Here is a 72,089-nt window from a genome sequence, read left to right as displayed (position 1 = left end):
CTCTGTCTGGAAGAGGAGGGCTGAGGCTAAAAGTTCTTTCGGGTCCCAGCCCCAAGATCCCCAGGCTCTGTAGGAGGGCTCCATGATTGGCCCTCCAGAACTGTGGGGAGAAACAACGATGTTAATCCAACAAGGGCCTAAAAGGCCAGCCTGAGTTGTCAACCAATCCCCAAGAAACTCCTGAGGGATTCCTCCAACACTGCTAGTTTGAGAATACCCTAGAGTCATTTCTTCATAAAACCGTCCATCTTGGCATCCGTGGATCACATAACCCAGAGGCTACAGGATGGGCTCAGGAACCAATGGAAACCCCAGAGACACACCCACAGCTCCTGCTCCACCCCACCACTCAGGGATTAGGAAGGCTGCTGCAGGACCTCCTCCCTGTTACCACAAAACTAAAAAGCCCTTGCCCAGGATACTTGCCATTCCTTAGGAACCTGGGGCAGGCTGTGGGGGGTCCTGGAACCCCGCTCTGGCGAGGACTATTCTGACTAAGCTGCTCCTGAATTAGTCATGAAAGCAGCAGCCAGCCTTACGTGCAGGGCTGACTCCTGTGGGGTGCCCTCTGGGCCCGGAGCACCTGAGCCAGGCTCAGAGAGGGGAACAGGTGCAGGCCTGAGGTGGTGAGAGCATCAGGGAATAACCTAGGACAGGGAGGCCCCTCTGCGTGGTTCTTCATTCCTCAAGCTCCTTCATTCAGTGTATCCTAAGGGTGCTTACTCCGTGTACAGCTTGCCTAGGTGCTGTGGTCACAGGAGTTTGACTGTTCTCTGCCTTCGCCAGGCTCAGAAGAAGCAGCCAGGCAGACACTCCCATACTTGGTGGCCAGTGTGTGATGCAGGCAGAGCCACAACTGCAGAATAGAGGCCCTCGCTCTGCCTGGGGAAATTAAGAAGACTCTGGAAGATTAAAGCTCCAGTTGGCTTGTGGCGCAGGTGGTGGGGGGATGGATTAGGGGCTCATTCTCTGTACCACCATAATATCTCCATCGCCGCACTTACCTTACTGTGTTTTCAATGTCTCCTTGTGTGTCTACCCCTCTCACTAGCCTTTGTATGCAGTGAAGGCAGGTTCTGTGTCTTGCCCACCTTTGGATCCCAGCACTTAGTGCCTGATGCAAGCTGGTGATCAATAAATACGTATTGGATGCCCAGAAGGATGGCTGGACACCAAATTGAGGAAACTGTGGTGCAAAGGTCTGAAGGCAATAGCTTATGGTCCATTCTGGGAAGTGCAAGACCTTCAGTGTTTGAGGATTCAATGAACCCAAGTATGTAGAGTTCTTTTAGAACAGTGCCTGGCACAAATCAATGCTGTGTGTTAGCTGTTGTTGTTACTGTTATTATTCACTGTGGCTACTATAGAGTGTCAAGGGACTTGCTTAGACAAGGAAGGTAGATGGGGCCAGATTGTAGATGACTTTATTTGCCATGTTAAGAAGCTTGGATCTTTCTAGAGACAATGGGGAGCCTTTGAAAATTTTTCAGCAGGTGAGTGGCACGATCAGATTTCTTATTTAGATCATTCAATCTGGCAGGAGGTAGACTAGAGAGGGAAGAGGCTGGAGACTTCGAGACCATATGGGAGGCTGACTATGGGTTGAGGTATGAAGCAGGGCTGACTCCAGGGGAGCATCAGACGTCTTATTCCTGTTCACTCCTGCCAAGGACAGAGAGAAACCCTCCAGTCATCCATCTCAGAGAGTGGCTTAAATATCAGCTTTATCACTGTAATGGATTGAACTGTGTCCACCAGAAAGATATGTTGAGGTCCTAACCCCCAGGGCCTGTGAATGTGATCTTGTTTGGAAATAGGGTCTTTGAAGATGCTCTTAGTTAACATGACGTCAAATTATAGTAGAATGGGTCCAATTCCATTATGGGTGGTGTCCTTAGAGGAGAAAAGACACAGACAGAGGGAAGATGGCCATGAGAAGACAGAGGGAAGATGGCCATGAGAAGACGGAGGGCCACCTGGGGCTACCAGAGGCTAGAAGAGATAAGAAAAGATCTCCTAGAGCCTTCAGGGAGAGCACCCTGCCAACACCCTGAATCCAGACTTCTAGCCTCCAGAACTGAGACAACAAATGTATGTTGTATAAAACTACCCAGTCTGTAGTATTTTGTGACAGTAGCGTAGAAAACTAATACAACCACCCAGTCCAGAAACCGATCATCATCCTTGACTCCCATTTCCCTTCTGACCACTTCCACTCACCAAGACCTGTCAGTTCTTAGGGATTGCTCTCAGGTCCATTCTCTTCTCTTGTCCCTCTGTCTCAGTCCTTGTTTAGGCCAATGTCACTGCCAACTGCTATGACCTCCCATCTGGTCTCCCTGCCTCCCGTCCAGCTCCCTCCATGTCTTCTCTCTTCAGTAGCTAAAGCGATGCCTCATCCTGTGGCCCCTACTTAAACACCTGCATTGGCTCCCCATCACCTCAGGATGGGTGATGGCTGGCAGACAACCGACTGCATGACCTGACCTGCGGACCCCTCTGCCTCATTTCTCACCAATCTACCTCTGCCCTGCCCCCCAACACACACACACACACACACACACACACACACACACACGCTCACGCATATTCAAACATTCTATACTCAGCCAAACAAGTGCCAGGTCCTCTCCCACGCTGATCCTTTGCTAACTGAAATGAGTACAGCCTGCTTTGCTAGTTTTAAATACAAATATAGTCTCACTTATGTCTCCTGCTAGCCCCTCAAGTCCCTAAGACCCTCATTGGCATGAAGTCCCATCTTTCTCTCTGAAAAACTCCACCTCCGAATTGTCAGAACAAGTAAAAAACAAACAAGCAAACTAAAACCCTGAGGGTTTTCCATCCAGAGGCAGAGAGGGAGCTACCCACTTCTCACACTGGTCCCTCTGCCTGGAGGGCCCTTTCTTCCCTAAACTGCTTGGTGAATTCCTGCTTATCCCTTGAGAGCTGGCTCACAGAGCACATCTTCTATTAAAAATTTCCCATTTTCTCCTTCCCTCCTCTTTCCCCTCCAGACTGTGGTATAGTAACAGTAATTACAGCAGATACAATGTGTTGGGGGCTTATCTTGTGCTGGGAAGTATGTCAGATGTTTTACAAACATCACCTCACTTAATCCTTAGAACAACCAGTGAGAGAGTCACTACTATCTGCACCTATGGATGAGGAAGGAGCCTGGGTGGTGCAAGCTGCTTGCAATCGGCTGCTAACCAAAAAGCTGGTGGTTCAAAGTCACCCAGCGGCTCCCAGGAAGAAAAGGTCTGGTGACCTGCCTCTGTAAAGATTACAGCCAAAAAAACTCTATGGAGCAGTTCTACTTTGCAACACATGAGTCATCATGAGTCGGGCTGATTCAACAGCAGCTAACAAAAACAACAACATGGATGAGGACACTGAGGCACAGAAAGCCTAAGTGACTTGTTAAGAGGTCACACATGACTGTATCAATTCACCAGATTGTGAGAGTGACATTTCCTTATATCCTTAACAACTTTAGGGATTATACTTTTTAATCTATGCAGTCTAACAGGTTAAAAGGGGTATCACATTATTGTATTTTTTTGTCATCGTTAAGGATGAAATTTTTTCTATGTATATTTCTTCCCAGGTGAATTTCTTGTTTATGTACTTTGTACATTGGTTTATGGGGTGTTTAATTTTTTCTTATTGATCTATAGGAGTTCTTTATGTTGTGTGACATACATGCTACAAGTGTTTTTGTATGGTTTGTCATTTTTCTTTTAATTTTGTAGCAATTAAAAATTTATATAGCTAAATAAAGGGGATGGGAGGGAGGGGGAAGGGGGTTATTGCTAATGGAGTACTGAGTTTTGGTTTACAGTGATAGAAAAATCACACTGAGATTGGACAGACCCATAAAACAAAATGAGACTGAAGGGGCATACCAGCCCTGGGGCAAGGATTACAAGGCAGGTGGGGACAGGAAAGCTGGTAATAGGGAACCCAAGGTGGAGAAGGAAGAGTGTTGACATGTCGTAGGGTTGTTAACCAATGTCATAAAACAATATGTGTACTAATTGTTTAATGAGAAACTAGTTTGTTTTGTAACCCTTCATCTAAAGTACAGTAAAAAATAAAGGAAAAAGAAAAATTGCATTGATTAAGTGTAGGATTGCACAACTGATTAATGTAATTGCTGTCAATAAGTTGTGTACCTATAAAAAGTTGAATTGGTAAAAGCTGTGTTATAGATATATTTACAACAATGGCAAATAAAAAAGAGTAGCTGCTGAGGCTCCTATGTACAGCCAAACACTTCATGGTATTGATTCCTTGATTTGGAGGTTTAGGGTCACAGTTTCATGAAACATCCCAGTTAATTGTCCTAATAATGTGATTAGTGACTGGGGTCTTAAAAGCTTACACATGGCCATTCAAGGTACAACAATTGTCTCTCTGCCTGGAGCAACAGAGGAAGGAGAGTTAGGAATAGGAGGAAGAAATGGAATGTGTGGCTAATTGCCTCCATGAACAGCTGCCTCCTTTGCCATAAGACCAGAAGAACTGGATGGTACCCAGCCACCATTACTGAACAATTTGATTGAAGATTCTATAGACGAATCCTGATCAAAAGAGGGGAAATGCGGAACAGAGTTTAAAATTTTCATGGAAATTGGATTTTCTGGAGCCACAGAGGCTGGATAAACCCCTGAAACTATTGCCCTGAAATAATCTTTAAACCCTGAACCAAAAATATCCCCTGAAGTCTTCTTAAAACCAGACAATAGCTTAACTAGTAAAGAATGTCTGCCTTAAGCATTGTGCTCTTTTAAGATCTATCCATATGGAATCAAATTGACAACAGCAACTGAAAAGACTGGATAGGAAACTTAGGGAGTGGTGAGTTTATGTTAATGGGGAGGAACAACTCGGAAAAGGAGGATGAGAATGGTTGCACAACTAGAAGAATGTAATCAATGTCACTGAATCATACGTTAGAAATTGTTGAAATGGTATATTTCTGTTGTGTATATTCTCAACAACAAAAATAAATAAAATGAATTATATTTAAAAATAAAAGGACTGCTGGCGCCTCTGGCCTAACTGTACCTGTAGAGACCTATCCTTGGCAGAACAGGAGCAGCTCCAGGGCCGGGACTGCACCCAGGTCATCTTCGTACCCTTAGTATAGGCTGTGGAGCTGGACAGCTCAGTGAGTGTTTGTTGAATGACTGACCACCTTACTGAATGAATGAAGGAAGGAATGAACAAATGACTGACAACTCGTGTCTGGATAGGCCTGGTTTCTAGCTAGGAATCTGCCTCCTGCCCTTACTGCCTATCTACTCAGCTCTGTGGTCCTGGGCTGAGACCCCCCACGCCGTCCTTGCCTCAGTGGGGTCCAGGCGCAGCTCAGGTTCAGACAGTGCTGGCTCAGCCCTGAGGGTGTAATTCCAGCCGCTCCTAAACCACACACCCGGCATCTGAAGCATGTTCCGTGTCAGTTGGGGCTGTCAGCGTTCTGACATCGACCTTACCCCCGCACCCTTGGCAATCCCAGTGCTCTCTGGCCTCCCTGTTTCGCATTTCCAGGGAAGGGGAGGGGGAGTGGTGCTGTCGGCTGGGCTGACTGGACCAAGGGAACCCAGGCTGGGGGAGAGTGAGTTTGGATCCACTGTTTATTTGCTGTGTGATCCTGTGCGAGTTGCATAATCTCTGTGGCCCCATGCTAGACACATAAGCCCCTAGTGCCTGAGGGACTCTGAGATGAGCTAGGCAGTGACTCCCAACCTACAGGCCCCTTAGCTAAAGCAAGGCATCTGGAAGCCATGTGGCACGCAGCGCTGTCTGTAAACTTGATGCACAACGTGTCTCTCACACACACAATATGAATGTTTTTCAAACAGATGTAGACGCTGCTGTGATTGATAAATACAACCACATTTAAAAGCTTTGCAGTCATTTTTGTTTTTGTCATTATGATTTTTAATCTATCAATGGATACTAAAAGCACAACTACTATCACATGGGGTAGCTGGGAGGTATTTTTAAAATCCCCACTCTTGAATTACTGCTCTAGTCCAATATGCCTTCCTTACGGTTTAGGACATTGAGGTCCAGAAAGGGGAGAGGCTTGCCTAAAGTCCCAAAGCAAGTCAGTGCAAAGCCAAAATGGAGCCTAGCACTTTGACCACCACCCCCCAGCCCCCTAGCTGCTTCTCTGAATTTATTCAACAATATTTCATAAGCGCCTGCTCTATACTAGATGCCAGGGAGCCAATGATAAAGGCCAAGGGTCCTACCTTCAAGGGCTGACATTCAGACAGGGGTGGGGAGAGTCATTGAACAAAGATTTTATCCTAGAAGCCATTGAAGGACTTGATGAGATTCCTGTTGTGTAATAACCGCTGACTCGCAATGTGGACAATGTGCTCAAGGGGCTTTACCATTTAGGATGTTTTCAGGTTCAAGTAACAGAAACCCTCAACTCAAACAGATTTAAGTTGTTGTTGTGTGCTGTTGATTCCGACTCATAGCAAACCTATAGGACAGAGTAGAACTGCCCCATAGGGTTTCCCAGGGGCTGCTGGTGGATTTGAACTGCTGACCTTTCGGTTAGCAGCCTGACCTCTTAACCACTTTGCCACCGAGGCTCCAAGGAAGCTGTATTTTCTCCCTAACAAGGTCAGAAGTAGGCTGCAGTGGCTGTGGTTCCACTTTTCTGTGATTCTCTTGGCTCTGCTGTCCCTCATGAGATGGCTTCATCTTCAGGCTGGCGGTAAGATAATTATAGCACCCAGACTACAAAATCAGACTTCCAAGTGTCCAGAAGAAGAGAAATCATCTCTTTCTATGCCTATTTCTTAGGGGAGGAAAGCCCTCTTTCCCTCCAAGTGTCTCCTCACTTCTCTTGGACAGGACTGGATCATTTGCCCATTTCTAAACCAATCATTGGCAAGGAGGAATTAATTACATGTTTGACTAGGACTAATCAGAACCAAAAAAAAAAAAATTTTTTTTTTTTTTTTTAATCAGAACCTAGTTCCCTGAACTCGGGGTGGGTCACCTTTCCATGAAGCAGATCACTGTGTGGACAAGGGTGGATACTGAAAATCAGGGTCCCTTTAGGAAGGAAGAAGAGGAGAGAAAAGAGTTTAGAAGACTTATAGAGCACTTACGTCTCTACTGTATGAGCTGCTCAGGTGTGTCTGCTTCCCCCACTTGTTTCTCAGCTCCCTGAGGTCAAGGCCTGGGACTCAACTTCCTGTGGATCCAGGCACAGAGGCCACTGAAGAGAAAGAGGGTGAGTGGAATGGTTAGAAAAGGCAGAGTTTTTCCATAATAGGAAGCACTGGCTCCCCCTCTGAGAAGTATCCAAGCAGAGCCAGGTAATAATGCCCTGTGAAAGACCAGTGGGCTGGGTGGCCTGGGCAATCACCTCGACCTCTTTAAGCCTCAGTTCCTCCTTTGTAGAATCGGAGGAGGGCGCTTTTGGTCTCTAGCAACATTCGCTTCCCACAAAATGTTAAGCCTCTAACATCTTGGATGAACATCAGAGTGGGGGATGAGTGGGGAGGGGTTAGGAAGAGGGAGACTTGGGCAGGTAGGAGAGCAGAAAGGTGTGCTGAAGCCAGCTCTGATCAGCTTGTGAGAGCCAACCATGTGCATCTCATCCCAACTCGGCTTTCAGTGACATCATGTTAGCAGTTAGAAATCAGCCACACCGGGAGCATTTCTACCACAGAAATTGGTAAGCCCTACAAACCAGGACTTCCTCTCCCCCACCTTTCCCAGAGATCCAGTTGTTAAAGATTCACCAGGACACCGCTTGTTAAGACTCCAATAAATAATGAAGATCAGACATGACTGAGGCTCTCCTCTGTGGCTCGGGTAGGAGGCTCCAGGGAAGAAAGGCCCGGAGGGCAGGACCTCTATGGAAAAGTGAGCGGGGAGGATTGGGCACTTGCCTATCCCCTCTCTGGGACCCCTTAAGTCCATGCCTATGGAGCTCTATGTCTGTGCCCAGTGCAAGACCAGATCTTTACATCTCTAATCTTCATGGCCACTCTCTGGGTCAGGCCTGACCCTTCCTATTTTATCCTGTCCTGAATTCTGAAAGAGATATACTCTTTGATTCAGAAATTGCCCTTGTAGGAATTCATCTTGAGAGAATAATCAGAGATGTGCCCAATGATGCATGTCCAAGGAGGGTCATCACTGTGTTACTTAGAATAGGGAAAAAATTGAACGCAATATCCTGCAATAAGGTATCCATCCCTTGGAACATTAGGCAGACATTAAAAGAACTGGTTTTGAAAACTTTTTAATAACATGAAGAAATGTTCATGATATAATGTTAAATATAAAAAAAAAACAGGGTACAGAAGCTATACAACATGGCTCCAATGTTCGTGTGCATCTACATACACGGAAGAAGAGCTGGAAGAAAATACACCAAAATAGCAACAGTTTTATTGCTAGGTAATAGATTTGGGTGATTTTTATTTTTTCTTTCTATTTTTTTAGGAACTAAAGCTATGACCATCATTCCCTGAGCTGTGCTCTTGTGGCACTTGCTGAATGTATGTTAATACCTAAATAAAAAGGTTTTTAAATGTATGCATATTTAATACACAAGAAACTGCTAACAATGGTTGCCTCACAGGGAGGGAGCTGTGTGGTTATGAAACAGGAGGGTCAGGGAGACTTTAACTCTGTGTGTTTTTTTGTAAGTTAGAATCATGTGCATTTATAATCTACTCAGAAAATGAGTTGATTAAATACTCAAAAAGTAGCCAGTAAGTATGCATGAGCTCTCTGCCCAGAAAAAAAAAAAGTCAATTTTAAAAAGTGTTCCCAGTTTATAATGAGGGATTGGAGGTTCACGGAAGTGGAGGGAGCTGCCCAGAGTCACCCAGGCAGAAGATAATTACAAGCTGCAGTGCTTGTCCAGTGGTAGCAATCCTCTAGTGTGTCTGGGGCTTCGTGTTTGCAAATTGTTGCTTCCCTGCAGACTCGTCTCCATTTGACAGATACTGAAACACACAGGTTTAAAGCCCATCTCCCTCACCCCCAGGTCACGTAGAACCCTGGTTCCTGGCTGTCACTTGGCAGGCAGGCAGGCAGGCAGGCAGGCAGGCAGGCAGGCAGGCAGGCAGGCAGGCACTCCATGACCATCTATTAAGGCAAGGATCCCCTAGCCTGCCCCACATGGCCCAGAGAGAGCAGTCATTCACCCCAAGACCCCCAGCACACCAAATGTCTCCCAAAGGACTACCCACCAAAAACTAGAACCCAAGAAAGAGGCCAGAGCCACAGGCAGAAAGAAGGAAGGACTCTCCCGGCGGCAGGAAGCAGCATCTGGAAGAGTTTATGCCTTCGTAGCAGGCGTGCAGTCATTAGTAGAACTTTGGCATGTTTGGGGGCAATAACTGCATATTTCCTCTGGAGTGCTTATGAGCTGCCTCTGCTCAGAATGTAATGAGTATGTTCCCTACAAGGAGGGGTGGTGGTGTTGACGCTCCTCCTAGGCCTGCCTGGGCTGCTCTTCTGCCGTCTGGTTGGTGTTAGGCTCGCCCGCCTTCCTATTTTTAGACATGCCTGCCAGCCCTGGGACCAGCCGCTGGCTGTGACTGTGAGCACGGCTGTCCTGACAGGACCGCGGACCAGTGGGGCAGCCTAATCGGGAAGGAATTATTTGCTCCAGTGCTTTGCTGTGGTCAAGAGCCACTTCTTTTCATCTCCACTCAAAGACTCCACCCCAGGGATTTTCTGAGCTTAAAAAATAGAGGGAATTTTTTTTTTTCCCAGAAGTTACATTGGTGGATAATACACATAAGTTCAAGAAGAGTAGAGGTGAATCTGTGTCCCTTTCTCTCTCGCCCCAGCTACTGCTTCTATCTCCTTTTGGCTCTTACAAAGGTAGATTCTTATGCCTGCCCTTCCTCCTCTCTCTACCACCCCTTCCTTCATCTGAAAAGCTCAACTTATGCCATCTCCTCCAGGAAGCCTTCCAAATGGGGTTAAGCCTCTTTCTCTGGCTTCCCCAGAGCTCCTGTGCTTCCCTCTGTCACAGCCATTAAGGCACTCTGGAATGAGTGTTTGCTTAGCTCCTCCACCACCTAATTCTGTGAGTCGTGAGGACTGGGGATGTGAATTATTCCTCTAGCAAGATCCCCAGTGTCCACCACAGGGGCAGGGGTAGAATGGATGCCCAGTGAATGCCTACTGACTGGTTGGTTGAATGAATAAATTGTTGAATAGAATAATCAAGCAACAGAGATAAAGGAGGCAGGAGGTACTCATTTTGCAGATAAGTAAGCTGAGGCTTAGGAAGGAAAATAAGGAGGTATTATCAAGGATCTTTGGTTACAAGTGACAGAATATTAACTCTAACTTAAAAACAAGAGGAAATTTATTGGCCTACAAATCAGGGCAAGGATGAAACTGGACTCAGGCATGTCTGGCACCAAGTACTTGTGGGTTCCAATAGCCAGGTCTCCAACCTCATGAAGAATGTGGTCAGCTTTACAGGCCACATTCTCCATGAGTTGGGGACCTGGCTATTGGAAGCTCTATACTCCCATCCTTACAGTTCTGCAATAGAGATAAAAGAGCTGCAGTTGGGGGCAGGGGGAAGCAGGGAAGGACTCTGAGTGGTCCAGTTTGGAGCCCATGCTCACCCTTGACAATCACTGTGGAGGTCAGCAGCTGCCCACTAAAGGAGAAGTAAGTCTCCCAAAGACAAAGGGGCACCACAGCCCTTGGGGGAAATCACTGGGAGCTGGGCGGCCACCCTGATTTAAATCTTTTAGAGCTCTAGCATTTCTTGAGTTCCTCTGTACCCAACCCATATTAGATATTTTTATACTCACTGTCTTTTAGTAACTGCAAGGTGGATATCATTACTCCCATTGTACAGATGAGCAAACTGAGGGTAAGTAATTGGCCCAAGGTCCCAGAGAGTTAAGGGACCCAAAAGATCCCTCAGTTCCTCCCTCTTCAGTGTATAAATGAAGAAACTGCAGCCCCAAGAGGGTGGGGACTTGCCTGAAGTCACAGAGAAGGTCAGTAGGAGAACTTGGAGCTGGAACTTATATGAGTATTTAGTCACATTATGTTTCAGGTGTGTAAAAGGCATCTATGGGGGATCTACTCTACTCATGACAATTGCCCCTCTCTCAGAATAGCCCACCCAGCACTTCATATGAGTATGGGGAATGACTCCTGGAGTAGGAGCCCTGGCAGTCATGATTGTACTAGGTAGCTCCATCCCCTTGCCCAAAGCTGATTTATCTCTATTATCTCCAGTTTTATGGGTTTTTTATCTCCAGTTTTATATCCGGAGTGATTAGATGCTTCCTTTCCTTACACTGCTTCCCAAGTCTCGTCTGGGACAAAGAGAGAGAACATAGGATATAAACAGGTTTGACAAAGAAGAACACAGAAGGAAATGAATGAGCACTTATTATCTATCAGGTTCTAGCTCTGCCGAATACTTCATTTGTTTCAACAAGCACGAACCAAAAAACCTAACCAAACCCGTTGCCATCGAGTCAATTCCGACTCATAGTGACCCTGTAGGGCAGAGTAGAACTGCCCCATACAGTTTCCAAGGACAGCCTCGTGGATTCGAACTGCCAACCTTTTGGTTACCAGCCGTAGCTCTTAACCACTACGCCACCAGGTTTTCCCCAGCAAGCCCAGGAGCTAGTTATTCTTTCTGTATCTCACAGATAAATAAACAAGTGCTCCAGCAGTTGATGTGGTTTGCTCCAGAGGGCATGGCTGGGAAGTGGCAGAGCGGGGACTTGAACCCAGTCTGCAGATGCGTGCCCTCTCTCTTCATGGAGTCTCATTACCTTTAGAGGGTCTACAAATGGCAACCTGAGCTTCTCCAGCACCTTTTCTTCCCAAAACGTCACGGTCCCAAACCCTCATCATCCTTTAATTCTCTCACAAACAGCTCTCCAGAGCTCCTTACACCAGCCTCCCTGACCCACAGTCAGATCACCCTCATAACACTTGCTACTTTCCCTCCCAGGATTGACCAAAATTGCACTTACTTAGACCTGGGTGTGACCATCTTAGTTATCGAGTGCTGTAACAGAAATACCACAAATGGATGGCTTTAACAAAGAGAAATTTATCCTCTCACAGTGTAAGAGGCTAGAAGTCCAAAGTCAGGGTCCCAGCTCCAGGAGAAGGCTTTCTCTCTCTGTTGGCTCTGGGGAAAGGCCTTTGTCATCAATCTTGCCTGTTCAAGGAGCTTCTCAGCACAGGGACCAGGTCCAAAGGACGTGCTATTTTCCTGGTTCTTGTTTCTTCATGGTACAAGGTCCCTATGTCTCTCTGCTCACTTCTTTCTTTTATATCTCAAAAGAGATTGACTTAAGATACAACCTAATCTTGTAGATTGAGTCCTGCCTCATTAACATAACTGCCACTAATCCCACCTCATCAACATCATAAAGATACAACTTACAACACACAGAAAAATCACATCAGATGACAAAATGGTAGACAATCACACAATACTGGGAATCAAGGCCTAGCCAAGTTGACACATATATTGGGGAGACACAATTCAATCCATGACATCTGTTTAATGTTTATCTCTGTTGTTGCGTTTAGTTGCCTTCAAGTCGGCTCTGACTCATGGCGACCTTACATATAATAGAACAAAACATTGCTAGGTTCTGCACCACCTTCATGATTGTTGGTGTGTTTGAGTCCATTGTATAGCTCTTATGTTAATTCATCTCATTGAGGGCTTCCCTTGTTTTTGTTGGCCCTCATCTTTACCAAACACAATGTCCTTTTCTAGCAACTGGTCTTTCCTGATGACATGTCCAAATTAAGCAAGCCAAAGTTTTGCCATCCTCACTTCTAAGGAACATTCTGGTTGTATTTCTTCTAAGACTGATTGTTCATTCTTTTGGTAGTCCACCTCTATCATCTGACCATAAGTTCCATGATGGTAAGGACTTTGTCTTTTTCATCACTGTTTTATCCCCTTTGTTCATACACTCGACAAATATTTATTGAGCGCTCACTATGTGACAGGCGCTGTATTAGGTGTTTGGGATACAACAGAGGAAAAAAAAGTCAGACAAAAATCCCTAGTCTCTGGAACTTACCTCCTAGTGAGGGGAGACAGACCATAAGCAAAATAGATAAGCAAATCATAGCTTATTATGTCTTAGGAGGCGATAAGTTCTATGGAGAGTATTAAAGTACGGGAAGAGAATAGGGGGTGCAAATTTTTGTAAGCAGGTCAGGAAAGACCTTGAAGGAGGTAAGGGAGGGAGCCATTTGGATATGTGAGGGAAGAGCATTCCAGACAGTGAGAACACCAAGTGCAAAAGCGCTGAGGTCAGAGGGTCCCGAGTGTTTTCCTGGAATAGCAAGGAGGCCGGTAGGACAGAACAGAGTGAGCAAAGGGCAGGGCATGAGACCCATGCAGGATGCTGTAAGGGCTTTAGCTTGACTTTGAGCTGGAAGCCACTGCAGAGTGGCAGAGGAGGGACATGAACTGACTGAAGTTTTAAAAGGATCATTCTGGCTATGTGTTAAGAATTGGTAGTTTCTGACACCTATCGCCACGGAAAAAAGGGCTGGCAGTCACCTTCCTGAAAGATTACAGCCGAGAAAACCCTATGGAGCAGTTCTACTTTGTAACACATGGGGTCACCATGAGTTGGAATCAACTGGACAGCAATAGGGTTTCTCTGTTTGTTTTATTAGAGATTTAATAGATACTTTTGAATGAATGGATGAGTAGAGGAGAGTGAGGGTGAGGAAAGAAATTACTGTGGAAGGAAGAAGCTGGAGAAGCCAACCTGAGGACAGTTCTAATCTTGAACTCAGTGAGTCTCAGTCCAGTTATAAGGACTTGAAAGGGAACAGATTTCTGACGAGTAGAGTGTAAAATTTTTGCTATCAGGGTATCTAAGTAAACGTCCCAGAAGATAATAACGTCTTGCAATGGGAGACGTACAAGTCAGGATTGAATGGCCTTAGGAGAAACTATGGGTCTCTGGCTTTCCATAGGCTAAAAATAGCTGATGTGTCCCCAAACTCTCCTCCTGTCATTTAGCTCAAATGTTGCAAATACACTCAGAGAGGTTCTTGTCCCTGCCTGAGCCTGTCATCTGACCCTCAGGGGTGGCGTGCCTTGGTGGTACATCTGGGCTATCTTCCTTAGTCAGTACCAGCGACAGAGGCAGTGGCGTCACTAGAGCTGGCGTTACCTAGTGTGGTAGCTCATGGTGTCACGCTCCCTCTCCCCCCGTACCAGACCGTACAGAATCCTTAAAAAAAAACCACTGCCATGGAATTGACAGAATTCTTAGTAACGTTTTTTGTATTCATGTTACTTGTAAATCATAATTTCCATAATCACCCCTTCTTTTCCTTTAATTACTACTTCATTCTCAAAAAAGTTATTGATACAGGTTCACAAATACTGATTACCACAATATTGTAGCTAAAACACCAGAAAATGTGACAAAGTCAGCAACTATAAAAACACTGCCAGCAACAAAAACAACACATGCTTTAGTACAGGCTGATAAAACCACGTGATTGGAAGCGTCATCGTAATTGGGTAATAATGACAGCTCTGACCAGCGCATATTAGAAGGTTCAAAAAGTAAATCGACACGGAGTTTTAGCCTTGTGGGTATATGGACACTTGTAAGCTGAGCTTATGAAAAATGTTTTTGTTGTTATAACTAACTAGATGGATATTTTTATAGACAGTCATTTTGGTGCCACCCCCTCTGATGGTGTCACCTGGTACGATCTGCATCCCCTACACCCCCGTAGCGATACCACTGGACAGAGGAGACCCAGGGGACAGGCCCGCGATGCAATGTTGGCTGCCAAGCATTCGGAACTACATTTACCTGGGCCCGGGAGGCTCTCCAGGACGGCAGGCACTCTGTAGGCAAAGTCCTGGATCTCAGGGATCCAAAGCCAAGCAGGCCAGGAACTCCTCGCCTTAATTTTGTCTCTAATTCCTCCCAGAAATGAGGCATGTCAGTCTTCAAACTCCCAAGTTTTTATGAGGTGGTTATGGTGATTACTATAAATCTCCCGTGTGTTGTTTTCAAAGCGGCAATTAAGTAGAGGAACCAGGCACCATTTTCATTTCTCATTAAGTGATTAGGGTTTGTTTGGCAAATTCTGACATCTGTGGCTAGCAGCAGACTCTGCTGAGCTTGACTTGGGCCATTCATAGCCTCCTCACATGTTAAGCACCCAGCATTTCTCTTCTGCCCTGGCTTCTCCTAGTCTGAAGGAGCTGGAAAGAATCATCTCTTTGCACAGATGAGAAAACTGAGGCACAGAATGAGGGACTGACTTACCAATATTACATTGCTAGCAAGCAGTCCCATAGTAGGACTCCAGCCACTCGCCATGATTCTTGTCTGAAGAAGCTTCCAATAAACTTGTTCCCACAGAGGCATCTTTGATTCTGGAAGGAACTGTGGAAGCTCCTTTTTAGCCTTGAATCATTTCCCCACCTGGCTCTTCTTTCTCCTAGAACGGCCACAATCAACTTGTATCAACAAGTATGGCAAACATTTTTGGATGTCCACCCAACAGGCATTCCCAGCCTCCTTTTCCTCTGCCCATTTCCCACTATAGAGGCCGTACCCAGCCTCTCAGAACTGGCTACATGACCCAGTTCTGGCCAATAAGCTATATAGGGATTCTGCTGGGGACTTTCGGGTACAATTTCTATTTCAGAAATAGAAATAATCCAAGAAACAAAAAAGAACTAAAAAAAAAAAAAAAAATTTATACTCTATTAACATCCTCACAGAGATTTAAGGAGGTATTATGTCCATAAAATAAAAACTGATGGTGTAAAGAAAAAAGAAATAAATAACAAGAGAAAGGTCTTGAAAATTTCATATACACAGGCAGTCCCTGGGTAACATACGTCTCACTTATGCACAACACATACTTAAGAACAGACTGCCATAAAGCCTATTATATTAAAGATTTGAGTTAAATACAATGGTTTGTAATAACAAATACAGCCATTGAAAACCCTATGAAGCAGTTGTATTCTGAAACACATGGGGTCACCATGAGTCTGAATTGACTCAGCGACTGTTTTGGTTCTATTTTTTTAATGTGCCTTTTTCTTATTTTGGTGTGCTTCAGGTGAAAGTTTACAGCACAAATTAGTTTCTCACTCAAAAACTTACGTACTAATTATTTTGTGACATTGGTTGCAATTCTCAAAATGTGTCAGCACTCTCCCCCTTTCCATTTACATCCCTCGCTCCCTGTGTCCATTTGTCCAGTTTTCTTGTCCCTTCCTGCCTTCTTGTCTTTGCTTTTGGACAGGTGTTGCCCATCTGGTCTCATATACATGATTGAACTCAGAAGCGTGTTCCTCATGTGTGTTATTCTTTGTTTTATAAGCCTAATTTTGGCTGCAAGGTGGACTTTGGGAGTGGCTTCAGTTCTGAGTTAGCAAGGTATCTTAGGCCGTAGTCTTGGGGGTTCCTCCAGTCTCTGTCAGACCAGTAAGTCTGGCCTTTATTTGTGAATTTCAACTTTGTTCTACATTTTTCTCCTGCTCTGTCCGGGACCCTCTATTGTGATCCCTGTCAGAGCCATGGGTAGAGGTAGCCGGGCACCATCTAGATCATTGGGCTCAGGTTCATGTGGTATGCACCCTTTCTTAGGTGGTTACTTGGAGGGTGCGCTCCAGAAAAACAAGGAAATAAACCATGAAAGAGGAAAACATGACTTTAAGGAAAGAGTGCAGCCCATGTAGAAAGCTATGAAACGGAGACAGGATGACAGACATCCCTCAGGCTTTGACACTAGTAGACTACAGTAGAAGAACAGAGGGCCTTGAAAGGAGGTCTCTGGGGAAAAAGGAAGACTGGGTAAAAGAGAGACTGGATAAACATGAGGGAACTATAAAGATAACCAGAAACTTGAGGAAAAGAAAAAGTTGTGTAGGAAAGGAAATGCAATCTAGTAACCAACAACTCTTCAGTGAATGGTATTAGCACAATTACAAGAAGAAGTTTTAGAATCTATAAACAAAGCATAGAACACTTAATTGCGGTTGAAGAAAAGGATTTAAACGTTATCAGCCTTGATAATGCAAAAGTAAAACTACCAATGACAAAAACTGAAAGATGGTCAGGAGAGGCAAAAGGAAAAGGGTGTCTATATCCTCATCTCAAAAAGTGCAGGGTCAAAAATAAAGTCCTTGGGTTAATGGAACAAGGAATAGATGTGTTAGTATATTATTTAAAACTTAAAAGGTAACCAAGAGAGCAATTAAAAATAGCTATGTATGATGAAGAGTGAGCTACTTGTATCAGGTGGACACTTGAGACTGTGTTGGCATCTCCTGTCTGGAGGGGAGATGGGAGGGTAGAGAGGGTTAGAAACTGGGAAAATGGTCACGAAAGGAGAGACTGGAAGGAGGGAGCAGGCTGACTCATTAGGGGGAGAGTAAGTGGGAGTATGCAGTAAGGTGTATATAAGCTTATATGTGACAGACTGACTTGATTTGTAAACTTTCACTTAAAGCACAATAAAAATTATTTTTTAAAAAATAGCTATGTAACTCTGTTAGGAGGATGGAAGAAGGAGGATGATTGAAGTGAGCTGGTTCTCATTTTATACACCGAGCAGTCAATAGAGTCTAAAATTAATTTCTTCTTAAGTCAAGAAATAGAAGCAGAAATAGGTATGCCCATTTCTGAGTCTACAGACCCATGAACCAGGATATTAAGTACAGCATTGTTTACAGTAGCAAAAGATGGAAAACAATGTTTATCAGTAGGGAGTTGATTAAATATTAGTAAAAATATCCAAGAGAATACTATATAACCAGTAAAAAGAATAAGGTAGAGCTAAAGGTCAGCAGTTAGAATCCACCAGGCACTCCTTGGAAACCCTTTGGAGCAGTTCTACTCTGTCCTATAGGGTCACTATGGGTTGGAATTGACTCGACGACAACGGGTTGGTGGTTTTGGATATGTGCAGGTAAGAAATGACGACGGTAGGTTATATAAAAAGGGAGAGGGTAAAAGCAAGTGTGTAATGGGCTATCACCGTAAAATGCAAGGAGAAAGGGAGCTGACTGTGTATGTTTATCAGTGTATAGAATATGCTTGTTTATGCACTGAGTACTTTGGGAAAAAATACTGAAAACCAATAGCTGTGGTTGCCACTTTGGGTGATGGGAAAGACTTGCAGACAGGGATACTGGAGGCTGGATGGAGGCATAATTTTAACTGTTGGAAATCTTGATCATGTGTCAGTTTTTTTTTTTTTTTTAATTAGCAGGAGAATCATATTACATAATAGTGTGGAGGCGAGTTATAGAAGAAACAACTAAAAGAATTTGAAGTCTTTCACCTTCCAAAACGTCTGAGGCAGGAAAAGCCTTCTGTCTGAAACCACATGTATGTATTACTTTCATAAAACTATTTTTAAATATAGGAGGGAAATGAGAAAAAGGTAGCTGTGCTATCAGAGATGACTGCTGTGGTGAATGACACGCCATTTCCCTGGTGGACTGGTTTTCTACTGATGCTTAACGAATCACCACAAACGTAGAGGCTTAAAACAACACCTGTTTATCACCTCACAGTTCTGTAGGGAGAAGTCTGGACAGGCAGAGCTGGGTTGTCTGTATTACAAGGCAGAAATCAAGGTGTCAGCGAGGCTGGGCTCTTATCTACAGGCTCTGGGAAAGAATCCACCCCCACGCTCATTCACAGGTTGGCAAAATGCAGCTCCTTGCAGTTGTAGGGCTGAGATTTCTGCTGCCTTGCTGGCTGTCAGCCAGGGCCCACTCAGCTCCTAGAGGCCGTTCTCCCTTCCTTACACATGGCCCTTCCATTTTCAAAGCCAGCAATAGCAAGTGAAATCCTTCTCATGCTACAGATCTCTCTGATTCCCTTCTCTGCTACCAGCCAGAGAAAACTGTGTTCTTAAAGGGCACATGTAAATTGATTGGACCCACCCAGATAATTCTCTTTTGCCATAAAACATAACATAACCACAGGTTCAACCCACACGGAAGGGGAGGAGATTATACAAGGGAGGGTCATTGGGGCCCAGAGGGAGACCTGTCATGACTCCCAATGACCCTCACCTTATATAATTCCCTCCTCTGGGAAAATGAGTCTGTTACATTACACAGCAAAAGGGATTTTGCAGGTGCAATTAAGGTTCTTAACCAGTTGACTTAAGATAGGTAGATTACCCAGGTAAAGAGCTAACATAATCACATGAGTCCTTTAAAAGCAGAGAGGTTTGTCTGGCTGGTGGCAGAAAAGGAAGTCAGAGATTCAAAGCATCGACCTGCCTTTGCCATCTTGAAAATGGAGGGAGCCACGTGGAAAGGACCTGGGGGCAACCTCTAGTTGCCAAGAGTGACCTGTGGCTGACAGTCAACAAGGAAATGGAAACTTCAGTCCTATAGCCACAAAGAACTGATGTCTGCCACAACCTGAATGAGCTTGGAAGCGAGTTCTTTCCCAGAGCCTCCAGAAAGAAGTCCACCCAGCACATACATTTATTTAGCCTTGGTGCGGTGGTTAAGTGATACAGCTGCTAACCAAAAGTTTGGCAGTTTAAATCCACCAGCTGCTCCGTGGGGCAGTTCTACTCTGTCCTCTAGGGTCACTATTGACCTGACAGCAACAGGTTTTTTTTTCTTTTGTGAGACCCTAGCAGAAAGCCCAGCCAAGCCCACCCAGACTTCTAACCTACGGAACCGTGAGATAATAAATGAATGTTTAAGACACTAAGTTTGTGGCTGATTTGTTAGGCGGCATTAGAAAACTAATACACCTGGCATGTCTTTCCCTTTCCTGTCTGCTTCCAAACTCTTATTTTATGTCATGAGAAGCATTTTGGCCTGGTGGTTGATTTCTCAAAATGTAGACAAAAAGACCTGGGTTAGAATTTTTCATCTAGGATGATTAGCCGGCACAAACACGGTAAGCATTTAATAAACAACATCTTTAGTTATCATCCTTATTCATTCTGCGAGTCTCTATTCAGCTCTCATCGCCTCTGCAAATGTTCTCCTGACTCCGCACCCCACTCCTCTAGAAAGTTCATCACCCCCCCACCGCCCCCGCACTTTGTACTTACTCTACTATTGCATGCCTCACACTGTACTGGCCACATGCCCTCACCAGACTGTGAACTCGTTGCAGGACAGAAATCCTGTATTTTCAGAGATGACCACAGCTTCTGTCACGAAGGAGCTCTGAAAATGTGGAGCTGAACACAGAACTTTCTAGAAGTCTGAGCTACTCAGTGAGAAAGACTGTTCGGATAGAAGTGAGTTCTCTGTCACTAGGGTAGCTACCTGTCAGGGAGGCTGAAAGGGATGGAATTCATGATACCTTGGGGTTTTTCTGCCCCTAGCTTGTTTTTTGAGGTTAGGATTGTTTCACAGAAACACACATACACACAAACGAAGCAGGAGGCAGGTGCTGGAGGGTGAGAGACCTTTCCAGGTGGGGTTAGTGGAGAAGGCAGAGCCAGGTACTGGAGCTGGGTGTTACCTCATTCATTCAACTGTTTTAATATGTGTTGTTGACTTCGGCAGTCCTAACACTGGAGATGCTGAAATCAACTCTGAAAACCAGACAGATGTTGACAGCTACTCCTAGGAGAGAAGCTTTAGGTAGAAGCCACATTGTGATCAAAACCTGACAGATCGAGGTCTCCAAGGAGCAGAGTCACAGGATGAGGAGGGGGCTCTAAACTTGGTGTTCTGCAAGGAAAGAGGAGTTCCTGGGTGGTGCAAATGGTTAAGAGCTCAGACTTAACTGAAAGGTCTGAGTCCACTCCAAGCTGCCCTGAAAGAAAGACCTGGCAATCTATTTTTCAAAAATCAGCCATTGAAAACCCAGTGAGCACAGTTCTACTCTGAAACACACGGGGTCACCATGAGTCAGACTCAACTCAACGGCAATGGGGAGGACGAGGAAGGGGACTTACGGTCGTTTTAGTGGTATAGGACAAGAAAGTGAGAGTGAGTCCAGCGAGCCCTGGAAAGTTGGGTCTGCGGGCAAAGGGCCTCCCAGCTCTGTTCAGGGATCCAAAACAGGAAGGTGCAGGCTTGCCAGTGCAGAAACAATCGACCTGCGGACTGAACCAACGAAAGATGGATGCAGGATGGCTTCTGGGCGCCCCTTGGTGGCCACACTAAGTAACTACACCAGATTATCATCCAGACATAGCCAGTGCTCCGCTGACTGAAAGCTTCATTTACTTGGGGACTGGGAGGACCCACTCACCTACTTAGGAGGACCGCTCATTGCAGTAAAAAGGCATTTGTGTGAATGCATGTGTCTGTGGTTGTTTCTGTGTGCTTGTGTTGCCCTAACGTGTAGGTGCATACATGTATACTAGTGTACACATGGGCATTTGGATGTATCTAAGTGTATCGGTGCTGGTGATTGGGCACATGAGTGCAAGGTGTGCATACATGTACGTACGGAGTGCTAGAGTGTTAGTATGCATTTATGAGCCTGTATGCACTGGCGCCAGAATGCACATCTGTGTATATTTGTATGCATGTGTATCTGTCATTGTGATTGCCTATGTCCTTGTGTCTCTCTGAGTGTGTGTGTTAATGTAACTTTTTTAGCATGCATTTTTTTTCTGTTGCACATTGAAATAGTTAAGCTCCATAATCTTATTGTTTGTTTAAAGTTTGCTCTTGGATATAGGCCTGTTACAGAATAACTAGCAGATGCAAAAAGCATCCATTATGTATTTTTGCAATTAGCTGAAAACCCAGAAACTTTTCTTAAATAACAGGCACTATTCTGTGGGTTGCTTATTCCTGGGAGCCACCTCCTCTCCCTGGCTTGCCTGAGCCGATCCTGGGGCCAGCCCCAACCCAGGCCAACCCACGGAGCTTTCACAACTGTTCCTGTTGCTGTTGTCAGGCACTGTCAAGTTGGTTCCGACTCATAGCGACCCCTATGCATAACGGAATGAAACACTGCCTAGTCCTGCGCCGTCCTCATAATCGTTGCTATATTTTAACCCGTTGTTGCAGCCATTGTGTCAATCCATCTCACTGAGAGTCTCCCTCTTTTCTGCTGACCCTCTACCAAGGAAGATATTCTCCAGGGACTGGTCCCTCCTGATCACATGCCCAAAGTAAGTGAGACAAAGTCTCACTATCTTCACTTCTACTAAGGAGTATTCTGGCTGTACTTCTTCAAGACAGACTTGTTTTTCTGGCAGTCCATGGTATATTCAATATTCTTTACCAACACCATAATTCAAAGCCATCAATTTCCTTGATCTTCCTTACTCATTGTTCAGCTTTCACATGCATATGAAGCAACTGAAAATACAATGGCTTGCGTCAGGCTCACATTAGTCCACAAAGTGAAATGTTTGCTTTTCAACACTTTAAAAGGTCTTTTGCAGATTTGCCCAGTGCAATATGTTGTTTGATTTCTTAACTGCTGCTTCCATGGACATTGACTGTGGATACAAGTAAAATGAAATCCTTGACAAATTTAATATTTTCTCCATTTATCATGATGTTGTTTATTGGCCCAGTTGTAAGGATTTTTGTTTTCTGTTGAGGTGTAATCCATACTGAAAGCTGTAGTCTTTGATCTTCATTAGTAAGTGCTTCAAGTCCTCTACTTTCAGCAAGCAAGGTTGTGTCATCTGCATATTGCACATTGTTAGTGAGTCTTCCTCCAATCCTGATGCCCCACACTTCTTCATACACTCCAACTTCTCAGATTATTTACTCAGCATACAAAGTATGGTCAAAGAATACAACCATGACACATCTTTCCTGATTTTAAACTATGCAGTCTCCCCTTGTTCTGTTCAAACGACTGCCTCTTGGTCTACGTACAGTTTCCACATAAGCACAATGAAATGTTCTGGCATTCCCATTCTTCAAAACGTTATCCATAAGTTGTTATGATCCACACAGTCAAGTGCCTTTGCATATGCATATGCAAAACACAGGTAAACATCTTTCTGGTATTCTCTGCTTTCAGCCAAGATCCATCTGACATCAGCCAATGGTATCCCTTGTTCCATGTCCTCTTCTGAATCTGTCTTGAATTTCTGGCAGTTCCCTGTCGATGTACAGATGTAATCGTTTTTTAATTATCTTCAACAAAATTTTACTTTTGTGTGACATTAATGATATTGATACTTTATACATTCCACTGCATCACCTTTCTTTGGAATGGGCACATATGTGCCTCTTCCAGTCAGCTGGCCAGGTAGCTGTCTTCCAAATTCCTTGGCATAGGCAAATGAGCATTTTCAGCACTGCACCCATTTGTTGAAACATCTCAGTTGGTATTCTATCAATTCCTGGAGCCTTGTTTTTTGCCAGTGCCTTCAGTGCAGCTTGGACTTCTTCCTTCAGTACTATCTGTTCTTGATCATATGCTACCTCCTGAAATGGCTGAACATTGACCAATTCTTTTCGGTATAGTAATTCTGCATTGCTTCCATCTTCTTTTGATGCTCCCTGCGTCATTCAATCTTTTGCCCATAGACTCCTTCAATATTGTACCTGGATGTTTGAATTTCTTCTTCAGTTCTTTTAGCTTGAGAAATGTCAAGCAAGTTCTTCACTTTTGGTTTTCAAACCCTTGGTCTTTGCACATGTCATTATAATACTTTACTTTGTCTTCTCAAACCACCTTTTCAAACCATCTCTTCGGCTATCTTATTTAATAATTTCTTCCTTTCACTTTAGCTACTTTATGTTGAAAAGCAAGTTTCTAAGCCTTCTGATATGCATTTTGGTTTTTTCTTTCTTTCCTTTTTAATGACCTTTTCCTTTCTTCATGTATGATGTCCTTGATGTCATCCCACAACTCATCTGGTCTTTGCTCATTAGTGTTCAATGAGTCAAACTTATTCTTGAGACGGTCTGTACATTCAGGTGGAATATACTCAAGGTCATACTTTGGCTCTCGTGGACTTGTTTTAATTTTCTTCAGCTTCAACTTCAACTTGCATATAAGCAATTAAGGGTCTGTTCCACAGTTGGCCCCTCGTCTTGTTCTGACTGATGATATTGGGCTTCTCCATTGTCTTCCCGCAGATGTACTTGACTTGATTCCTGTGTACTCCATCCAGTGAGGTCCATATGTATAGCTGTTGTTCGAGTTGTTGAGAAAAGGTATTTCCAATGAATAAGTTGTTGGTCCTTCGAAATTCTATCATGCGATCCCTGGTGTCATTTCTATCACCAAGTCTATATTTTCCAACTACTGGTGGCGTAGTGGTTAAGTGCTATGGCTGCTAACCAAAGGGTCAGCAGTTCAAATCCACCAAGTGCTCCTTGGAAACTCTATGGGGCAGTTCTACTCTGTCCTATAGGGTCACTATGAGTTGGAATCGACTCAACAGCACTGGGTTTGGTTTGGTTTGATCCTTCGTGTTTCCAACTTCTGCATTCCAATCACCAGCAATAATCAACGCATCTTGATTGCATTTTTTAATTTCAGACTGCAGAAGTGGGTGGAAATCTTCGATTTCTTCATCTTTGGCATTAGTGGTTGGTGCATAAATTTGAATGGTTGTGTTAACTGGTCTTCCCTGTACATGTATGGATATATCCTATCACTGACAGTGTTGTACTTCAGGATAGATTTTGAAATCTTCAAACTGTCCCTAGTGAGATGGAAAAACCTAGTGGAAAAACCATCTCACTAGGGTTTCAGAATAGAACTCGAGGTACAGTTTGTAGTGAGGAGGGTAACAAAGACGAGAAGGAAGCAGAGAAGGAAGAACAGTAAAAGAACAGCCCCCAAAATCTGAAAAGTCTTTGTCAAACTGAATTACCCAGCCCAGCAGTTACCTTTCTAGTCTAAACTCAAACCCCTTGCCTCCGAGTTGATTCCGACTCATAATGACCCTGTAGGACAGAGTAGGACTGCTCCATAGGGGCTTCCAAGGCTGTAAATCTTTATGGAAGCAGACTGTCACATTTTTCTCCCACGGAGCAGCTGGTGGGTTCAAACCACCGACCTTTTGGTTAGCAGATGAGTACTTTAACCACTGCGCCACCAGATAGCTCCTCTAAACTGACCAGTTAGTTAAATTAAGCTTCCAGACCCTTGAATGAATGTGATTATAGACTATAACATGCCTTCTAGGTGCATCTAGCTATTATTTCACCAATTTGCCATAATCTGTATACTGTCATATAAAACAATGAGTTCCTTCTTATTTACATCAACAAAATACTCATGAAGAAGAGTGGAAATGTGGTCTGTGATCATGAAGACTTTTGGACTGATTAATAAATGGTGTTTGGGGAAGTGATTATCAGAATAGGTAAGCTCCTGCAAAAGCCATCACGTATGAAATAGAACTGAACAAAATTCTCTCTATACAACTGGTGTTACTCTCCCTACCCCATCCCATCCCTTAAATCACTGTATCTTCCATTAGCACATAGTAGCAGCAGCCTCAAATCCAGTTACCTTCTTTCCCTAAATAGCACTTATCCAGACCTAACTAAAGGCCCTAAACAGACAGGTAAGAGTCTCTGCTCAATTATGTTTCATACCGGGTATGACATGGACATTCTGACACAGCTATTTGATACCAGAGATGTATATACATTTTTTTCACTATACTTACAATTATAGTTTTATTACAGCAAAAAGGATACAAATGAAGAGACAGAGGGTGATTTCTGGGATGGTTTACAACATGGAGCTTCCATGTCCCAAAAAAGGACATGCTAACCTCCCTCACGCATTGATGTCTGTCATCAACTGGGAAGCCCTTGAAGCTTCCATGTCCAGAGCTTTTCCTGGGGCCTCAATACATAGGCATGATTGGTTGAATCATGACCCCCTTCCCCTATCATGAGGTGGGTCTTGCTGGCATGGCCAACCCCGACTTGAGTCACCTGTTAGATAGGTATGGTCTGGAAACCTCAAAGATACTTCAATTACTGGGGAAATTGCAATGGTTTAGAGGTTATCTCTTAGGGACCAAGGACAATGACCAAATTCTTTGGATAAAGTTCAATAACAACATCTTTGATTGATGACGTGTGGCATTCTGTCCCCCAGCCCTGCATGTCGTTCATGGAAGTATCACATGGTGATGGGCTGGATCGCATCAGTGTTTCTCTGATGCCAGGGATATTTTGATGTAGGGGTTCTAACTTGGTCATTTTGATTAGGGATACTTTGATCCAATCTAAAAGTTAGCCTACTTTCTTCAAATAATGTAAAAAAAAAAAAAAGTGTCTGTCTTGACCACTGTCCCAGGTGAAGACAAGATAAGGGTAGTGCCTATTGTGCATGTTTCCTGGTAACCAAAAAGAAAAAAGTTTCATATTTTGATGAGGCCATTTTGATGCAGCCTCATGGTAACTATAGACACAAACACTGGCTGAATTCTGGTAGTGGCTTTGGTGCCACTTGTTAAAATGCTTCCTTAAAAAACTAATAACAAAGTGTGAGCCGCACACAATAGCTTTGTACTTTTAAGGACTGACTGCTTAACCTATTTTGTCTTCCCCTTCCAGCTCTGAAAGCCGTTGGATGCAGGCAGCTGTGAGAGGGTCAGTTCCACCCACAGTTCTCACAGGACTGCAAGGGTTGAGAAACTAGCATGGAAACTTATTCAATTCAGGGGTTTTCTTGAAAGCCCACCTAATTTCATAGAAGTAGCTAACCAGAACCAGGTGCTGTCCAGTCAGCTCTAACTCATGGCAACGCCATGTGTGTCAGAGGAGAACTGTGCTCCACAGGGTTTTCAATGACTGATATTTTTAAAGTAGGTCACCAAGTCTTTCTTCCCAGGCACCTCTGGGTAGGCTAGAAGTAGCTACTGAGAATCTACCTTCTGAGGAAGCCTTCAAAATAGTACAAAAGCTCATATACATGACTTTTTAGTTTTTACTTTCTCTTTTTAAATGCAATTTCTTAATCAAATGAGGCTGAATATGCTTTTTATGCAATACGTAGCTTAACTGCTTGATTTTACTGTGTAGTAGATAATTCTTAAAGTTTGTGATTATCTAACATTAAAGCTGGGATATGTGGTAACTCTGCAGGTGCTTTTCTTCTGGCTGGTTAAAACATCCAAGGCCAGTGGTCAGCAGTTTCATAAAGGTGCTTCAAAATGGATCATAAATCAAAGAACCTTGCCTAGAGAAATGTTCTATTACTCTTGTTTCCCTAAATAAAACAAAATAATTAAAACTTCTTATCTTATGCCTGGGTCTTAAGAGGACAAAATCATAAGAGAAAAGGCTCTTTAAAGAGGGACCCAAGAGATGCAGGTTCTGTTTTGATGATTTGGGATGGCTGGGATACCATAAAGGTCTGAGCCCTGGTGATAGTCTGGGGCTGGTATGGTTGGCTTTGAGTGGTAGCCTGAAACTCAACTAGTTCTTCAGCTCTCCCAGGACAGGAAAGCAGAGATGAACCAAGGTCCAGGATTAACATCACAAATAACCACATCTATCCAAAGAAAAGCATATCCGGATCCATGAGAGTATTAACCTTGCAGTCAGGGATGAAGAAATTAAGACATAGGTGATTAGGGCCATTTTTACCTTTTTCCCTTGGTGCACAGTAAATGAGTGCCTACAATCAAAGAGTACTTAATGCAGATGAAGTATGCAGGCAGACTAGGGAGAACTGAAATGCACTAATGCAATGACTGAAGTTGGCCAACAGAAGACATCTGAAGATCTATCCATATCAGAGTATTAGTTTTAGACAGAAATTCCTTAGAAGGAATGTCACCCATAGCACTGTGTCTTGTGCAATTAGTAAGTGCCTGAAGATGAAGGTCCAAATCTCCAGAGGAAAGATGCTGACCTAGTCTGGCCAATACTTTCAGCCACTGTTATCTCCAGGGCCCACTGGAATGTCAGGCAACCACTTAAATTACATGGACAAAGCACAAGCCTACAAAAAGCTCACACCTTGACACTCTCTGCCTGGGTCAATTTCCCCCTCAAAGAGACAAGCAATTAATGCTACAGGTGGGTAATAAAATAGGCTGCTTGTACCTCAATCTGGATTAGTTCTTGAAGACATGGGGTAAAGTCATGTGTTCTGCTTAATTCCAAACGCACAAACATAATACACAGAGCAGAAAATTCTCCTGCATCCTGAACTCTGCTTTTGCCATGTAAGGACCCACATGTTAAATATGATACTTCTTGATCTTCAATATGCTTGAGAACAAAATCTGAACCAGCAAATAGCAAAGACCACAGCACAAGATTTATTGGGATTATTTACTAAACAATTCATACACATCCAACATCATTAAATGGAAATAATGTTAGTTCATTAAAAAAAAAAAAAAAAGCAAGGCTCCACTTGGAGTCTCTCAAAAAAGTAAAAAACATGTTGGTGACTACATCTTTAACAAACAGAACAGCCAAACTAGTGAAGTCGGATGTATCTCAATCAACTCCAAAAGCCCAATATTGCAAACATGTTTTTCTACCTAAAAGCAAACAAAAAGCAAAGCCTCGTAATTTAGAAATTACTGTTTCTTGGTTTGCTGTTCTCAAATGCCACAGAAAGATATCTGATAAAAGGAAGCAAAGCACCTAGTCTCAACAGTTTTCTTCAGAACCTTAAGGTTGCTTTTACATTATCGTTATAAATATTTAGATTCCCATCTGACGGATTTCTTCATGTATGTGACTAGGAATGCTCTCCAAACCTTAGTCTTTGGATTCATACTAAGGTTGTTTGTTTAAACCACCAATAAAGTCCCTCTGTATGGCTGGACTGAATCACTCACTAGATAAAAATTCATTACAATCTCTTCCAAGAAACCAAGATAATCTCAATGCAGACAGTCCCCGGGTTATGAACAAGATCTTTTCCTATGTAAGTCTCTAAGGATTTGTAGGTAAGTCAGAACAGGTGCATACAGTTCTTAATTAGCCTTACGTTAGTGCAAGAAAAGGCTCGAAGCCTTGTCAATGATTTAAAAGCTGCAAGTGCAGCCAGTGAAGGTGACCGTGGTGAAGACTTTGTGCGAGCAGGGGCTGGTTCAATTGTTTCAAAGTGAGGGCAAATTCACGTAACGTCAAAGGGCAAGTCGAGCAGTCCCTAAGTCGCACGCTCATAACCCGGGGACTGACTGTACAAATTTTGGGGGCCAAGATGTTACTCAGTTACAAAATCACAAAAAACTTACGGATACTATGTTTTCTGATAGCAAGTATGTTGAAAAATTTATCTTTAATAAGTGAATTTTGTAACACGCATAGAAATAAATTGTTCCAGTACATTATAAGAACGTTCGTCAAATTGTCCTCACTATTCCCAATGACTTTATATATAAAATTTAATTATACAAAGACAAAATTCCTTGCCCTATTTAACCCTGTATACCTAACAGTATAAGCGCTGAGAATGAGATACATTTTTTTGTTTTTTTTTTTACCTAACAGTATAAGTGCTGAGAATGATACATTTTTAAAATCTCATATTAATAACCTTGGACACCACTTTGCATTAGTGAGGGAAGAAAATGGTAAGAAGAAAACAAATTGCTCAGAGATTTTTAAAGGAAGGATGGATTTAAGAGAAAACTCCTTTGGATTCTATAGTCTTTTTTATGCTATATCTTTCAATGCTTCAACATGATACAAAAAATAGAATTTATTGAATAAAAGTAGCCAGAAAGGAAACCAAACACTTACATATTTATTATTTTTCTGACCAAAGTGCAATGATTTTTAACTCTTCTTAAACAAACAATTATGAAAAAAGTATTCAAGAAAACAGAATACAAATGAGAAATTTAACCATTAGCATTTCTTCTTCCACTAAACCTGTATTTAGTCTAAGAAAACCAAAAACAAACAAAAAAATCTTGGAAGTGTTACTAAAACTCTAACCGAATCATTTATCTTAAATCTAGTACATGCATTTCAGTGTTCCACTGATAGGAATTTTGTTAAAATCAGTTTAATCATTAATAATACTATATAATAGAGCATAAGGAACACATCCATTAGATGTGATCCTCGTCCCTTACCCTCAGATTTATGTCAGAATAAAGCTGGCATTCTGCCAGGCTCTGAATCCCAGTGCCCTAACCCAAACCCTGGAAGCAAAGAATATGCCCTATCATACAACTTTGTACAAGTTGTAGTAAAACAAAGCCCAAGTTTTCTTATTTTTCTATAGGAAATGGTCAGTTATTTGATAAATATTAAAACACTTCTAGGAAGTCATTTTATGAGTCTATTTACCAAACACACTTTGTAAGAAGTAACTATACAGAAAGTTCCTTTGAAATTTGGTCCACAAATTCTCTTAACAGGTTGTAAATTTACTACCTGCAACAAAAAGAAGAACTGGAGATCCCTAATCCTAACATGTTGTAACGAGAGTAAGGGGACATACACACATACTAAAAAGTTTTGCTCACAGAAGGCACAGACTGTAAAAGGGACATTCCTTTTGAATAAAAAACAAAAACTAGCTGATATCCTTCTTTGTTTAGTAAGCACCATAGCTAAAATAAAGTTGAAACTAAATTCACTGTCTACTGCTCTGACAGATGAACAACAACAAAAAAACCGAAGATAAACAATTTAATTTGTCTTAACTACATACTTTCCAGCCATTAACTGAGATGTAATTATGAAAGATCAAAATTGCCTTAAAAGGGGATTGTGATAGCAGCTATCAAAGCAATATTCAAGCATGATTTCAAGAATGTCTTCAGGTGCAGAGTTAGCCTTCTTTGTCAAAAATCTTCACAACTTCACCAAAAACCTGTAAAAGATAGTAATAATTTAAAAAGCAGATATTGTCAAAACACCATATGGCCAAGTTCTTGTTTTTAAAAACAGTCAATTTTATATTAATTTTTTAAATGGCTGACTTTTTTTTTTAAAAATCACATAATTTTTTAGTTTCAACTATTTAACTTTAGGCAGTAATATAATATAAATACATGTTGCATTCAATTTTACCAGTGTTTTTAGGGCAAAAGAAGTTTCTTGATAGATTACTAAGAATTTGATAAAATGTAAACTAAAGTGGCTTATCTTCTTAGTTCTGATTCTAACACACGAACTTTTCTCCTATATATTACCTTACCCGTATAGGAGGTGGCAATGGATAATAAAAATGTCTGTAAGATAAAAAAAGAAAGGTCCAGAAGAAGCAGATTCAAGGAATCAGGTAAGAGATTAGGTGAATCAAGAGACACTAGAAATCTTCACCAGGCACTGAAGGCTTGCAAACCATAATTTAGAGATTACTGATTTCCGAAGGAAGAAAGAAATGATGAGTCATGGAAACTCTGCACCTCTGGAGCTATGTGCTCTGTGATGGAAGATAGGCTAGCAACCTGGGGCTTCTGAGCTAGATGACTTGGCCATTCATGTTACAGATTTTTAAAATATGAACACAGTAATTTAAAAAAAAAAAGAAAAAGTTCTCAAAATGCCAATTTTCCAATACTTAAGAAAAGCGGTTTGGAATTAATAAGCCACCCACTTCTCACAAAAAACAAGTCTAAGTTGTAAAACCCATTTTAGACACTATTCAAAAAGGAGAAAAAGCCTAATCTTACATTCAGACTCCAGTCTTAAAATGAAACAGAACAAAAAAACTAATGTCATAGTTTTTCTCCAGTCTACTCCAAAAGAAATCAATCACATTTTTAGTTGACCTTTTTCTTAAGGCAGGCTAACGATACTCACTTCATCAACTGATTTTGAAGCATCTATTTTCCTGACTTTCCCCATTTCCTCATATAAGTCAATAATTGGCTTTGTTGACTGAAGGTAGGTCTGAATTCTGGAAAAGAAGCAAATATTGCAGTGTTTTAGTTATTCATCCTTTCTCCTTCATGTTATAGAATAGCTCAGAGGACAACACTGAACCTGACCCAAATGACTCAGATATAATCTCCTTAGATGAACCATTTTACATATTTAAGCATGATATTTTCTTTTCCTGGGCCAAAGTGAGGCAGGTTATTTAATCTGTTACTCAAATTCCACACTGGGATTGAGGTGGCAATAAGTAAAAATTGCAAAGTACCTCTTTTCCAGGCTTTCTCTGTTGTCATCAGTCCTACCACTACTCTTTCCCCTCTCAAGACATCGCTCGATACAGATCTGAAAACAGATAAATAAAAAGTTATTAAAAGAACAGAGATATGAATCTGCCATTCTTTTAAACTGAAAAGAAATAAAGTTTGAAGATATTACCAAAAATCCCTGCATTAAACCCAACGTATCTAATTCATTAATCAACATGTAAAACTCTGTTAAATTTAAACATGTGGTTCAATTTATATAAACTAGGTTAAATAAGTACAGAGCACAAGAATTCATTCATGACTCAGTTTTTCCTGTGTGTGTGTGTGTATGTTTTTTTTCAAACAAACCACAATAAAAAGAAGATCTGTATGTCTACAGTTCCATCTAGGATGTAATATTAACTTATTAGGTATGAATTACATGCTTCAAACTGTTCCATTTTTCCTTACTTGTCAATAATTCTGTAAATATCCAAATATTTTTAAGAGTCAACATATTTGCATTTGAATAAAGCATCCCTTGTTAATAGTGAATAAACATTCCTTAGTTATAAAGAAAGCTGTGGTAACATTTTAAAGTTAACTTTGAAGAATAAGTGAAAACATATTTTTGGGGGTTGGAAGAGGAGAGTTACATTTTAAAACAATGAAAAGGCTGAAGCAGGTCTCTCCACCAGAGGCACATTTGCAACTTAACCTAAGAATAGCAAACCTTCAAGGCACTACTTCAGACTCTTCTTCCTTCAGGATGCTGGCATTAATTTAATGAAATTTATATTATAGCAGCTGTCAGAATCAGGCATTTTAATTAAATGATTCCGAGAGATTCATTTTAGTTATTCAAAGGTAAGTCTGGGTATGTTATTAGAAGTGTCAGAAAGAAAAAGAACACTTCCCTGTTTTCTCCAGTCACTTCACTCTTAGAAAACAAATTAGGCTGTTCTATATAGGGTCACTATGAGTCAGAGGAAACCCTGGTGGCATACTGGTTCAGAGCTATGGCTGCTAACCAAAAGGTCAGCAGTTCGATTCCTTAGAAACCATATGGGGCAGTTCTACTCTGCCCTATAGGGCTGCTGAGTCAGAATTGACTCAATGGCAGTGGGTATGAGTCAGAATCGACTTGACAGCACACAATAACTTATGTCTCTTGAGGAGTCCCGGTGGTGCAGTGGTTTAAGAGTTTGGCTGCTAGCCGAAAGTTCAGCAGTTCAAACCCAGCAGCCACTCCACAGAAGAAAAAGATGTGGTAGTCTGGTTCCTTAAAGCTTTAGAAACTCTATGAGGCAGTTCTACTGTGTCCTATAGGCTCGCTATGAGTTGGAATCAATTCGACAGCAATAGGTTGTTCTTTTTTTTTTTTTTTACATCTCTTTAAAATTGAGTTTTCCCAGCTTCCAGAAATGTGTTTCTTTTCAGTAAACAACACCCTAAGGCGAGACACTGTCTGATAGTAGTGTACATTTATGAAAATAGTAGTTCAGCTTCGTTATAGCTACCATTATTGTGCATGTCAATTCTTATTTTAAAAAATAACCATGCTGTTGTTATTCTGAAAATAAAGCAAATTTTTGGTCCACAAGGCTGCTGATACCAAATAGTTTTTAATATTCCAACAGCCAGACAGTGCTGTTCTGTCCATCTAACCTACCAATTCAAAAAATACTGCTGCCATTATAAAATGCCGATAAAAGTTAAAAATCACTTTGTTTAACCATCGGTTGCTTAATGCCCATATAGGCTGATACAGATTTTCTTTACCTCGTTATTACAGTCAAAAAACAGAACAAAAGATACATCTGCCTTCCCATCCATGGTCTTGTTCCAACCTTGAAGGTTGTCTTGATTTCTTGGAAACCCATCAATCAAGAATTTATTCTTCTGGGCATCGGCAGCCATTGTCTGATCCATTTCCTAATGGAAAAAGGGGGATTTGGGTTCAATATTATATTACAAAATAGAATTTCTTAAGCAGGTGGTAGATACAAGGTATTTGTTTTATTATTATTCTTTAAACCATAAGAATGGAGGATGCAGTAAAAAAAAAAAAAAAAAACTAGAAGGAAATGAGCCAATATATTAACATGGTTATCCCAAGCCGGTGGAGTTATGGATATGTATCATAATTTTTTTCCATTGTTTCCAAATTTTCTACAGTAAACAAATAAGATACCAATATAAAATGCAAAATTACATAAAATATCACTTTGTTTTTCTCTAATAGTTGACCATCAGTTGGTCACATACTTTCACATCTATGCAAAATTATTAATAAACAGTAATAAGAGAAAAATAAGCATTAACCCATGTGCTTTGCTCTAGCCACTGGAGACCTTATCTTGCCTTCCCTTTCCTCTTCCCAAGTCATTTTGCTATGTTAAGAAATACACTGCTTCTACAGGTACCCAACTGTGCTACAATTCAAGTACAACAGCAAAAAAGTTTGGACAAATATAAAGAGAATGTTAGCATTAATTACTTATGTCAGAGTTAATATTCTCCCCTCAGTGCTTAGACTGTTTCCAGGTTCTTCAAGAAGAAAAATGGTTGTAAGGACCCCTGATTCCTTTGTCTGAAGCTAGGCTTTATCCTAGCATCTAGCTTCTCCTCAAATATTCACAAAGCTTCCAGAGAATGCTTTTGGACTCCTTTTAAATAGCATTTTTATCCCAAATATGGTAGCGGAAGACATATGAAGAAGGCACATCAGGGTCTACCCAGTCAATATACATTTAATCAAAGTCTATTATCAGGGACCATGAAAAGTAAGGACATGGCTCTTGTTTCTGAGGGAGGGTAACTAACAACAATACCAGTGACGCTTCAGGAATCCATAGCTGAAGCACATGTTAAAACCCTGACTTCTAACTGAAAGGTTGGCAGTTCAAGTCCACCCAGGGGCACCTTAGAAGAAAAGCCTGGTGATCTACTTCTTATAAATCAGCCATTCAAAACTCTATGGAGCACAGTTCTACTCTGACACACATGGGGTCACCATGTTTGGAATCAACTCCATGTCAACTGATTTGGTTTGGTTTTGGTAGTGATGATCCAGGTAAGAAAAAAAGGAGGATCTGAACTATAGTTATAGTGGTAATAGAGAAAAGAGACTAGATAGAAGATTAAGAATGGGAAAACTGGAAGAATCTGCTTACTGAATGGATTTGGGAAAGTGAGGAAGAGGAAGATGATACAGGATCGCTACCAGATTTGTGATTTGTTTCTTCTCACTCTTGGGCCGCTAAGTAGATGTCTTAGACAGCTGGGTAGATGGCAGAATCCTTAACCAGGACAGGAAATAAAGGAAGATCACATTTTAGATGATACAGTCAGCCCCTGACATGTTGATTTTAGACACCTGTCAGACATTCAGATGAACACCTGGCACTTAGTTAGAAATATAGGTCTGGAGTTCAGAACGAAAATTTATGCTAGAGCTATGGATTTTGGCGTTATAGTGAAAGCCTTGACCATGGATAAACTGTCAAGCAAGAAATACATAAAGTAAGAGCTGAAGAGAACCAAAGATGCAACTCTGAGAAGTATATTATTTCAGTAAACTTGCAGAAGAAGACATGCTATTAAAGGAGAAAGAGAAAAAGCAGTCACTGAAGTAGGAAGAAGATCAAGAGAAATGGTAACACAGTAAACAAAGGAGGACTGAGCTTCAAAAACCGTGATTAGGGTTAAATGATACAAGAAAAATAATGACTAAAGTATCCCCTAAGATGGGAGGGTAGAGAGGGTTAGAAGCTGGCAAATGGACACGAAAAGAGAGAATGGGAGGAGAGAGCGGGCTGTCTCATTAGGGGAGAGTAACTGGGAGTATGTAGTAACGTGTATGTAAGTTTTTATGTGAGAGACTGACTTGATTTGTAAACTTTCACTTAAAGCACAATAAAAATTATTAAAAAAAAAAAAAAAGTATCCCCTAGATTTGATAAAGAAGATCACTAGTAACATCAGCAAGAACAGTTCCAACAGAGACGGAAACAGAACCTGACTGCAAAGCATTGAGGAATGATTAGAAAAAGTATGTAGATTACTCTTTATCAGTGCTTACATATACTCGAGGGCACTGGGTTTTTTACATATAAAATACAGGAAAGGGATTAGCTCCAGAGAATAAGGAGAGAAGATTTACTTCAGAATGAAAGCAACTTCCTCCAACCTCTGAGAGAAGGGGTGAGAATGTTTGTGAACGAGTCATCTCTTCATTCTCACCTGACTCTAGTTCCATCCAGATGCTTATATATCTCTTTCCCATCAGGCCTCAGCTGCTTCTTATTCCCACTCTTGCATCTCTCCTTTACCATTTCTTGTATGTGAAAACATCTTCTAATGACTACAGTCTTAGGATCCTCTAGTAGGGAGTTATCAAATAATACAAGGTGCTTGTTTTTTAGAGGTGACATATTTTAGTTTGATAGCTATTAGTCTTAGCATTCGTGCTGAAGATAGTGATACATACACCAGAAATGCAGACATCAAGGCTGAGAGAATGTCAACAATGGGTAGGCTCCTGGGTTTGAAAAGAAAGAGAAAAAACAAAGAAGGTTTACAAGAAAACCGAAAAGAAAGAAATGGAAGAAAGAATGATTCTCTGAGTGTTAAGCAGGAATAGTCAAGTGTGCCTAATGTGGATGTTAAACTGAGCTTTACCAACCCTACACCAAAGCACAGTCCTTGCTACTATCCAGTAGCAGTATTCTTCCCAGGTGAAGGCAAAGTCTCCGGTTCTACCATTATCAAACACCAAGGCTCCTGAAAACATGACCACCTTCCACAAGCAAGGAATTCAATACCCTGACTCTTTCATTATTCAAATAAAAGGTGGACTTTTTCTTGCTGGCATTCAATTGATTGGCATTCACACTCTTTACCCTCTTTAACAAGCTGATGGTTATCTCAACTGGCACAATCTTTCCATCTTTAATGTACTTCTCAATGAGTTCACCATACTGTGAATCTGGGTTCTTTCTTTCATCACGAAGAAGTTCTCCTGCAGAAAGATGTGTATAGCCGTATTTCTGAAAGAAATAACACATGGGAAAAAAAAAATCAGAATACAATCAATCCAGTGATAGGACTATCAATTTTTTCCTTTGTGTTAACTTGTATATTCTATCTTTCTACAATAAATGTTTTTCTTGTACACTAAATAATAAATTTAAGAGAGATTTCATACAACCAGTTTGCTTAATAAAAATCCTTAATCTACATATGGCATACTGGCTGTAGTGTTTATACACCACGAAATCACCCCAAAGTTTATGTATTTGGATACATATTTAACATCTCACTATGTTCCTTCACAAACATAATTTGAAGTTTAAACGTTATTAATAATGTTCAAAAATGTCTAACAAATATCTAACTACAGAAGCAACCAAAATGTACTCCAATTGGTGAATGGATTAAAAAAATGGTACATCCATACAATGGAGTATTAGCGATAAAAAGATATGCGCTGTCAAGCTATGGAAGAATGTTAAATGCATATTGCCAAGTGAAAGAAGCCAGTCTGAAAAAGCTACATACTGTATGATTCCAACTATATGACATTCTATAAAAGGTAAAACTATAGAGGCAGTACAAAGATAGGGGATGCTAGGGCCTCAGGGTGATGGGAGGAGGGATGAATAAGTGGAGCACAGGGCATTTTTAGGGCAGTAAAATTATACTGTATGATACTGTAATCATGGACATATAACATTATGCATTTGTCAAAACTCATAGGACTGTACAATACCAGAGTGACCTTTAATGTAATCTGTTATTGTCAGGTGCTGTTGAGTTGGTTCCAAGTCATAGCGACCCTACGTATAACAGAACAAAACACTGCCCGATCCTCACAATCATTGCTATGTTTGAGCCCATTCCTGTAGTCACTGTATCAATCCATCTAGTTGAGGGTCTTCCTCTTTTTCACTGACCCTCTACTTTACCAAGTATGATGTCCTTCTTCAGGGACTGATCCCTCCTGATCACATGTCCAAAGTAAGTGAGACAAAGTCTCGCCATCCTCGTTTCTAAGGAACATTCTGGCTGTACGTCTTCCTAGACAGATTTGTTTGTTCTTCTGGCAGTTCATGGTATATTCAATATTCTTCACCAACACCATAATTCAAGGGCATCGATTCTTCTTCAGTCTCCTTATTCACTACCCAGCTTTTGCATGTGTATGAGACAACTGAAAATACCATGGCTTGGCTCAGGTGCACCTTGGTTCTCAAAGTGACATCTTTGCTTTTAAACACTTTAAAGAGGTCTTTAGTTAATGATAATCTATCAGTATTGGTTCATCAAATGTAATGAATGTACCACACCAATGCACGATATTAACAATAGGAGAAACAATATATGGGGGGAGGGGGGTGAAAGGACATACGAGCTCTGTACTTTCTGCACAATTTTCATATAAACCTAAAACTGCTCTAAAAAATAAAGTCTCAGATAAAAACATATCTAACTATACAATTCAAGGCAAAAAACATTCTAAATCTTACCACGGTTGGCTGATTTTCTAAGAGCCTTTTTCTTGCTTCCAAACAGTAAGCTAATAGTATATACAGCAAAAAAAAAGAACAAAACTCTAAAGAATTTATTTGCTGACTAAATTGAATATCAAGTTTGATGAGAATAAGCGAAAACTGTAGTGTCCATGTCTCTCAGTCATACAGCCTCTTCCATTAGAAGAAATGATTAAAAGTGTATTTAATTGTTATATAAAAAAAAAAAACCCACTGCTGTCAACTTGATTCCAACTCATACCAACCCTACAGGACAAGGAAGAACTGCCCATAGGATTTCCAAGGAGCAACTGGTAGATTCGAACTGCCAACCTTTTGGTTAGCAGCCAAGCTCTTAAACCACTGCACCACCAGTGCTCCTTACTCCTTAGTTGTTACAAAAGACTTAAAAAAAAAAAACTTTCGTCATTTACAGAAAACAGAAGTAAATACAAAGGCATTTAATTACTGAAATTGTTATTTTAAAATTATTTCCACACCATTTATAAACACCCACTTTGCTCACCCAGTACAAGCAAGCTTTTGAAAGTCAGTACAAGAAATGACTTTTAAAAAATGGGGTATGACCTACTATAAAAAATGGTGTTGGGGCATTGGACCTCCTTGTCTAACTTCACGGGGCGGGGGGCGGGGGAGGGGGGAATCAGGATCAGCATCAACACCCAAAGGTGACTGTGACATGAGGTGGAAGTCAGACATACCTCCACCCTCCAACATTTTACCAAATCTGACACTAGCCATCCCTCCCACAGCACTCAATAATTCGTTGCAATGGCCACACAGAACTCACCATACTCACAGTTACAGGGTTTGTTAGGGAAGTGACAGGTTCCAATTCAGGATCAGGAATGACTCAGGATACAGTTCTTCAGTCAGAACAGCTTCTCAGCCATGCCCACAGGCAGGCCTCTCTCTCTGCCCCTCAGCCCAGTCTCTGTCCTGCTTGGGCAAATGTTACAAAACTCTTTTAGCTCTGCCGATAAGTGCCTGGAGGGACCCCATTCCACTGGCAAGCCTCCTGCCCAAATTCAGCTCTCTCGCTCTATGGGTCAGCACACCCACTGTAGCCGCCTCACTCCATGGGCTGGGAAGCCCACCATGCTGTCTTGTGCCAAGTCTCCTGGCTCTGCTGTTGCCGTTTCTCTATCATTGCTTCTTGCTGTCTTGCACCATCTCCAATATTACAGTTCTCTCTCTCTGTCCTGGGTCTAGGAGTTCTCAGCTGCAGGGACCCAGGGTCCAAAGGATGTACTCCACTCCTGGCTCTTCTTTCTTGGTGGTAGTGAGGTTCCTCCTTTCTGTCTCTAGGATGGCTCATTTTAAGCCTAGCAGGATGGCAAAACTGACCAATCCCCTCATTAGGATTCCATACACCTTATCTGTTATGGTCCCACCACCACAAGGGTGCCATGCACCTTATTTGCATAGTCTCACCCAATCATTAGGTGGAAGTACCAAGACAATGGCAAGAAAGGCCATATAAAAGTGATCCATCTCACTGCACCTACTTTCCCATGTCTTTTGAATAGTTCTAAAAAGCATTTTGCAACTACCATCCACAAAATTTTATAGCAGCTTCATTTCCCACTGTTTATTTTGGCTCCTGCTCGGCAGTCTGTGCTTGCCTGATGCTCTAATCTGGTCTAGTGATTATAGCATATGGTATTATTGAATAAATGCAGAGACAAACAGTACTAAACAATGGCACAGGCTCACAGTGAAACACCAACAATACAGATTGTTCTGTAACGTTCTGCTGTATGAACAACATACACATTTAGAAGCCCAGCTAGTAATTTAGAAATTAGTGCACATGTTGTTTGTTTCCTGATGCTGGAGCTCAAATTAGCAAGCTTTATACTGCATTAAAATGGGTTTTGGCATTATATCACATTTTGTCTTTGTTTTTTTTTAAGAGAAACTAGTTATAAGCTATAAAAAAAACACCAAAACCAAACCTGTTGCCGTCAAGTCAATTCCAACTCACAGCAACCCTAACAGGACAGAGTAGAACTGCCCCATAGAGTTTCCAAGGAGCAGCTGGTGGATTTGAACTGCCTACCTTTTGGTTAGCAGCCAAATGCTTAACCACCACCACCCGGGGCCCTGTTACAAGCTATAAACCTAAAAAACCTGCTGCCGTCGAGTCGATTCCGACTCATAGCGACCCTATAGGACAGAGTACAACTGCCCCACATGGTTTCCAAGGAGCGCCTGGTGGATTCGAACTGCCGACCTTTGGTTAGCAGCCGTAGCTCTTAACCACTATGCTACCAGGGTTTCCGTTACAAGCTACAGAGGTATACAATTGATATTTTAAAAAACAATTACAGAGTTTGTCAGAAAGAAAAAACAACCTTACCTGCAAAGTCAAGGATACAAAGAATTTAAATAAATATGACCATGTACACACTAGTTATTATAGTACTTAGTAACAACTGGACTTCAAAGGACATTTAATGTTTTCAGAAACATTCTGCTATCATTAAGGAGTCACTGATGCCAATTTTGAGGAAAGCAAGAATGGAAATTTTCCAGCCTTAATCAAAACTTTCTCACATTCTCTGAAAGCTCCTAGCAATTAAAACCTAGTGGGTCACTGACTAGAGTCTTAAAAGAAACACTCAAAACCACAGCTGGTTATAAATACTATAAACTATAGTAACTACAATTACAAGCTACTATTCAACTAAAATTAGTAGTTTTCTAATGACAAATGTATAAACTCAACTCATTTAGAGTAACTGCCTCAAAGTTTTACTTTCGTTTTTTCTTTTAAGTACCTGAAACACTCAACTCAGTAACTCTACAAATCACACAGTAAGAAACGGAGGGGTAGGGAAGCACCACGTTCTTGATAAGTTCAGAATGGCACTCTATTCTACTACAAGGAAGCAAATGTTGGCAATTTTATAGCATCGAATCTGAAATCACCTCGATCAATTTCTCTTACTTCTTAGCACTTCCTTCCTTCTAAATGTAGGTAATGTGTTCATCTTCCCACATGAACAACAATAGAAATAAAACAATATACAGTGTTCAGGCTACAAATGATGCATAACCAGCAAGTCCTTGGAGGCAGGAAGAGATCCAGATGCCAGGCACTTCCTCCTGCTGATGTGGCAATTAGAAAGCGCCACTAGACTGCTACTGAGTCTCACATTACAGTGAAAACACAGCAGAGATATTAGATACAAATACATTGTTAGCAACAGAATGAGTTGAAATTATTGGGTGTCCTTTAGCTAGCTGATTCAAGTATGAAGCATTTAAACCAAGTTTGCTTTGCATTCCCTATAAGATCAGTGAATCTTAAAATCTAAATGTTGGTTATATACTGTCAACACGCCACCTTCCGCAGGACACCACAAAATGCTGCAGACTCAGCCTACAATACCCCAGCAAAACGCACTTTGTGTAAGGCTATCATTTGTTACAAAGACATTTCAAATATAGCTTTTTCTAATCAATCTAAATGAGATGTCTGATAAGGACTCTTCAAGGATACCTGCCTATCCTGGGCAACTTACTTTTCTTTGATTCTAAGTACAACTGCTACACAATGCCTAGATATTTAAAACTGGCTAACTTTTTAGGTTTTCTTCCAGTTCTACCCAAAGAAGGTTAGAAAAAAAGGTTTTTCCTGTAATCATCATTAAAGAAAGGCTATCATTAAGAAAACGACTATATCCAATGGGAGAACAACTGAGTGTAATATTTGACTTAAATTCCTAGAGGATTTCCAATCTTACTTTTCAGCTGCCCTCATTGTATTTCTAAAAGCACGCACTGCATTCGACCATACCTATTTAATTGCAAATCTACATATTAACTATAAACAATGGAAGTCATAAACCAAGCTAAATCTTTTCTTAAACAAGAAGCTTTAGCAGACAGATTCCAAATTAACTTAAAGCATATTTCTTTCTCTAATTAAAGAGTAATATTTTAAAAGCTCACATCCCGAAAAGGAGATAAGAGGAGGGATATAATCCATTTAACTGCAGACATCTACAGCACCATTCAATTTTTCTCAATCTTTACTCTTCATCGAAGAAAACCTTAATTTAGGCAATCCTTGAAACTTTCTTATTTTAAATCTGTATTGATTGTCTACAAAGTGTGAGGTAATGTGCTAATTCCGGGAAGGCAGACAGGTTATATTCACAAAGGATGCAACAGTGACCTGCATACACAAAGTGGTTTGAGCTCTCCTCTACTACTAATAAAGGCAATTCAAATTTGCATAAAATTTCCTAAGGAATTCAAAGTCTTTACCAGCATTGTCTGCTTGGGGAAGAAGTTGGTTCTTCAAAGGCACTTTTAAGAAAACAGAACAATAAATAAAAGTTAGAGAAAGGATGAAGTCACCAAATAGACTGTTTCCTCAGCTGTGTAAGGCCTGGTTATCCCTCTAACATTTCATAGCAGGCTTCTCAGATAATTAAGAGTTATGTATCTGGTTTATATATCATATGGCCCCAGCAACTGTGAATTGGTATTTTTAACTCCAATTTCATTCGGTAGTTGGTCATTTCAAATAGTTTTATTTCTTTTAATTCATCTCAGTTGTCCAAATCAATGCATTCCCTACTTAAGAATTAAATGGAAAATGGTTAGAGAAGACTAGGCCCAGGAACCTTCAGGGATTCCAGGAGCCCAGAGGCAACAGTTTGAAAACCTTCAACATAAATGGTAGGCTCAGAGGTCTTGCTACTCTTAGGACACACTGATTTAGTCTTGTTAATTAAGTGATCACTTCTTATAGTATCTGCAGAGCCTATAAGCTACATACTCATCTCATTTCTGGGGAGAAGCAATATGCTCTTATATCTTTTTTTTTTTTTTTTTAAGGAAACCTTTTAAATTAATTTTTATTGTGCTTTAAGTGGAAGTTTACAAGTTTACAGGTCAGTCTCTCATACAAAAACTTACATACACCTTGCTATACACTCCTAACTGCTCTCCCTCTAATGAGATAGCACAGTTCTTCCCTCCATTCTCTCCTTGTGTCCATTCGGGTAGCTTCTGGCCCCCTCTGCCCTCTCATCTCCCCTCCAGACAGGAGATGCCAACATAGTCTCACGTGTCTACTTGATCCAAGAAGCTCATTCTTCATCAGGATCATTTTTCATCCCATATTCCAGTCCAATCCCTGTCTGAACAGTTGGCTTTGGGAATGGTTTCTGTCTTGGGCTAACAGAAGGTCTGGGGATCCTGGCCTCCGGGGTCCTTCTAGTCCCAGTCTAACCATTAAGTCTGGTCTTTTTACGAGAATCTGGGGTCTGCACCCCACGGCAGGGGTTCTTTGTTGTGTTCCCTGTCAGGGCAGCACCATCTAGTTCCTCTGGTCTCAGGCTGATGTAGTCTCTGGTTTATGTGGTCCTTTCAGTCTCTGAGGCTCATAATTACCTTGTGTCTTTGGTGTTCATATATCTTAAGAAATCTTTCATTTACATATATGTTGACCACCAAAAAAAAAAAAGTCTCTTACATATTGCTACAACTCAAATACTGTTACAGGTGGTCGAAGAGCCTAGAATTTAGTTAAGTCCTATGAGAGCACTCAGAGGAAAGACTGCAGCAACAACAAAAAAAAAAAAACCACACTGTCGTCAAGTCAATTTTGACTAATAGCGACCCTATAGGACAGGGTAGAACTGCCCCATTCGGTTTCCAAGGAGTGCCTGGTGGATTCAAACGGCTGACTTTTTTGTTAGCAGCCATAGCACTTAACCACCACACCACCAGGGTTTCTTTAAGTGTTTATATGTACCATTCTACTAAAAAAAAAAAAAACACCATAGCCTCTACTATTTCTTTTTATAGACGTGTCTAGCAAACACCAATCAGGCTGAATTGTATTTGTTTCTTATTTTAAAAAGCTAAATAACAGTAGAATACCATTTACCCAGGGAATACCAAAAGTAAGAAAGTTACCCTAAGAGATACAACTATTTGAGAATGTAACTTGTAAAACACCTCATCACAAAATAACTACAGTATTTTAATACCTCAGATTCTCTTCAAGAACTAGAATTTATTTGGATTCATGAATCAACACTTGAGAAAAAATGTACAAAGGAGATAAAGCTCTGGAAGACAATATATGCAAACATAACATGTGAGCATATACAAACTTACCAAACTAATGGGGGAAATATATTTAGAGAAACACACAGAATTCACCAAGGATCACCAGAACGTAAGAACCTTGTATGAAGTCACATACTCAGAGCACTGAACTATAAGTCAGGAGAAAGGTTTTATAACTAAACTCTGTCACAACCCTGTGTGACGCCGGCGAATGTTATTTAACCTTTCTTAAATCTTAGTTTCTTCATTTGTAAAATAGAAATACCTACACTACTCGTGTTCACAACAGCAAAATATCATTAACAGCTGTTACAACTAGATGTATCTCCTAAGAACATACTACTAGAAACCTGGATTACACTAGATTTAAGGCTTGTTAGGCAAGTACTCCAATAGATCATAGAGAAGCTAGACAAACTCATACAGGTTTCTCCTGGAGCAAAGTCCAAAATAATTAGTGGCTAAACTACAACTTACACACCAATAAAGAAAAAGAACTACCCAACTGGCTCAACATCAAATGAAATGTACACAAGGGAAGGAGCAAAGTTAAAGAATAACTACAGAACAAGTATGATACAGGAAAATCCAACTCACTACGCAAATAGTCTCCAACATAAACCAAACCAAACCAAACCTGTTGCCTTCGAGTAGATTCCAACTCATAGCAACCTTATAGGACAGAGCAGAAATGGCCCACAGAGTTTCCAAGGAGTGGCTGGTGGATTCAAACTGCTGACCTTTTGGTTAGCAGCCAAGCTCTTAACCACTGTGCCACCAGGACCCTAGTCTCAAACACAGAGGCTTCAAAAACTGGCACCACCAATGTATTTGAGTATATAAAACTATTTACGAAAACAGCAATGATTTATCTTACTATTTTCTTGTAAAGATCAATGGTTTTCTAACACACTAGCAATTACCAACCAGAAAATACACATTTTTAAAAATCCTGTTCAAAACAGCAACAGAAACTTAAACTTAGGGATAAACCTCAAACTAAAGGTGCAAGAATTGTATGAAGAAACTAAAAAAAAAAAAAAAAAAAACTTCAATGGAGAACATAAAACCAATATCATAAAGAAAGGCCACTCAGTGTTCACTACTATAAATATTAAAATTTTCCACAAATCAGTCTATAAATTTATTGCAACTTCAACCAAAATTCAGCTGGGATTTTTTTTTTAAATAAACTTGGTAAACTGATTCTCAAGTTCATTAGAAAAATGTAAGTGCAAGGCCAAAATTTAAAATGTTATTAACTACAAATGGGGACTTATCCTACCAGATGGCATAAGACATTATAAAGTGATTGTAATTAAAACAGTGTGGTGTTGGTACAAAAATAGACAAATAAAACAATGGAACACAATAGAGTCCAGAAACGGATCCATATATAAATGGGAATTCAGTAAGTGATAATATAGCATTTAAAACTCAGTGGAGAAAAGATGAACTATTTAATAAATGATATTTGTACAACTAGCTACCCATACGGAAAAAAAAAAAAACCCTGCTTCATACTATACACAAAACTAAAAAAGTTCAAAAGCCCAATGATAGTACTAGAAGAAAATAAAGGACTATATTTTTATGCTTTTGAGATTGGGAAAGGTATTACTAAACAAAAACCAAAACACAGCAAGCATTTGTTTGACCACATAAATAATAAAAGCTCTGAACAAGGAAAGACATCATAAATATAATCAAATGACAAGCAACAGCCTTGAAGAAAATATTTTAGCATACAAAGATGATGGGGCAATATACATTATATATGAAGAGGGCCTACTAATAAAGAAAATAAGCCAATAGAAAAACAGGCATAGGATTTAAGAACAAGCAAGTTACAGAAAAAAAACAGATGCTGAACATCACTAGTAAAAAAGGCAAATTAATCAATGTGATTCCATTTTCTACTCATTAGACTGAAAAATGAAAAAACTGTTATATCCACCTACGGCAAGGATGTAGGGGAAACATCCCACTTTGTGGGAATGTCAACTGGTTCAGCCTTTTAAAGGACAATTTGGCAGAATCTATCAATTTTTTTAAGTCTGCATACCCTTTAACGAAGTGTCTTAGTCATCTAGTGCTGCCATGACAGAAATACCACAGGTAGATGGCCTTAACAAAGAGAAATTTATTCTCTCAGAGTCTGGTAGGTTACAAGTCCAAATTCAGGGCATCAGCTCCAAGGGAAGGTTTTCTGTCGGCTCTGGAGGAAGATTCCTTGTCCTCAAACTTCCCCTGGTCGAGAAGCTTCTCAGGCACAGGGACCCCAGGTCCAAAGGACATGCTCTGCTCCTGGTGCTGCTTTCTTGGTAGTATGAGGTCCCCAATCTCTCCTTGCTTCGCTTTCCTATCTTGAGAGATAAAAGGTGGTGCAGGTCACACTCCAGGAAAACTCCCTTTACCTTTAATCAGGGAGATGACCTGAGTAAGGGCAGTGTTACAATCCCACCCTAATCGTCTCAACATAAAATTACATTACATGGCCTAACCAAGTTGATAACAAAGATTTTTGGGGGGTACATAATTCAATCCATGACACTCAGTAATTCCGCTTCTAGGAATTATGCCACTGAAATAGTTGCACATGTGTACAAGGCCATGTGTACATGACATAAATGTTCACTGCAGCATCATTTGTAAACAACAAGAAAGCTAAATGCCCACTGTTATCAATTGAATTGTGTCCCCCAAAAATGCATGTCAACTTGGCTAGGCCGTGATTCCCAGTATTGTGTGACTGTTCACCATTTTGTCATCTGATGTGATTTTCCTATGTGTTATAAATTCTACCTCTATGATGTTAATGAGGCAGGACTCAATCTACAAGATTAGGTTGTATTTTGAGTCAATCTCTTCTGAGATATAAAAGAGAGAAGCAAGCAGACAGGGAGACCTCCTACCACCAAGAAAGCAGAGCCAGGAACAAAGCATGTCCTTTGGACTTGGGGTCCCTGTGCCGAGAAGCTTCTAGACTAGGGGAAGGTTGATGACAAGGACTTTCCTTCCCCCAGAGCCGACAGAGACAGAAAGCTTTCCCTGGAGCTGAATTCGGACTTCTAGCCTCCTAGACTGTGAGAGAATAAATTCCTGTTTGTTAAAGCCATCGACTTGTGGTATTTCTGTTATAGCAGAATTAGATAACTAAGACATCCACCAAAATATGAATGACTAAATTGTTGTATGTTCATATTGTAACTGAAGTAGAGCTAGTTATATGTTATAATAGGGAAAGCTCTCTAAGATACATCGCTAAGCAAAAAAGGCAAATCACAAAATAAGCAACGTGTGTGTATGCATGGGCGCACGTGCATTATGTACATGTAAAATACATCACGAAGGACTCTGAAAGGCTCCCAAGTGGTTGATAAGTGACTATATAAGGCGAGTAGGAAGAGGCTGGTTAAGGAGAACTTTCACTTTTTACTTTATGTACTTTCAAATTACTTGAATTTTTTACAATGTACATGACTGCATACAAAATTTTTAAAGTTTTGATTAAACAGAAAGCATATATATTTATCCACACATCTTTAAAAGGCAAATTCCACAAGGCAAGATTGATGCTTTAAATATTTTATTAATATCAAATCCTAAAGGTACAGCAGGAGTGATATTCAAAGTGGTTTCTCATGAAGTGAGATAAGAATCCCAATATAAAAAACGCCATCCGATTTCAAGAAAAAAGGAAAAGAGTACCTACACAATTGAAAACTTATTTAAAATTTAAAACTAAATTGTTATATAGAAGAGCAGCTTTGAAGACAGATTTTGGTGAGCTGTTTTAAAATGAAAAATCAATTCAAGTGTTTAGATAAAAATTTCTCTGGAAAGTGATCCATTCCTTAAACAAAGGAGAAAAAAAAAATGTAATAAAGCAACACAGAAACACTCCATGGACATGATGTCAAGAGTTATATAAGGAGACAGAAAACAGTCTGGCTTTATAGCCCAGAAACAGATGGAAATTTAGAGACACACTCGGTTTGAGAGGATCCAAAAGTAACAGCAGCAAAGGTTTAAAAGGAAACATATTTCAATGAAGCCCTACTCTAGAAACTAAAGCTCAGAATAAAAGCAAAGTGTTCTGGAAATGCTGCCTCCACGGCATGGGCAATATACCAACACCACTTCTAGTCTCTAGAACGCTCGGTTGGAGCATCTTCAGAGCTTACTTGTACCAAGCAACGTCTCTCAACTGACTTTTAGAGAAAATGAATTATAGTTTAGACCATAAAGAATCCTCTTCATTTTTAGTCTCACAACCTGTACTAATGGAAGGAAAAAAAAAAAAAAAAAAAAACCCAAACCCATTGCTGTCGAGTCAACTGAACTTATAGCAACCCTACAGAACAGAGTTGAACTGCCCCATAGTGTTTCCAAGGAGCACCTGGTGGATTCGAATTGTCACACTTTTGGTTGGCAGCCGAACTCTTAACCACTATGCTGCCAGGGTTTCCAATCAGGAGCCCTTAATATTCTGCTCTAGATTATATCAGTGGATACAGTTATCTACTGCCAACATTAAATTCCAGGCTGGGCTGGAAATTGATGGCTACGTCTTCAAAAATGTATATTCCTAGACTGAAAAAAAGTATAAGCAAAATGATTTTTTAGTTTTGAAAATTGGTATACAGTTAAAAAAATTTTTTTTCATATAAAATTTTCTTTCATGATTATGTTTTGCTCCATCTAAAATAAAAGTCAGCCTAGGGATATACATTTTTGAGGATGTAGCCAACTAATTCTAGCCCAGCCTGGGATTAAATGTTGACATTAGAAAACTGTATCCACTATATAATCGAGAGCAGACTATTATGGGCTCCTGATTCTACACTGAAGCATCATTTCTTCACATCAGAGAAATGCCCTAAAAAGTGGCAAACTTATGGGACAATTTCTTTCCTGCTATGACTAAGCAACAAAAGAGTGCTGGAAACCATTTGCAAAACATACAATTTCTCCCACCCTAGTAGTCTGACTTGTAACTTGAACCCGATTATGTCCTGGGAACCCAAGTAAGTAATGAGTACTTTTACCTTTCTTTTCCATCTACCACTATCCCCTCTCTTTTCCTCTACCCCCAAGTCTCTGCCTCAGGCACAATATAGACGCTTTCCAGTTACATCTCTTTTACAGTTTTAGATTTAGTTATCAGTCTTTTAATCTCTGCACCATAAGCAACAGAAAGGATAACTTACATTATAACGGGCAAGGTGCAAGGCTGCATCAAAACTTAAAAAATTTTGTGCTTCAAAGGATACCGTCAAGAAAGTGAAAGACATCTGAAGTCCATCGAATGGGGAAAAACACAGTCTTTTTAACAAATTGTGCTGGCAAAACTGGATGTCCATCTGCAAAAAAATGAAACAGGACCCATACCTCACACCATACACAAGAACTAATTCAAAATGGATCAAAGACCTAAACATAAAGCCAAAAATTATAAAGATCATAGAAGAAAAAATAGGATCAACGCTAGAGGGCCTAATACACGGCATTAACAGGATACAAACCATAACTAACAACATGCAAACTCCAGAAGATAAACAAGACAACTGGGATCTTCTAAAAACTAAACACTTATGCTCATCAAAAGACTTCACCAAAAGAGTAGGAAGAGAACCTACAGACTAGGAAAAAATCTTTGACTATTACAGATCCGTTGAAGGTCTAATCTCTAAAATCTACAGGAAAATCCAACACCTCTACAACAAAAAGACAAATAATCTAATTAAAAAATGGGCAAAGGAAATGGACACCTCACTAAAGAAGACCTTCAAGCAAACCACAAAGATATACCATCTCACCCCCAGCATTACTGGCATAAATCAAAAAAACAGGAAATAATGAATATCGGAGAGGCTGTAGGGAAACTGGAACTCTTATGCACTGCTAGTGGGAATGCAAAAAAATACAACCATTTTGGAAAACGATATGGCGCTTCCTTAGAAAGCTAGAAATAGAGATAATCTTATGATTCAGCAATTCCACTCCTTAGAATATATTCTAGAGAAATAAGAGTTGTCACACGAATAGACGTATGAACACCCATGTCCACTGCAGCATAGTACACAATAGCAGAAAGATGGCAACAACCTAGATATCCATCAACAGATGACTGGATAAACAAACTATGGTATATACCGATTTAGGAAATAATATTGGAGTCAATATTCCGTCCTTGAGCATAGAGAATGTGACCCAGCTGGTGTTGGGCTCACAACGACTCACAAGGACACGTCAACTGGCCCCTGAGATATAAAAACAATAGCTAAAATAATCTTGGAAAATATCTTTTAGGGAGCCTTTCACATAAGCCAGAACCCAAAAGACTTTTCACTCCTTTTAACATTAAGTGAATAGAAATTTGTTGGACCAATGAAGACCCTCCTTACTGTCCTTACTAAAACCTGTACCAATGATTGTTGGGAGGAACAATTCAAAATGTAGGATCAGTTTCTAGCCAACCTGTGAAAAGGTGAAGCTTTCAATGGTTTTGCCCATTTTATAATGTTAATATATTCCGATAACTCTGTAGTTTCCTCCGATCTGGGCAGACATGGTTGTGGCAGCATGCTTTTCTGTTTTCCCAAAAAACAAAACCAAACCCACTGCCGTCGATTCCGACTCATAGCGATCCTATAGGACAGAGTAGAACTGCCCGATAGAGTTTCCAAGGAGTGCCTGGCGGATTTGAACTGCCGACCTCTTGGTTAACAGTCATAGCACTTAACCACTACGCCACCAGGGTTTTCCTAGTCTTGTTTATTCTGTAATGTTCCTTGGACTCGGGCAGACATTTGCTCTGGCAGCATGGTTGTCCACCTCCTACTTTTGCCTTTTTGAATATACACCAAATAAAACTTTCTTTTTGCTTTACCAAACTCTGTGATTTTTTTTTTTTTACCCTACAACAATTCACAGAATGGAGTACTATGCAACAATAAAGAACAATGATGAATCTGCAAGGCATCTCACAACACGGAAGAATCTGGAGGGCCTCATGCTGAGTGAAATAAGTCAATCACAAAAGGGCAAATATTGTATGAGACCACAACTATAAAAATTCATGAAAAGATTTACACACAAAAAGAAACAATCTTCGATGGTTACGAGGGAGGCATGGGGTGATGATGGAAAAACACTAAATAGACAACAAGTGAGTGGTAACTTTGGTGAAGGGTAAGACAGTACACAATATTGGGGAAGCCAGCACAACTTGTAGAAGGCAGTGTCATGGAAGCTCCATAAACATACCCAAACTCCCTGAGGGACCAAATTGCTGGGCTGAAGGCTATGGGGACCATGGTCTTGGGGAACATCTAGCTCAACTGGCATAACACAGTTTATAAAGAAAATTTCTACATTCTACTTTGATTAAGTAGCGTCTGGGGTCTTAAAAGCCTGTGAACTGCCATCGAAGATACTCCACTGGTCTCACCCCTTTTGGAGCAAGGAAAAATGAAGAAAACTAAAGATACAAGGGAAAAATTAGTCCAGAGGACTAATGGACCACAACTATCATGGCCTCCACCAGACTGAGTCCAGTACATCTAGACAGTGCCCGGCTACCACCACTGAGTGCTGACAGGGATCACAATAGAGGGTGCTGGACAGAGCGGGAAAAAAATGTAGAACCAAATTCTAACTCACAGAAAAAGACCAGACTTACTGGCCTGACACAGACTGGAGAAACCCTGAGAGTATGGCCCCTAGACACCCTTTTAGCTCAGTAATGAAGTCACCCTGAGGTTCACCCTTCATCCAAAGATTAGACAGGCCCATAAAACGAAACGAGACTAAAGGGGCACACCTGCGCAGGGGCAAGGATGAGAAAGCAGGAAGGGAAAGGAAAGCTGGTAATAGGGAACCCAAGGTCAAGAAAGGATAGTGTTGACATGTCGCAGGGTTGTTAACGAACGTCATAAAACAGTAAGTATACTAACTGTTTAATGAGACGCTAGTTTGTTATCTGGATAAGGGACTTGTATCTAGAATATAAAAACAACTCTTACAACTAGATAATAAAAAGACAACCAAATTAAAAACAATTAAAAAGACAATTAAAAAAATGCACTGTTCTAAAAAAAAGGGGGGGAGGGGACCGACAAAATATGCGGATAGACATTTCTCCAAAGAAGATACACAAATGGCAAGTACATGAAAAGATGCTCAACCTCATTAGTCATCAGGGAAATGCAAATTAAAGGCACAATGAGATAGCACCTTTACACCCACTAACCAGTTGCCATCTAGTAGATTCTGACTCATGGTGACCACATGTGTGTCAGAGTAGAACCGTGCTCCATACCATTATCAATGGTTGATTTTTCTTCCACAGTGCTTCTGGGTGGACTGGAACCTCCAACTTTTAGGTTTGCAGCTGAGCACATTAACCTTTTGCACCATCCAGAGACTCCAGTAACAGTACAGATAAGTATATATACAGTATTAGCTTATGATACTTATCTGGTTATTAGCTTAATTTGAAATTTGGAAACGTATTTTGAATATAAACAGAATTTATACTATCAACTTTTCCTTAAATCCATTTCCCAATTTGTTATGGATTGAATTGTGTTCCCTAAAAACTTGTGTTGTCCTATCCTCTCTACCTGTAATTATGACTCTGTTTAGAAATAGGGGTTTCCTTCTGTTATGTTAGTGAGGTCATACCAGAGTAGAGTGGGTCCTAAACCTAATCCCTTCCGAGTGGTGTCTTATAAAATGAGAACACACATACACACACGTGTGCGTGCACAGGTAAGACAGACGCCATGTGAAGATACATCTACCAGCAGCCAAGGAACGCGCACGACTACCAACAAGGATGTCCAAATTTGGACTTTTAGCCTCTAGAACTGTGTGACAATAAATTCTGCTCTTTAAAGCCACTCATTTGTGTTATCTTGCTATGGCAGTACTAATTAACAGACACCCTTCTAGAATTTTTAAGTCTAAGTTAACCCCAAACACTTTCTCTAAGTAGAAAGGCCTTTCATATTCAATAGATTATAAAAGAAAACAGCATAGCAGATTTTTTTTAAGTTATCATTTTACTGTGTAAAACATTACCATATGCTACGCTAGGTTTTTGATCTCATTTAGTCTTTAAATGAGAGCTTTACTCTTCTTTAAAGATGTTTAAATGAGATTAAATCTTTATCTCATTTAATCTGTACAACAACCCAGTGAAACTGGCATTATGGTTATTTTACAAATGAAGATACAGAATCAGAAAGTAACTGCTGTAGGTGGCAGACTGGAATTCAAACCAACGTCTGACCTCAAAGTCTACATTCTTTGCGATATTATGCTGTAAATTGGCCCTAATACCCCATTTCTTATTTTTTAATTAAAAAATATATGCACATACACAGTTGTTATATTTCAAACAGCCATTTGTTTTCCCTGACTTTATAGGCTCTTTCTTACATTCTACATGAACAAAAAATACAGAAGACAATTTATTAAATATAATTCTCTTCCTTGATGCTCCCATTCACGTAGCATAGAATAGCAAAGAAGGTAAATGTATCCATACAGATTGTATAATTTGCCTCTTGGGCTTGACTCTATTGAGCTACATGCTATCTAACACTGAAGTCTCTAGATACAGATCTGTTTTAGGGCTGGTAAAACCACCTACTCCACACCTCTGATTTTAAAAAAAGGGAAAAATTGAGATAAAACGACTTGCCAGTTAAGGAGAAAAAACTGCCACTTGAACCCAGGTCTCCTGATTCCCAGGGACACTCTCTACTATGGAACCCTGGTATAGTAGTTAAGAGCTACAGCTGCTAACCAAAAGGTCAGCAGTTCAAATCTACCAGGTACTCCTTAGAAACCCATTGGGGCTGTTCTATTCTGTCCTATAGGGTCACTATGAGTCGAAAATCAACACGATGGCAAAGGGTTTGGCTGTTTTTTTTTTTTTTTTTCCCTCTCTACTACACTACCATGGGCCTCTGAGGTAATTCTGGGGTGGCTCACATGGAGATGGACAATCTTTTGCCTTCAAGCTATTATGCCCTTTCAATAACAGAATCTGCTGGTGGAAGTTACAGAAGACTCAAAGGTTGATGGGCTTTATTTATCATTTTGTTGTATCCTGGCATGGAGATGAAATCAGGAACTTTATCCACTGGTAAAGAAAAAAAAAAAAATTTTTTTTTTTTTTTTTTAGGCATATTTTGACTCACCTTGATTCAGCCAGATTCTCACCATCTCTGTCTCATCACCACCTTTCTCCATTTCTCAAACTCCTTCCATTTCCGCCTTCCCCTTGCCTCACCCAATAATCATTAAATAAGTAGAAAAGAAAATATTCCACTATTTGAAAACCAAAACTGACCATTAAGTCAATTCCTAATTACATAATCAAAATATCTCCTCAGCTATCTCTCTCTTCCCTGCAGGTACCAGGAAAATAGAAATTCACGTTATTATCTACTTAAATCATATATAAAGAATGATAAACGTAAATCCTATGGGTTGAATTAATCACATAATACTTTCCAATGGTGAACATTAATTAATGACTAACATAGGTAGTCCCTGAATGTCTTAGTTACCTAGTGCTGCTATAACTGAAGTACCACAAGTTGATAGCTTTAACAATGAAAAATTTATTCTCTCACAGTCTAGAAAGCTAGAAGTCCGAATTCAGGGTGCCAGCTCCCAGGGGAAGGTTTTCTCTCTCTGTCAGCTCTGGGGGAAGGTCCTCGTCATCAGTCTTCCCCTGGCCTAGGAGCTTATGGGGCAGGGACCCCAGGTCCAAAGGACGCACTCCTCTCCTTATTCTGCATTCTTGGTGGTAGGAAGTCCCCCTGCTTATCTTTTATAAAAAATCTCCAAAGAGACTGCCTCAAGATACAACCTAAACTTGTAGATTAAGTCCTGCCTCATTAATATAACTGCCTCTAATCCTGCCTCATTAACATCACAGAGGTAGGATTTACAACATATTAGGAAAATCACATCAGATGACAAAATGGCAGACAATCATACAATACTGGGAATCATGGCCTAGCCAAGCTGACACACATTTTGGGGGGACACAATTCAATCCATAATACCAACGTGTGACATATTCGAGTTACTACGAACTACACTGGTTTTTTTTTGGTACATTTTATCTGTAGTAATACTTAACTACATACGATGTTGCAGTGCATAATTTGGTGATGTTATCATTCTCAGATGTACTGTTTCCAGCCCCCCCACCCCAGACAAATAAAGATCAGATTTATAGGGATACTGATAATAAAAGGCAATAATAAAGAAAACTAAAAAAAAAAAAATTAGGATTCAACTTACATCAGTCCCACCTATGACAGATATGAGTTGTCAGAATGGAACTCCCATAGTAAGTCGGGGACTATCTGTACACACTGCAATATCCAAACAGAAAATGGCAGGTAAGCCGCCTTTTGTGTAGCCCCGAGTTAGGCATATTTAATTGCCTGTTGACAAGAGTTATAGTCTAATGAATTAAAAAAAAAAAAAAAAGAGCTCCATTGCTGCTGACTTGATTCTAATTCATAGTGACCCTACAGGACAGGGTAGAACTGCCTGCTTCATGGGGTTTCCGATGAGCGGCTGGCGCACTTGGCCTTTTGGTTACCAGCTGAATGCTTAACCACTGTGTCACAGGGCTCCAGAAATAAACAGCCACGAAGGTAGTCCCTGATTTACAACATATTCCAGTTGCAATGAACTGCACTTACGATCGTCGATGTATCTAGAACACTGCATCTTCCTGAGAGGAAGTTACAGGAAAATGCATGCAGGGGATATGGAAAAAAATGCTGAATTATGTGAACATGTTCCAATCATCTGATCAGGATAACATGATGGAAGAGAATGGTGGAAAAATCACCAATATGGAATAGCTCATAGATAGGAAAAAGGGGAATTAATTGACAGATCAGGACTTAATGGATTTTGAAGAGGAAAGAAATACTAAAGAAGAAAGAATGAGGAAGAGGAAGGAGAGAATTTGTTAAAAGAATTTTTTTACAGTGAAGGAATTAGTTGGAGTTTTTTCTAAACTAAATCGGGGGCTTCAGTTGCTTGAAAACATGGACACAAATGCTAATCGCTTTGCTAAAGTTGAGAGGTAGATTTGGAAACCTGTGAGATGTTACCATGAAATATAAGGAGGAACAAAGGATCGCACAGACAATTCTCACTAAGTTTCTAACAAGAAACTCCATCCCCATTCCAAGGGATAATCCAGATGATCCAGATCCTTTCACAAGTGCAGTTATTGCTTCAGCTAACAAAATATCAACTCATTCAACTCTTCTTCATTGTCAGAGTAAATTTTTATGATTTGTGTATTTTTTTATGTATGTATGTATTAAAATACATCTGTAAGTTTATACATAATGTTTCCAACCCCCAAAGACAAAGATCAGATTCATAAAGATACAATAATAAAAGGCAGTAATGATGAAAACTTAGGGAAAAAAAGAAGGTATTCTACTTACACCAGAACTGACTTACGATGGAGTCATAGGAACAAAACCCCACAGTAAGTCAGGGACTAAACTTACCCATGTTAATCTAGGAGGTCTTCAGTGACTGTGGAAACCCTGGTGGTGTGATGGTTAAGAGCTATGGCTGCTAACCAAAAGATCGGCAGTTTGAATCCACCAGGTGCTCCTTTGAAACTCTATGGGGCAGTTTTACTCTGTCCTATGGGGTTGCGAATTGACTTGACGGCAGTGGGTTTGGTTTGGTTTTTCAGTGACTATGGATTCCTTGGGTAGTGCAAATGATTATAGTGCTTGGCTGCTAACTTAAAGTCTAGAGGTTCGAGTCCACCCAGAGGCAACTCTGAAGAAGGTCCTGTCAATCTACTCTTGAAATAATCAGCCACTGAAAAGCCTATGGAGCACAGTTCTACTCTGACACACATGGGGTTGCCATTGGTTGTTTTTTTCAGCGACTATAGTCCTCCTTCATTAGTATCTTAACTAACTAGGATCTGGTATTTAGATTAACCCACTGTTGCTGTTGAAAGTTTAACCCAAAGGGCTAAAATTTCAAAGGGAATAAGGACAAGGGAAAAAACTGATATTGAAGAGGGGCTTTAAACCAGGGCAGAGTTAGAGTCGTCTAATTCTGACTGTTGCGGAACACACATTCAGAGAAACCCCTCCTGGCTCAGCACACCCAAGAAGTTGGATATATGTATTTAATGTATAAATATATATATATATATATATTTATATTTAATACATGATTGTGTTGGCAGAAAAGTAAAAGAATAACTCAGATATTAGATAAACCAAGAAAGCACCCACAGGGTGAATGAGGGCTAGAGTTGCAGGTGCTCTCATGATATACTCCTCCACCATCACCGCCACCCCCCTTCACTGATGACTAGAACCTGGAATTTAACAGGCTATAGACTGGGGAAAGGAGAAAAGACTGGGGCCCAAATAGGGTTGAGGGCAGATCAAAGAACTCCAGACAAAGCCAGGACCCCTGACGGATGACATCCTTAGAGGCTGAACTAGGGAAAAAGAACCCACCACACAGAGAAAACAGTGAAAATTCCTAACCACAAGCCTATACTGATTAAAGAAACTTCTAAAGGATATACTTCAGGAAGGAAAACGATCTCAAAATAAAGATTTGAGAGACAAAAATAAATGAGTAAGGAAAATGCTATAATGTGAGCTATTCTACACAAACATTACTGAATACGACCATAATATCTCATTTATGGGCATTAAAAAAAAAGTCAACATAGAGCTAAAGTCCTGGAAAAACAGAACAGGATGGAACTTAGAGTTAAGTGTCCTAAGGTGTTTATAACAATTAGGAGGACCATAAAGATATCGATTAATATTAGACTTCAAGTTAAGTATGTATGCTTAGAATTCCTAGGGTAACCACTAAAAAAACAAGAATAGACTATATAGCTTCAAACATAGGAAGGAATAATAAATCGGGGGGGGGGGAATCTATTCAAAAGAAGGTGTGGAAGAGGGTAAAAGAAACAGAAAAAGCAAGATAATAATAAAAATAATAATAAAAAAACCATAGGAAGGAATAATAAATCGGGGGGGAATCAATTCAAAAGAAGGTGTGGAAGAGGGTAAAAGAAACAGAAAAAGCAAGATAATGATAAAAATAATAGCTAACATTTATACAGGGCTGTCCATGTGCCAAGCACTGCTCAGAACACTTATATTAGTTCATTTAATCCTCACAACAACCCTATGTGGTAGATAACCGTGTATTATTATTCCAGTTTTACAAATGAAAAAACTAAGGCACAGGAAGTTTGATGACTTGGCTAGGGTCACACGCATAGCAGGTGGGAGGGCAAGGTCCAAATCCAGGCAGTCTCTTGCTGGAATCTGAACTCTACACATACTGCCTCTTTACAGAGAACAGGTATGACACTTTTGATATTTATTTATATCCCTTTGAAACAATTTTTCATCAGTCTGATGAGTAAGAATGCATACCAAACAGTGGGCACTTGAATTGCTAAACCATCTCCTTCATTAACTTCATGGATAAGCATAGAATACACAAAAGGGGGAGAGGGCAGGGTGGGTTACTAACATATATGAAGTACCTAATATGTATCAGGCACTGACATTTTATAGAGGTTCTCTTGGTTAATCTTCACAATCACCTTGTAAAGTAGATTAATATCCCCAATTTTCAGTGGTAGGAATTAAGGAGCCAAAAACTTAAATAACTGACCAAAGAATAAAATTATAAAAGGGCAGACGCCTAGGACTGACTGGGCTCAAAACTTATTTAATAAATGTTCACTGTGCATCAATGTATGCCAGGCATTTTGCTAACCAGAGCCCTGGTGGCACAATGGTTAAGTGGCTCAACTGCTAACAGAGGGGCTGGCGGTTTGAACTCACCAGCTGCTCCGCAGGAGAAAGATGTGGCAGTCTGCTTCCGTAAAGTTTACAGCGTTGGAAACCCTATGGGGCAGTTCTACTCTGTCCTATAGGGTCACTATGAGTCAGAACTGACTCCGTTGCAAGGGGTTTGGTTTAGGTTTTATTGTGCTAGGTACTAAGGATAAAATGGTGAATTAAAAAAAAAAAAAAAAACAGGGTTTTGCCCATATGAAGCTTATAGCCTAATGGGGAAACAATCAAATAATCATAAAAATAAAGATGGATTACAAAATTATAAATGTTAAAAAGGACAATATTAAAAACTGATAACTGTTATAAAGGACAACAGAATTACAAACTGATAAATGTTGTGAAGTGCTCTAAGAGCACATAATAGGAACTCTGATCTAGTCCACTGATGTCAGGTCAAGTTCCACTGAGGAAGTAACATGTAAGCTCAGAGTTCCCAAACTGTATGCCAAGGTGTCCTGGAGCACTGTAGTGAATTCACAGGGGTGCCCTGGGTTTAATTTCAAGGGAAAAATAGCGGTACTAGACATCTGTCAGACACCATGTGAACTACCAGCCCAGAGTAGTTCAGTTTCAACTTTAGATCACCCTACATTCCTTTCAATGACACTCTCTTTTTGAAGCTAATGTTTTTGGTGGTTGATGTGATGAAAAAGCAAGTACCACACAAAAATTAACGTGGAAAAGGAAACGAGGGGGGAAGTGTCCAATCTGATTCCAAAATTTGAGAAACTGTACAGTGCCCAACAGGCATACACATCCCATTAGTAAAGGAACTGTGGTTACTTAAGAATGAAATAAAAACACTATTTTTTCGTTTAATTAATATGTATTATTTCTTCAAACAGCTACTAAGTTGTTCAAAAAAAAAAAAAACTTGTTTGGACCTAACTACTTAATAACGTAACTGTTATGTATTTTTTTGGACTAGGGGTGTTGTGAAAAAAAATTTATGACACACAAAGGGTGAACTGAGACCATTTGGGAATCTTTGAATTAAGCTATGAAGGATGAATAGGCATTTCCTACTCATGAATAGGTATGAGAGGAGCAAGACAATGTCCCCACCCTTAAAGACATTACAATCTAGTTAGGGTGAAAAAAATTAAAAACAAGTAATTTAAAACAATTTAATGGTAAGCTTCATTATTTAAAAGTTCTTTCGTATCTTCTCACGAAATTCTATTAAGTGTGTGTCTGTCTCCACTCCAAATTAAACTCACCACCCACTGCCGTCGAGGCGATTCCGAGCCTCTAAAAGCCTGCATCCCTACATACACTTTGCATTCAGGAAGTATTTTTCGGTTAATCTTACTCATGCTGGCTTTTCACAGAATTGAAACTTCCAATAACCTTATGAAGGCTTATGCCCTGTTTTAATTTCTCTCCACTTCCCACGTCTCCTAGCTGCTTCTTTCCTATTGTCCTTCAAAACTGAGTTCATACATATCACCTCCTCTGGGAAGCCTTCCCTGACCCACTGGGCTAGGATTTAGATGTCCCTTACCTAAATGGGAAGCCCTGGTGGTGCAGTGGTTAAGTGATACAGCTGCTAACCAAAAGGTCGACAGTTCGAATCCACCAGCCTCTCCCTGGAAGCCCTATGCGCAGTTCTACTCTGTCCTATCGGGTTGCTGTGGGTCACAATTGACTCGATGACAATGGGTTTGGGTTTTTTGCGTGATCTAAATGGTATATTTCCCATATTTCTACCATAGGAGTTAACGCTCTATCCTGTAGTCACTGATTTAACTTCCTGGTCTTCCCAGTACTCTGTGAACTTTTTTAATAGCAGCCATCTGGGTCTTATTCATCTAAGGAACTGGCACAGTGCCTGGCTCTCAAAAATGTTTTCTGAATAAATGACAAGTATGGGGAAATATTTTTTTTTCTTAAATGCAGCTAATTATACCATTTCACCTTAACAGACCTCTTGGGGAAAAATAAGGAATTTATTCAGGATAACTTTAGAAAGGCAAACCTCTCAAATATCAAATTTGCACAAATTAAAATGATTGATAATATCCAGTGCTGGAAAAGAATCATACACCACTGATAAAAATATAATAAGTATGTTTTTGAAAAGTTATCTGACAATATATCAATTAAAATTTTAAATGCACATACCTCTGACCTAGCAATCCCATATTTAGGGATCTAGCCTACAAAAATAAAAGCATTCTTATGCAATGCTGTATTTACAAGGAAATTTATTGAAATACTGTTTGCAATAGCAAAATAACCCCTGGAAATGGCCCTAAATGTCCATTAATAGAGGAATGATACAACCATACTATGGTAACATTCATATTACAGAATATATGCAGTTACTAAAAGAGAATGAATTAAATCTATATGTGCAGATTTACAGGGATTATTATTATTATTTTATATAGGTTATCTTGGTTAATCCTCACAATCAACCCACAGTTTGTCATTCTATTGTACCTCATTGGAAGTAAAAAAAGATAAATATTTGCATTTTTGTTTGTAACAACACTAAGAAAGAGATGGAGAAGCATACACACCAAGTAGTTAATACTGGTGAGCTCCGGATTAGAGGAGATACAACTTTGCCCATAACCACCCGTCTGTCAGTTTGTCATACTGTGGCGCCTTACGTGTTGCTGTGATGCTGAAAGCTATGCCACCAGTATTTCAAATTCCAGCAGGGTCACCCATAGAGGACAGATTTCAGCAGAGCTTTTTTTCCAGACTAAGACAGACTAGGAAGAAAGGCCTGGCAATTAGCCAATGAAAATCTTATGAATCATAATAGAACACTGTCTGACTTGCTCTGGACACGTCAAAGGGCCAACATGGGCAAGGGAGACCCTCAGTGAGATGAAATGGCACAAAAGCCACAACGATGGACTCAAACACAGTGGCAATCATGAGGCTAATGCAGGACCAGGCAACGTTTTGTTCTACTGTACATAAGGTCACCATGAGTCGGAATCGACTCAACTGCAGCAATCTATCTAACTTTGCCCAACAAGTATATATTACTTTTGTAGCTGAATATGGAAAAGCAAAAACTGAAGTTTTCAAGACAGTAAACAATCTGAACATATATCCCTCTGCCCCCCAAGTTCTTAACATAAAAACCCCATGTTATGACCACCTCTAATGCAACTGTGGGGCTTCAGGATCAGGGGATTCTGTGCATCACCTCTTTTACAGAAATTACAAACTTTCTTTAAAAAAAAAATATATATATACCTCTTAGGCCACCCCACCCCACAAAAAGGACAGAGAAAGGCCTATTCTTAAACAACCTTAACATCCAGGGGATTTTTCTACCTGGTTTCTTTTATAAGTGGTAATCTGCTTTGAGAATTTGTAATCAAGAGCTTGGAAATTTTAGAATGCTCAACAGATTTTCACAACCACACCGTCATTCACTGAGAGTAAACAGAAATGTTAGATGAAAAATCTGAGGGAGACCGAGCTAGGTCTCATTCAAACACTTCCAGTCCAGTACTTGGGGATGCTAACTGCTACTTGGGTGCCCCCTAGGGACCAAATTAAAAAAAATAAATAAACATCTTCAAACAAATGTCTGCCATAAATATTCAACAGTTACTTAGCACCTACTATGTTGGAAACCCTGGTGGCACAGTGGTTAACACCTATGGCTGCTAACCAAAAAGTCGGCAGTTTGAATCCACCAGGCGTTCCCTGGAAACTCTATGGGGCAGTTCTACTCCGCTCTGTAGGGTCACTATAAGTCAGAATTGACTCTAAGGCAACAGGTTTGGTTTTGGTTCTTGTGCCATGCAAGGTGCCCTGGTGGTGCAGTGGTTAAGCACTCAGCTGTTAACTGAGAGGTCGGCAATTCAAATTCCTAGCCACCTTGAGAGAGAAAGATGCTGCAGTCTGCTTCCATAAAGATTTACAGCCTTGGAAGCCATATAGGGTAGTTCTACTCTGTCCTGTAGGGTTGCCATTGGTCAGAATCGACTTGATGGCAATGGGTTTGGTTTGGTTTTTTGGTATGTGCCAGGCACAATACTCAGCACTGGAGACACAAATATAAATAAAGCCAAGTTTCTGATTTCTACATGGTTAATGTCAGTATCACCCAATACTTTTTCTAAGCACAATAGTTAGAATTGTTATGTGAAGTATATTGTTGTTATTGTTGAGTGTTGAGTTGATTCCCACTCATAGTGACCACATGTGACAGAGCAAAACCACCCCAGAGGTTTTCTTGCTGTAATCTTTACAGAGTGGACAGCCAGATCTTCCTCCGCAGAGCAATTAAGAACTTAACCGTTGTGACACCAGGGCTCCTTATGTAAAGTATGAATACTATGTAAAGTATCACATGGGCCCTGGAGGAAGTTAGGACACAGATGATGATAAGAATACTTCCCCAGTGCTACAAAAAGCAATCTGACAGTTATAAGTTTTAGTCATAATTTGTTTATATAAACAAAATGTTAACAATCTTTAAAAGAAAAGAGGTTTACCATGGAATTTAGTTTCTTGGTTTGGAGGTTTAGGGTAATTATTTTATGGGACATCCCAGTTAACTGACCTAATAACATGTTTAGTGCTTCTGTTCTACCTCCTAATTCACTGCATGGTGCTTGGGGTCTTAAAACCTTGCAAGCAGTGATCTGACATGGTCTCTATTCACCTGAGGAAGAAGGAGAATCAGGAATAGGAGGATATGGAGTGTGTAGCCAACTGCCTCCATGAACAACTGCCTCCTTTACCATGAGATCAGAACTGGATGGTGCCTGGCTGCCACTACTGCAAATTGTGATCAAAGATTCCACAGAAGAATCCTGATCAAAAGGGGAAAATGCAGAACAGAATTTCAAATTCTCATGGACTCCAGACTTCTGGAGCCATGGACAGTGGATGAACCCCTGAGATAATCTTTAAAAGTTATGCCAGAAATATCCCAGGAAGCCTTCTTAAAGCCCAGAAATATCCCAGGGAGCCTTCTTAAAACCAAACAACAATTTAGCTGAACTAGTAAAAAAGGTCTGCCTTGGGCACTATGCTCTTTTAATAACTATCTATAAGAGATCAGAGTGACAACAGCATCTTGAAAGATGACATAGGAACCTTAGTGGGCAGTGAGTTTATGTTAATGAGGGAGGAATAGCTCAGAAAAGGAGGGTAAGAATGGAAGAATGTAATCAATGTCACTAAATTGTACAGGTTAAAAAAAAAAAGAGAGTAGAGGTTTAAACATCCCTTTTAGCTAACACTTGCACAATTGTGGTTGTTATTTTCAAAGATGAGTTTAGGTTACTGTGCTATAATTTCTCTTGGGCCAAAACAATAAATATAAATAAAGCTTGATTAAAAAAAATTTTTTTTAAGTGACACAGAATCCCCATTATGATTTTTTGGTAACAAGTTATTAACTCTACTCTGAGCACTTAATTCTAATAAAAGGATTACACTGATTTAGAATATGGTTAATTTTCAAAAACAAATTTAGTACTTGAGGACACAAATGAGAAACAATTAACTAGAAAATAACAAGACAAATTGAAAAAGAAGAGTACAAACAAATGGGCAAAGTCAACCCTAAAACCTCTCTTAAATCTTGTTCCCAATTCACAACACTTTCAGAAGATACCTGTTTTGCCTTTTCCTCCCCAGGGTCTGGCAGAGCAATTAGCAGAACTTGCTTCCAGACAGAAAACAAGTACTGTTCTAGCTCCCTCTAACCACACCCCAAGCCCCAACTGACATGCCTCAGGGCTTTACCAAAAAAAAAAAAAAAAAACCTCACTGCCCTGGAGTCAATTCCAACTCACAGAGGCCCTAGAGGGCAAAGTATAACTGACCCCTAGGGTTTCCAGGAGCCACTGTCACTGGTGGATTCGATCTGCCGACCTTTTGGTTAGCAGTTGAGCTCTTAGCCACTGGGCCACCAGGGCTCCGCCTCAGGGCCTTAAAAAAGAAAAACAATTCCTTGCCATCATGTGGATTCCGACTCATAGCAGCCCTACAAGACAGGGTAGAACTGCCCCATAGGGTTTCCAAGGAGCGTCTGGTGGATTCGAACTGCCAACCTTTTGGTTAACAGCTGTAACTCTTAACCACTACACCACCAGGGTTTCCCTCAGGCCCTTATAGGGCAAGATATCAAGTTCCATAACCAAGGCTCAAAGATGTGTTTCTGGCAGCCTGAGCAGCTGTTCCAAAGAAACAATCTATTCCAACCACATTTCAGGTCATGGCAGTTGGGGAATTTAACTTTTTATATTTTTTCCGTACAGAAAAAATATTTTGGTTCCAAACATCTTTTGGGATTCAGTTTATGTTTGTGTGTATAATGAAATACTGTTAAAATACTAGAGACTCACGAAATAAAACATTCTCTGACTTAACCAACCACAGACATTCCAATGTTATAAGTTATTTAGTCAGCTAGAGGATATCTATTGCTAAATTATAAAGTTATTTGGAATTAGTTGATATCAACTTAGTTAACATTTATGGCAATTGGAATCAAGAGAAAAAATTTCATGGAAGAAAACTATAGTTTAAAATTAAATAGTTCATATAATTGCTGAAACACAAATAATACAATACAGAACATATTATAGAAATCTTACAATTGACAATCAACAGGTTTAACATATCATCAGCCATCACTGAACCCGAGTAAAGAATAAATACTAGTTACAGAATCTGTACATAATTTTTAATGCCGCAGAGTAACATGGGTATTATTGGTTTGGGTGTGAACATTTACAGCGGTACTATGAGTCAGAAACAAAATATTCAAATGCATTCAAATGTAACAGTCATAAACCAATTTTTAAAAGTAACGCTACTTCAAAGTAAAAATAATCTAATAATATCGGGAAGTCTACAGTTGAGAAAAAAATTATTTGCATCTGTCTATGCATGCCAGATATTTTACATATGCTTCATTTAATATTCATAAATACCATACAAGATAGATATTATTTCTCCCTTTTTACAAATAGAGAAACTTAACTAAAAGCAACTTGTCTGAGTCTTGAGAAACAGTAAATCAGAGTCAGGGTGTGAACTCCACCTGTTTGACTCTGAAGTCTTTGCTCCTTACCCGCCCATGTTTTTACATGTAAGAGTCATTTCACATATAAAACAAATATTGGAAATAATCTACTTGCCATTTGTCTTTTAGGAAAGTGAGAAGAGTCAACAAATAAAAAACAAGCAGGAGAAAAATATTTACATATACTTTCCTTTTTTTGGTAACACTTTTACTCCTAAAAATGATCAACAATTATAAATACAGCTTTAGAACAATGAATAAGATGTTATCATCCACTTTTCCTGGATGCTCTTTAGAGAAAAAAAATACAGGACAGGGGTTGATTGTATGAACATAGAAGGAGAGAGTAAAACCCCACACCTAATATAGGCCATATCCTCGATGAAAGGGTGGGTATTATTTTAGAAGTTCTGGGTCAAAATCTTTTGCTGATCACCGTGTTTCACCATGAATTCTTCTGAGTGTTTCCCACAACCACTGCTCGCCTCTTCTGTTTCTAAATATTTTCTGTTTTCCTTCTCTCCCAAACATTCCTTAAATTCTCCAATAAGCCTAACCACCTATCTGCCACTCTGGTTGGAAAACTGTTAATACAATAAACTGGTAATTTTATCACGCCTTGAAGCAAAAGACAACACTATTTTAGAATTGGAAGATACTTTATATTTTGGCTAAACCTAGGTGCACAGCCTTTTCTCATCTTACAGAAGGGGCAACTGAGACTTGGAGAGAGGAAGTGACTTGCCCAAAGAAAAAGCGTGAGTTGGCAGCGGGGCCAGAGGTTGAAGGGTGATCTCAGTTCATGGCTCCAGGGCTTTTCCAACTACACAAACTCCGGCTGAACCTCAGAGCTGGCACTGCCCAAAAGCCTGCCACTGACTGGGTCAGAAAGAGCTCTCCGGAGATGAGAGAATACCTAAAATAACACACCGCCTCCACGGGGCTCCTTTCTAGGGTAAAGACACGACAGTTGAGGTTCCGGAATTTAAAGACCCTGAGACAAGGGGCGGAGAGGAAAATCCGGTCTCCCCTCAGGCAGCTGTAGCCACAAACCGCCTTTAACCTAAATGCGCGGTGCTACTGCATTCACCCACCACACAACCAGCGACACACTGACCTCTAGACGCTGGGAGTTCCGGGAGGCTGGTCTTCCCGGGATCCCTCTTTCAGCCCATCCTTGAGACTAATTTGGTCTCCAAAAGCAATAAATTAGGGGACGCAGAAACAAAGCGACTCCAAGCATTCCCCCTCCACGCTGGGCGCCCCCAACGAGGGCGGAGACGGGGACTACGAGTCCCGACATGCCGCGCGTCTGCAGACCCTCGGCCACAGCCACGCAGGCGGCGCGATGGTCGCCGGGACTCGTAGTCCGCGGCTCCGCGGCTCCAGAAGACGCCGACGGCAGGCGCGGTGGGACAGGCAGCGCCCCCCCCCCCCCGCCCCGCCCCAGCGTCCCGTCAAGCTCCAGGGAGCCCAGCAGCTGCCCGGGTCTCACCTCGACGATGCGGGTACACTGAGTCCCCTTGCCGGCGCCCGGCCCGCCTAGGACGAACACGACCAACGGCTTCATGAGGTGGTAAGGGCAGAGGCAAAACGGCCGGCGAGTCAGCAGCGGAAAGCTAAGGCTCAGGACGTGCAGCAGCTGGCGGCGGTAACAGCTCAGCATACACCGTGTCTCGGCCGGACCATGAGGGAGCTGACAGTGGCCGGGGCGGTGGAGCGCGGGGCGGGGCGGGGAAGGCGGCGGGGAGAAAGGGGCGGGCCGAGCTGGCGCCTGCCGCGGCCCAGCTGCTGTGGCAGCCCAGGCGCCGGTATCGGGGCCGGAAGGGGAGGAGCCTCCCGGTTCTCGCTCAGCGGCTGCGCGTTAGCTCAACCCACCCCGTAGCCTTTCGGGGCGCTCCCTTCTTTTCCCCGCCGTCTGTGCATTCCTTCGTTCCTTCCGCAAAATTATTCTGCGCCTCCAGCCAGGCGCCGTGCTGGGGGGTATTATACACTGGAAGGTAAAGCCCCTTGTCTCTCCTTGCAAGGATTTTAACTTCCGGTGGGGAGACAGCAGACCTGAACAAGTGAACACATGAATTAATAGATACAAATGGTGATAAAGGCTTTGAAGGAAGCAAGTGGAGAAATAACATATTGCTCCCTTGTTAGGGGAGATAATTAGATTAAGGTAGTCAAAAAAGGCATCTGAAGAAGTGACATTTAATCAAGACATAAGAATAGAAAAAAGCAAAACCAGGCAGACTGGGATAGTGTCCCACAGAGAGAGAGAGAAAAAAAAAAAAGCCAAACCCCTTGCCATCGAGTGGATTCTGACTCAGACAAAGAGGGAAAAGCGTATGTACAACCCTCAAAAGCTTTGCGTGTGGGAACAGTTGAAAGAAGGCCAGGGAGACCAGAGCTGTGTGAGTGAGGAAGGGAATGGTAAGGCGGAGGTGGGAGAGACAAGGCAGATCATCCAGGCCTTTTGGCCATGGGAAGGAGTTTGGATTATATTCTAATTGTCGTTTAGCTATAACGCCATTTCCCTGCCCCTTCGTTAGTGAAAAACATTAAAGGAGAAGAAAAGGAGTCTAAGGACTAAGTACCTTGTCCAAGATCTTAATCCACTTCAGTAAGGATATTAGGTAAAAAAAAAAAAAAAAAAAAAAATTTTTTTTTTTTAGGACTCAGGGAAAAAGAGTGGGCAGGGAACATCTGACCCAGAGAGGGAGACCAATACTTGGTTCTGTCTACCAGTAACTAACTCTACTTTAGGAAACTCCTGTAACTATGAACTTCAGTTTCTGCATCTTTAAACTAGGAAACTGAAAACAAAACAACAAACCTGTGGCCATAGAGTCAATCCTGACTCATGGCAACTTCATTGTATTACAGAGAACTACTCTATAGAGTTTTCTTGGCTGTAATCTTTATGAAAGCAGCTTCCAAGGTGCCAGCTGGGTGGGTTTGAACTGCAGCTTTTAGGCTAGTAGTTAAGCACAAACTGTTTGATCCACCAGGGACCTAAGGGTCCACCACATTCATGTTCTTTGATGAGAAAAGGGGAAATTATCCAATTCCTTTCACTCAGGCCTCTCAGGGCATGTCCCTAGTACCTAGCACAGGTTTGCCAAATTTTTTCTGTAAAGAGGCAGGTAATAAATATTTTAAGCTTTATGGTTCATATGGACTCTATTGCAACTACCCAACTACCATCGTACTGCAAAAGCAGCCACTGAGAATGCATAAACAGATGAGCATGGCTGTGTTCCAATAAAACTTTATTTATGGCACCTAAACTTGAATTTCATATAATTTGCATGAATCATAAAATATTAGCTTTAAAAAATTTTTTAAACCATTTAAAAATGTAAGAAACATTCTTAGTTTGCAGGCTGTGTCAAAACTGGCACCCGTGGGCCATAGTTTGCTGATCCAGGACCTGGAAGAATACTGGTATAAGAAGCACAATCCAAACTCAAAAAAATAAGTAAAACAAAGCCAAACCCACTGCTGTCGAATCGATTCCGACTCAAAAACCAAAACCAAACCAAAGCAAACCCAGTGCCATCGAGTCGATTCCAACTCATAGTGACCCTATAGGACAGAGTAGAACTGCCCCATAGAGTTTCCAAGGAGCACCTGGCGGATTTGAACTGCCGACCCTTTAGTTAGCAGCCGTAGCACTTAATCACTACGCCACCAGGGCTAATAGTAGAGGTACTTTTCCTTTGTGTTCTTTCTCTTAAGTGACTTTTCTTTATCTCTTCTTTCAATTAGAGTTGGTCTTAAGGGTATAAAGTCTGTTGGGAAAGAAAGCCTAGGAAGCTATTGGTATGCTTTTAGTGATGGCCTTAGGCCAGAGGCACAAAGACAGTCTTTGTTGCTCCCACGATAGTATCCTCCTGAAATAAGGATTCCACACAGGGGTTTAGGTCCAAAGCTTCATTGCATTTTTTCGTATAGTAATATGTAGTGATTTTTCTCTCTGTGACTCCCTGAAGACCTATAACTACAATAGGTTGTATACTTAATGTCCTGCTCCCTGCCCATCTCCTTCTGCCAACTATGCTAGGCAACTAAGGAAAATACTGATACAGAAGAATACGTGAAAGTAAAACCCAGATCCCCATCTCTACCGAGAATTTTCTAGAGATTTATATCCAGGAAGGACAAGGGTAGGCAAAAATAATACTTTATTACTAGCTGGCTCTTTAAGCCTGTTCTGGTTGTCTATTTCTGCATGACACACCACCCCAAACTTACTGTCTTAAAATAACAACTAACATTTATTTTCCTTATGACCTACAATTTGGGCTGGGCTCAGTGGGAACAGCTCATCTTTGCTCTACATGGCATCAGCTAGGGTAGCTCAACTGCCCTAGGAGGATTCACGTCCAAGATGGCTCATTCACATGGTTGGCAATTTCATGCTGGTTGTTGGCTGGGAATTCAGCCAGAACTATAGGCCTCACCAGGGTTGTTCAGCTTCCACTCACAGCATGATGGCTGGGTTCCAAGAGTGAGAATCCCAAAAGATGGGGAGTGGAAGCTGCCAGTTTTTAAGGCCTGACCCAGGAACTTCCACAGCAACACTTCCACCATGTTCTTTCAGTCAACCAGGCACAGAAACCAGATTCAAGGAGAGGATGCATAGACCATAACTCTTGATAAGAAGGGTGTCAAAGAATTTTGGAGCTGTGTTCTACTGCCACAGGATGCTAAATTCCTTTGTGGAGCCTTATCCTTAGTAAGTTAAGCTAGATCACATAGATTTTAGAGAACTCTTGTGTGTAATTAAGGCAGGCTTAGATGACTATCCTGAGATTCCTTCCTGGTGGAATGCCACCCTAGGCCAGCTACATGGGAGCACTCAAGAAGAAAAACAAGCTAAGGTAGTCAGGATCTCCAAGCAACTTCTGGTTTATCTTATACCAGACAATCACATAGAGCCGACCAACCCAAGGAGGCCAGAAGTCATAAGAGACACCATGCTACACTGATGCTTGAACATTTAAGCTCTCTGCTTGTCCACAGTGAAAGGTCTACCTCTTAGCAGCCTAATCCTGATTTTTCCCAAAGAATCCATTTTGTCTTAACCCTATATTAGTGCTCATCTTCCTTGCAGAGGAAAGGTGTGTGTCAGCGTGGTATCCTTTCAGCATACTTACCCAATTTGTATGCCGAGCAAATAATCTGAGAAGGTGGACTATATGAAGAACAGGGCATCAAGACTGAAGAAAGACTCACTAACAATTAGAAGATTTGCCCAATGCAATGCGTCATTTGATTTCTTGACTGCTGCTTCCACTGATGTTGATTGTGGATCCAAGTAAAAAGAAATCCTTGACAACTTCAATCTTTTCTCCATTTATCATGATGTTGCTCATTGGTCCAGTTGTGAGGATTTTTGTTTTCTTTATGTTGAGGTGTAATCCATACTGAAGCCTGTGGTCTTTGATCTTCATC

The 72,089-nt window shown here is 40.7% G+C and overlaps 1 protein-coding gene across 1 annotated transcript; it reads right to left on the bottom strand.

Annotated features, from left to right (window-relative positions):
• Positions 1 to 29,259: 29,259 nt before the first annotated feature.
• Positions 29,260 to 68,377, bottom strand: CMPK1 (cytidine/uridine monophosphate kinase 1). Its single transcript, XM_064281930.1, has 6 exons — positions 68,134 to 68,377; positions 36,939 to 37,085; positions 33,817 to 33,969; positions 32,055 to 32,131; positions 31,712 to 31,808; positions 29,260 to 30,776 (listed from the first exon to the last, which is right to left on the bottom strand). Exons 1-6 carry the CDS (start codon positions 68,302 to 68,304, stop codon positions 30,735 to 30,737), a joined length of 687 nt encoding a protein of 228 aa, XP_064138000.1. The 5' UTR covers positions 68,305 to 68,377; the 3' UTR covers positions 29,260 to 30,734.
• Positions 68,378 to 72,089: the final 3,712 nt, after the last annotated feature.

This window comes from Loxodonta africana, chromosome 3, assembly GCF_030014295.1.
Source record: "Loxodonta africana isolate mLoxAfr1 chromosome 3, mLoxAfr1.hap2, whole genome shotgun sequence".
Lineage (NCBI taxonomy): Eukaryota > Metazoa > Chordata > Mammalia > Proboscidea > Elephantidae > Loxodonta > Loxodonta africana.
This window is presented reverse-complemented; position numbering and strand designations above follow the sequence as displayed.

Bases quoted from the DNA above. Each gene is read 5' to 3' on its own strand.
- CMPK1 (XM_064281930.1), bottom strand. From the start codon at position 68,304: ATGCTGAGCTGTTACCGCCGCCAGCTGCTGCACGTCCTGAGCCTTAGC. The intron at 31,809-32,054 runs GTACTTTGCAAT...CTTCTTTTCCAG, and splicing joins AGAGAAAGCCTGGAAAAGAG to AATTCAGACCTACCTTCAGT. The intron at 30,777-31,711 runs GTGAGTATCGTT...TATCTTTTACAG, and splicing joins CTTCAAAATCAGTTGATGAA to GTTTTTGGTGAAGTTGTGAA.